Source organism: Saccopteryx bilineata, chromosome 7, assembly GCF_036850765.1.
Source record: "Saccopteryx bilineata isolate mSacBil1 chromosome 7, mSacBil1_pri_phased_curated, whole genome shotgun sequence".
Lineage (NCBI taxonomy): Eukaryota > Metazoa > Chordata > Mammalia > Chiroptera > Emballonuridae > Saccopteryx > Saccopteryx bilineata.
In genome coordinates this window covers 93,653,863-93,725,951 of record NC_089496.1, presented here as the reverse complement: position 1 = coordinate 93,725,951, position 72,089 = coordinate 93,653,863, and positions in this window count along the sequence as shown.

Here is a 72,089-nt window from a genome sequence, read left to right as displayed (position 1 = left end):
TGAGCAAAGTACCTGAATAGCTTTATTTATTCCCCAAAGAAGGTATCTGAATGCCCAAAAAGTACATGGAAAGATGCTCAATGTGACTAATCATTAAGAAAATACAAATGGAAGGCACGAGATATCACATCCCACCTGTTGGAATGACGAGCATCATAAAGAGACAAGAAACGCTGACAAGGATGTGGAGAAAGGGGACCTTTGTGCTCTGTTGGTGGGACTGTAAACTGGTACAACCACTTATGGACAACAGTACGGAGTTTCCTCAAATATTAAAAATAGAACTACCCGTATGTTCCAGTAATTCCACTTCTGGAAATATATCCAAAGAAAATGAGAACATTGTGTTGAAGAGATATCTGTACCCTCATGCTCATAGCAGAATTATTCACAATAACCAAGACATGGGTGGGGTGGAGCTAAGCTTCTATTAACAGACAAATTAGTAGAGAAGTTATGTCTTATCATTATGTATATTTTTCAGCCATAAAAGGAGAAAATCCTGCCATTTCTGGCAACATGAATAAAACTTGAGGGCATTATGCTCAATAAAATAAATCAGACAGAGAAGGACAACTATCATGTGATTTTACTTATATGTAGAATCTAATGAATGAAATAAACTAACAAAATAGAAGCAGAGTCTGGGATTAAGCAAAGAAACCTAAACACAGACAACAGTGTGGGACTGCAGTGGGAAGAGGGGTAGGGTGAAGGAGGGTAGACAGGGAGTGGACAGTGATGGAAGGAGGCTTAATTTGAGGTGATGAGCACACAATGCAATATACAGACGATGTACTATAGAACTGTGCACCTGAAAACTGTCAATTTTTTTTTTCTTTCTTTCTTTTTTTTTTTCTGAAGCTGGAAACGGGGAGAGACAGTCAGACAGACTCCCGCATGCGCCCGACCGGGATCCACCCGGCACGCCCACCACGGGCGATGCTCTGCCCCTCCGGGGCGTCGCTCTGCCGCGACCAAAGCCACTCTAGCGCCTGGGGCAGAGGCCAAGGAGCCATCCCCAGGGCCATCTTTGCTCCAATGGAGCCTTGGCTGCGGGAGGGGAAGAGAGAGATAGAGAGGAAGGGGGGGGGGGTGGAGAAGCAAATGGGCGCTTCTCCTGTGTGCCCTGGCCGGGAATCGAACCCGGGTCCCCCGCACGCCAGGCCGACGCTCTACTGGTGAGCCAACCGGCCAGGGCTTGAAAACTGTCAATTTTATTAACCAATGCTACCCCGATATATTCAATAAAAAATAATTAAAAAAAATAGGAACAGACTCATCAGAGGTGGATTTAACGGCAGGTGCACCTGGTGCACGCCCTGGACCCCAACTTCTGAAGGGCCCCGCAAAACTCCACCTTTACACTTTTTTTCTAATGTAAGTGACCCAATATTTTCTTCTGTGCCCGGGGCCTCAAGTGACCTTAATCCGTCTCTGAGACTCATAGATACTGAGATTAGACTAACATCTGTCAGACAGAAAGGGTGTTGGCGGTTGTGTGAAACAGTAAAGGGATTAAGCAAAGAAAAAAATACCCTAGACACAGACAGCCCTATAGAGGTTACAAATGGGAATGGGGGTTGGGGGGGAGAAGAGGGTAAAAGGGGGGATAAATGGTGATGGAAGGAGACTTGATTTGGTGTGGTGAACACACAATACAGTGTACAAATGATGTATTATAGAATTGGACACCTGAAACCTATATAATTTTATTAATCAATGTCACTACAATAAATTCAATTTAGAAAAACTCATTGTAAAAGAGATTAGATTTGCAGTTACCAGAGGTAGGGGGTGGGTGGAAGAAAATTGGATGAGGGTGTCAAAAGTGTAAGCTTCCAGCTATAGAATACATAAGTACTGGGGGTATAATGTACAACGTGAGAACTATGGTTAACATTGCCATATGGCATATATAAAAAGTGTGAAGAGAGTATAGCCTGAGAATTCTCATCACAAGGAAATATATATATTTTTTCCTTTTTCTTCTTTGTATGATATCTATAAGAAATGATGAATGTTAACTAAATTTATTATAGTAATCATTTTATAATATATATGTCAGATTATTATGCTCTATATTTTAAACTTATACAGTGATGTATGTCAATTATTTCTCCATAAAACTGAAAGAAAAAAATTAGGTGGAGGGATGGAGCAAAAAAAAAGGGGGGGGGAAGAAACTCATAGACACAGACAACAGTGTGGTGATTGCCAGGCGGGGAGAGGTAGAGGAGGGGGTGGGGTCATAAATGGTGATGAATGAAGACTTGGCTTGGCAGGGGTGGGGGTGAACACACAATAATGTGTGCAGAGATGTGTTGTAGAATTGGGCACCTGAAACTTGACAATTATGTTAACCAATGCCACCCCAATAAAATAAAATTTAAATTAAAACTGCTGCACCATACTCAATATACTTTTAGCTTAACATCCCTATTTTTTGGGCACGCAGTAAGTGCTCCTTGAAAAACAAAATTGTTGAATAAACCAATGAACTTTTACTCCTCTCTCTTTCTTGCACTTCCATTTTCCCATTCAATCAATTTCCAAGTGTTTTCAACTATCTTCACATCTTTTGAACTTTCTTTCTGTTTTCCTTGCCTAATCTTCATTGCCTTTATTATAATATCTTCCTACCTGATTTTATGGCCTTTGGTTCATCTAAAATATGCTACTGGTAACTTAATATGATACAACCGCAGCATAATTCTGGCCATGTTTTTCTCTAGGCTCAACATTTTTCTTTGATCATCATTCTACTACCCATTTTCATGCCATGGACCCAATACACATTTCTAGGTTTCTACTTTCATTATTCAAATATTACTCTATATATTTGGAAAGATAGATAAATAGATAGATGAGATGATAGAATGAATTATTCCTTACCTTCCTTTTGACTTTGTTTGCAATTCTCGCTACTTTCTGTTATCTCATCTTCTCTCTACAAATCCAGATAATTTCTACTTTTAAAAGTCCAGTTAAAATGCTTTATGAACATTTTCCTGATCTAGAAAGTCAGAGGCAAATAACTCCCTTCTCCTCCAAAATTCAATGGAATGCTGAAATTATGCCAACATAACACATTATTGCTTATTCTTTTGATAATTATTTTATCTGTTCACTAAAAAAAATATTTATTGAGCACTTGCTATGTGTCAGACAATACTACAGATAAGCCAGTAAGAGAGACATTACAACTGTCAAGAGTTCTATGAAAAATAAGGACATGCAGAAACTAACAAGAAAACTAAAGAAATTACATCTACATTGAGACATGAAGGGTGAATATAAGTACTTCCCCTGATGGACTTGGAATTTTTGAAGGCAAAGACCTTCTATGCTTTGTCTTTTTGTTTCCTATAGCTGCCAGCTGTGCTTTTTACATGATCAATAAGAAGCATTTGTTAATAAAATAAAAACAGACTCATAGGTACAGAGAATAGACTGATGGTTGGCAGAGGGGAGGGGGCTTGGGGACTGGGTTAAAAGTGTGAAGGAATTAAAAGTACAGACTGGTACTTACAAATTAGTCAGTGGGGAAGTAAAGTACAGCATAGAGAATATAGTAAATAATAGTGTGACAACTCTTTATGTTGTCATGTAGGTACTTGAAATACCAAGGGACGCCCTGGCCAGATAGCTCAGTTGGTTGGACATCATCCCAAAGTACAGAGGTTTCTGGTTCAATTCCGGGTCAGGATACATACAGGAAGAGATGTTCCTGTCTCTCTCCTGCTATATCCTTTCCTCTCTCTAAATATCAATAACAAACATTTTTTAAAAATACCGGCCCTGGCCGGTTGGCTCAGTGGTAGAGCGTCGGCCTGGTGTGAGGGGGACCGGGGTTCGATTCCCGGCCAGGGCACATAGGAGAGGCGCCCATTTGCTTCTCCACCCCCCCCCCCCTTCCTCTCTATCTCTCTCTTCCCCTCCTGCAGCCAAGGCTCCTTTGGAACAAAGATGGCCCGGGCACTGGGGATGGCTCCTTGGCCTCTGCCCCAGGCACTAGAGTGGCTCTGGTCATGGCAGAGCGACGCCCCAGAGGGGCAGAGCATCGCCCCCTGGTGGGCAGAGCGTCGCCCCTGGTGGGCGTGCCGGGTGGATCCTGGTCGGGCGCATGCGGGAGTCTGTCTGACTGTCTCTCCCCATTTCCAGCTTCAGAAAAAATACAAAAATAAAATAAAAAAATAAATAATAAATAAAAAAAAATACCAAGGGGACATCTTTGAAAGTATATGCTTGTCTAACCACTATGCTGCAAACCTGAAACTAATCCAAAATAATATGGAATGTAAACCATAAGTAAAGAAGGAAATTCAAATTTAAAAAGACATTTTGTTGAATAGTGGCAACTAAATATTGGCCCAGTATATATCTTATCACTCTAAAGACTATTGTTTTGGATGAGCCCTAGCAGGGGTGGCCCAACATAAGGTTATGCCTGGCAGCCCATGCAACTAAGAGGTTCTGCCTGCTATAGAAACAGCACCTGTTTCTAATTAACATTGGCATATTCTTTGTAGTTGGTGAGGTTAATGGTGACCCACGCTGTGTTCTAGCAAATAATGTCATTTTATTTTATTTTATTTTTTTGTATTTTTCTGAAGCTGGAAACGGGGAGAGACAGTCAGACAGACTCCCGCATGCGCCCGACCGGGATCCACCCGGCATGCCCACCAGGGGCGATGCTCTGCCCACCAGGGGGCAATGTTCTGCCCCTCTGGGGCGTCGCTCTGTTGCGACCAGAGCCACTCTAGTGCCTGGGGCAGAGGCTAAGGAGCCATCCCCAGCGCCCGGGCCATCTTTGCTCCAATGGAGCCTTGGCTGCGGGAGGGGAAGAGAGAGACAGAGAGGAAGGAGGGGGGGGTGGAGAAACAAATGGGCACTTCTCCTATGTGCCCTGGCCGGGAATCGAACCTGGGTCCCCCGCACGCCAGGCCGACGCTCTACCGCTGAGCCAACCGGCCAGGGCGCAAATAATGTCATTTTAGCTGATACAGTTTAGATAAGATAAAATAACGTAGGTGTCACCTTACATAATCAGGCTAAAGGATTTTTTTTTTTCCCTAGAAACCTAGAGAGGCTGGTTTTTCAGTGCCTAAGACACAGACCCAAGCACATTCTTCCCAGCGAAATGAAATGTTATCACAAAGAGGTACATTCCTGCTGTTCTCTAAACACCACGGTCTTGATTTTCACTGATCTCAGAGTGGTATTGTTTTCTTTAATAGAAGGCAGATATACTCAAGGTCTAAAATGCCATTACTTGACATCTATTACTTAGAGATGATTCATTCAAGTTAATTGTCATTCAGAGCAGAAGACTTAGCCATACAAGTGTCTAAATCCAAAAATGAAAACAAAATAGTTTTTTTTCTACCTCAAATGTACACCTGTATCAATCACCAGTGACTGGCTGAAGTCCACTTTGGAGAAGGATTTTAAGTGTGTGCCAGACTCATCAAAAATGAGGGTCATTAATGCTCTCCTAGTTTTCAACTCCTTTACCCTTGTTTTTATTTCACTCTAATCTAGACCGTCTTTTGCTAACTTTTCATTTTTCCAATATGTCATTCTAACATCTCGGCTCTAGCTTCAAATAATTGCATACTCAACAGAGACCTTGAGTCATTCATCACTTTGCCTGTTTTTCTCCTTTCAATTTCCTTTCCACTTCATCTTCCAATTACTCCTGTGCACCCTCTCCCCCAAAACATACATACTGTCAAGAACCTGGCTTCACCTAACTGTAATTCCCTATGCATTGCTTCTCTGGGATGGGAGTAGAATTCTCATGACTTTCACAAAAGCTAAATATGAAGTTTAAATCAATGAACAGAGCGACGCCCCAGATGGGCAGAGCATCGTCCCCTGATGGGCGTGCCGGGTGGATCCCGGTCAGGCGCAAGCGGGAGTCTGTCTGACTGCCTCCCCGTTTCCAGCTTCAGAAAAATATAAAATGAAAAAAAAAAGTACCATTCTGGACATCTCCTGGTTAAGTATTCACATAATATTGATTTCAAATGAGTAGTTTTTATAGTGTTTAGCAGTAGTAGTATAGGTGAGTCAATATGATATGAACTCAATTCAATTCACATCAATATTATAAATGAATCAAGAATATGTTCCTGGAGGTGGTATACTATTATGTGATGTTTCAAAGAGAGAAGGCTAAAGTAGGATTTTCCAAATTAGAAAATTCCCTAGATCACTTGGAGCTATTCCCCTAAACTATTCTGATTTAGGTATAGAGGACAAAGAATTAAGTATTATGCATTTCTAATTAGTTATGCCTTGGATTTGAAGTGTGTTGTGATTTTGTCAGATCTATCCATTTGGGGCTCTTAGAGAGATTTTGGGGGCTGTGAGAGAGATGCTGTGTGTGTATGTGTGTGCATGTATGTGTGTGTGTGTGAGAGAGAGAGAGGTAGAGAGAGAGAGGAAAGGAGGGAGGGAGAGAGAAGAAGAGAGAAGGAGAGGGAGGGGAAGAGGGAGGGGAAGAGGGAGAGGAAGAGGGATAGAAAGGAAGAGAGAGATGCTGACCCAAAAGAAATTTAGTTAATCATATGCTATTTGTTGTGTCATTATTTTAAATTTTCTTTTAATAATAAAGCTTTTTCCAATTTTTCAGTAGTTTTTCTCAAGGCATTGGCTAATCTAGTATAATTCAACTTACTAGAACTTTTACATGATGCTATCCAGATTCCCTGGAACTTAAATGACTCAATCTTTTAATATATCACCATATTAATGTTCTTAAGTTAATCCTCTAATTTTTATCACTTTTTATTTTCTCTATTAATAGAATTTTATATATTTCAACTTAAAGATAAATGAACATCTTAACTGGCTGTTTGGTATCTTAAAATTGTATTTTACGCCTGACCTATGGTGGTGCAGTGGATAAAGCATTGACTTGTAAACACTGAGGTTGCCGGTTCGAAACCCTGGGCTTGCTTGGTCAAGGCACATATGGGAGTTGATGCTTCCTGCTCCCCCCACCTTCTCCTCTTTCTCCTATATCTCTAAAACCAAATAAATAAAATCTAAAAAATAATTATATTTTAAAGAGACACATTCAGAGGCAGAATTATTCTAACCCGAGATACAGGGATTAAAGATTTAGCTTAGTTTTGAAAAGATAAGAAATATACAGAAGGAGAATAATCTCGATGAGGACTCATGATTAGTTAGTTCATATTGTTAAATCTAGATATTAAGTCTTATAGATCGTGAAAATACCTAAAATGATCAAATGGAGTGATATTAAAGAACCCACATGAATTGGCCCAAGACTGTTCAGGCAACTTGAAAATATCTCTTTAGTAAAAACAAAAACATTTGACCAGATTCTGCTACACAAACAGCTCCGTCTGTATCTCCTAATCATATTTTAGTTATACAGTCTCCTCATTTAGGTCAATCAAGTTGAATTGCAAGTTCATTGTCAGACTTTCATAATCCTGAATTTAGGAGATGGAAATACTTAACTAGTTCTTCCTCAGTCTGAATTTCTCCAGATTTCAGGTATTATACTATTAAAAAATAGAGTAGGCGTTTTAAATAATAAATTTTACCTTGTTGCATTAAAGAGTTAGGAAACATGACTGTATATAAATACAAAATGTTTGAAAATTTTCAGTATAAATGTTCAACAGAAATACAAATTAGTATTGTTACCTGCTAAAAGTGGCTTAGATGGTTATCGATAAGTTCTGCTCAAATTTAGTCTACTTCCATCATTTAAAATTAGATGTTGACTTTGGGTAATGGGCACAAAACACAATCAATTTCAAATGCTATAGAGGTGTTTACTTGAAACCTGTGCATCCTTACTGACCAGTGTCACCCCATTATTTTTCATTTCTAAGTAAAAAATATATTAAAAATTTAGCCTTTATATTAATACAATACCTTTTATCTACACATATTAAAAATTTTCATAACCTCCTTTTTTTTTTTTTTTTGTATTTTTCTGAAGCTGGAAACAGGGAGAGACAGTCAGACAGACTCCCGCATGCGCCCGACCGGGATCCACTGGGCAAGCCCACCAGGGGCGACGCTCTGCCCACCAGGGGGCGATGCTCTGCCCCTCCGGGGCGTTGCTCTGCCGCGACCAGAGCCACTCTAGCGCCTGGGGCAGAGGCCAAGGAGTCATCCTCAGCACCTGGGCCATCTTTGCTCCAATGGAGCCTTGGCTGCGGGAGGGGAAGAGAGAGACAGAGAGGAAGCAGGGGAAGGAATGGAGAAGCAAATGGGCGCTTCTCCTGTGTGCCCTGGCCGGGAATCGAACCCGGGTCCCCCGCACGCCAGGCCGACGCTCTACCGCTGAGCCAACCGGCCAGGGCTATAACCTCCATTTTTAAAAATCTCCTAGTGATTTATTTATTTTTTATTCCACAAATGGGGAAACTGGGAAGGTTAATTCACTTTTCACTGTAATAAACGGTGAGTTAGGGACAGAGCCAGAAATAGACCCCAAGGCTTCATTCACCTCTTCCCATCCTGGTTCACATCATGAGAAAGAGCTATCTACTTCTAAATGTATTTAGTGATATAGTTCCTGGAACCGTTAATTAACGTAATCTTTAAATTCCAACTGGTTTCAAAGCTAGATAGATACTTCCCAAGTTCTACAGGTTTTGATAAAAGTTTGAGAACTTCATGTTAATATTGTGAGACAAGAACTTTGTGGTAAAGTTAGGGCAACTTATAGTAATCAAATAAAATCTGTGCATAATTTTCTCCACATATGCTTATTAAGCATGCTCAACACATCTCTACCAGGCAAGACCACATTTTTCTCATTGAGAACAAACATACATAGAAGACACACGGGTAGTAAAATAGATTGAAAACTGTACAACAGTCTAGACTTAGGATTGGGCTTCATCTGTCTTAATGACATATTTAACACATATTTAAGAGATTCTACCCATGAATTTATAGGGATGGTGCAGGGGTCAGGAACCTTTTTGGCTTAGAGAGCCATGAATGCCACATATTTTAAAATGTAATTCCATTAGAGCCATACAGTGACCCGTGTACGTTACACATTATCCAATAAAAATTTGGTATTGTCCTGGAGGACAGCTGTGATTGGCTCCAGCCACCTACAACCATGAACATGAGCGGTAGGAAATTAGTGGATTGTAATACATGAGAATGTTTTATATTTTTAACATTATTATTATTTTTTGTTAAAGATTTGTCTGCGAATCATCAAAAGAGCCACATCTGGCTTGCGAGTTATAGGTTTCTGCCCCCTGAGATGGTGAGTTGACAGATGTCATCAGAGAATACTGGCTGCCACTAATAATAACAATAATAATAATAATACCCTAAACTTTATAAAATGCAAGTACAAGAAAATATTTTTTTTTCAACTCTACCAGGTCTACTGGCTTTGTTCAGATGTCATTCTTTTAAGATAGAGAAATCCATTGGTCATGTGTTTAAGCTACTACCCAGAGTAGAGAGGACCTTTAAATATTATTAAAGATTAAAATTATTGAACTTGCAGAAGAAAATATTCATGATAATACTAATATTTTATATGATAGTATACGGAAAAAGTATTAGACTCACCACATGTAGCACCAAGGGGAGAGAACAAAAAAGAGTGGATAGAAGCTATAATGATGCAAAATATAGCTCAAAATAAGGAAGATATTTGGAGTGATGATGTGTAAAAAAGCAATGGGCTCTAGACTTTTCTGGGGTGAACAAGCCTACAATTCATATTGAGGGGATTCAAGCACCAGATTGTTGACTTAGCTGGAATTTAAAGTCCTTACAAACACAGAGTCCATTATTCTTATTGACAAGATGTGTAGTGAGGCAGTAATTTCTATGGGCAATTCAGGAAAGAGAAATGGAGAAAATACTGCAGAGAAATTGAGATTACTGGAATTTAAATGGAAGTTAGAATTTTCATAGATAAAAGTGAAGTGGTTACCACGGGGAGGGGGTTGTGGTCGAAGAAGGTGGGGAAGGGGAGTATAAGGGGACAAGTTTACTATGATGGAGAATGATTTGATTTTGGGTGAGGGGTACACCACACAATCATCAGTTCAAATGTTATAGAGCTGTTTACCTGAAATTTATTACTCATATTGTTCAATGTCAGTCTGGCAGATTTAATTTTCTAAATTAAAAAAAAAATAGAGAGAGAAGAAAAAAGATACAGGGTGGTCAATATACAGACCAGCAAGAGAGAAATGAGAAAACTAGCTTGTGCCTATAAGAAATTATGAAAAGAACAGCCCTGAAAGAGTTAAATAAACTTATATACTCAGATTGGTAAGAAAGCAATAATACAAATGCCAAGAATATTGTTTTAACTTAGTTTGAAAAATAATATGCTGTGAAGAAAAAAGTATAGATTTTGGAACAAAAAGATTCATGTCCTGGTTAAATATTCTCCATCTCAAGTAGTCAATTTATAGAAACTGAATGGTGGTTACCAACGGTGGAGAGGAGAGAGAATAAAGGAGTTGTTTATGGGTGTAGAGTTTCAGGTTGATAAGATGAAAGAGTTCTGTTTCACAACATTCATTGTGAATATACTTAACATTACTAAACTGTATGTTTACCATGGTTAAGATGCTAAACGTTATGTCGTGTGATCTCAGCACGATAAAAAAAAAGTACCAATCTACTCTCTGAAATCTGTATTTAAGCTCTATGAAAATTGTGTGTTCCTTCTGTCAGAACTGTGCACATATGTTGAGAGAACGAAATTCTATTAGGTGAAGTCAGTACTCTGTAAAGCAGCACATGAATAAAAATACCAAACATTTTTTCATTGGTTTTCATTTTCTCCATCTTCCTAACTTGTCAGGAATCTTTTTAAGAAAAGCAGAGGGCATAGTTACATGAAATTACTTTCATGAGAGTGGTACATTTTCAAGTCAGATTCTAAGACAAAAAAAACATGGTCTATAATCAGACATTTCCTTGGAAATCATTTTAAATTTACATAGAGTAATGAACAGCATCTTTTCTCAGGAAGTTTATATAGATACATTCTTCTCCAACATTTAACATTGTTTTTCCTTTGAATACTGTTCTCAATAGTTGACTTGTGTGTAATGGCTATGCTGCATGGAAAATATAAACTTGACCTTCAAATGCAGAATATCATTTCACTCACACAATGAGAGAACAAGGCTACCAAGATTGAGGTGGCTTTACACCTTCAATCACTTATGTACTCCAAATCAGTGCTTCTCAAATTCTGGAGAGCGTGTTAACTTAGATTGCTGGCTGAACCTCCAGAGTTTCTGATTCAGTGGGTGTAGGGGGGTTCCTAGAATTGCATTTCCATTGTAACACATTCTAGGTGAATTCTGATAAGCTGGTAGCATTTAACATACCAATTCATACACTCACTGGTTGAAAGAGTAGAAAATATCGCCCACACTATTAAAAATCTTTCTTTCTCTCTTCCATAAATGAAATTGTACATATGTGTTAAACAGCTTTATAAAACCCGATTATATCTAATTCCTAAGCATATAAAATTTAAAAAAAACTAGAAGAAAATTCAAAGGAATAAAATATTATTAAAATGAACACATCCTTGTCGGGTGAGATTTCCTGGCCACTTCAGAAGAAACCTTCCAATTCCACATTCTAACCTCAGTCAAAGTCAAAATCAGCCTTTTTTGATTTGAGTCACCATTAAAACATGATACAAGCCCTGGTGGCTCTGGTCACTGCTGATTGGGAAGAGCACTAAAGGTTATGCTGGAACTGAAGGCCTGTGAGAATCTCTGTTTGGATTAAAATTCAGAGGTTGTATAATATGCTGAAGGTCCTTCTTCAGCATTTAAAATCCCTTCTAATATCATAATGCAGATGGATTTAATAGACACTCACTTTAACACCCACACTTTTGAGGCAGATAATATTAAGGTGTTGGCTTGCTACTCCAGCAGTGAGCTGGGGGATAGAAAGAAAGTTGCAGCTCATTTATTTAAGAGATCAAAAATTAAAACCACATGTGACAAGCCTAATTTATCTGAGGCAATGTACATTTTTTTCCCCAAATGCCATATCCATTTTTTCTAACTACTTTATTCAATTTGCTCCTGTAAAATTTAAAGTTCTTGTTTTAAATTGCCTTTAGTAAACATTGCCCCAAATTGTTTACTCAGTTCTGTTTGCTTTGAAACTTTGCTTTTTTTTCCCTCCCAAAGCCTCTTCATTCCTCTATCCATTATGCATATTTTCCCTAAAGAAATCCTTCTTGGGAGGGTTTTATCATGTCTCTCATAATGTGTTCAAGGTTGTGTCAAAAGGGTACTTGCATGGTAGGATTAACTACTCTGTTAGGATTTGCTGAAATCAAAGTAAGTTGTTTCTGGTTATAGTGGTATCATAGTAAATCTGCTCTGAGAGAAAACAGAATAAATTTATTGATCTCAACCTATGCAAATAATGGAAAAGAGGCAGCATCTTACTTTAAACTTATTGTTATATTCCAAAAGAGTAAGGAAATGGTAGACAATTAGTGTCTACATTTACGGAAAGGTAAATTGCCTTGCATTTCATGTTTGTGCATTAAAACTGTAATGAGTGGCAATAAATTAATACTTCAATAGATCTGTGATAGCAAATTAAGGAGGAAGGGGAGAGAGAGTCATTTATTTAGGTTTCAGAAAAGGCTGTGGACCCCACATTTATGTATTCTCAAACTGATATTGAGCACATTCTTGAGGACATCAGTGACTTGAAATAAACATTGTAAGAGGGGACACAAGTTCACTTCAAGCATTACCCCTCGCATTGTTTTATGAATTACAGTATTTGACATAAGTTGCGGTGAGAAGAAGAGCAATATTAGGAAACTTATTGCTATTTTAACACCCCCAAAATATGGACCAATCCTGTCAACATCAAAAACCTACAAGAGAAATTAACTAATAAAATGCATTGTTAATGTTACATACACACACACACAAACACACACAAACACACACATACACCCCCCCCCCCAAGTCCTGATTCTACTGAAAGGAATGAGAGAGAGTACAGAATTTCTCAGGTTTAAACTCAGGCAAGGTGAGGGTATTGTCCACCTGTTACTAACAAAAAATTTATTGAGTTGTCAAGAATTTAATGTTAACAGTTTCTGTATCTACAATTAAATGTGTCTATCAGAGAATTAAAGAAACTCATTTGTGTAAAAGTCTACATAACAGGCGGCCCTTTGAGTAATCATTTCCATACAGTTTCCTTATTGTAATATTAATATACACATTTTCAATATTGGAGAAAAGTTAAAAAAAAAATTTGGTATTTAGGTGCCACTACTTCTATGTGAAATAGCAATTTTAGGGGGAATCTTTTATTTTTAATTTTTATTTTTTAAATTTTTTAAAATGTATTTATTCATTTTAGAAAGGAGAGGGAGAGACAGAGAGAGAGAGAGAGAGAGAGAGAGAGGAGAGACAGAGAGAGAGAAGGGGGAGGAGGAGCTGGAAGCATCAACTCCCATATGTGCCTTGACCAGGCAAGCCCAGGGTTTCGAACCGGCGACCTCAGCATTTCCAGGTCGACGCTTTATCCACTGCGCCACCACAGGTCAGGTTTAGGGGGAATCTTTTAAAAAATCACTGAATTAGCCCTGGCCGGCTGGCTCAGTGGTAGTGTTGGCCTGGCATGTGGAAGTTCTGGGATCGATTACCGGCCAGGGCACACAGGAGGAGTGCCCATCTGCTTCTCTACTCTCTCCCTTCTCCTTCCTCTCTATCTCTCTCCTCTCCTGCAGCCCAGGCTCCACTGGAGCAAAGTTGGCCCTGGGCACTGAGGATGGCTTTATGGCCTCCACCTCAGGACCCACATGGGCAGAACATCGCCCCCTGGTGGGCTTTCCAGGTAGATCCCTGAGGGGCACATGCTGGAGTCTGTCTCTCTTCCTCCCCGCCTTATGTGGAAGTCACAAATTTACATGCCTTACTCTTTTTAACATTCATCTGCGCAACAGGGTATTCTAAGCACCCATAGTAATGTTCATTCTGTCCATAGGTAAAAAAAAATATTGCAAGTGAAGACGCCAATGAAGAAGAAATAAGGAAATATCTTAAATAACAGTTGTATTTTTTTATCAGATATTATTTTTTTATTCATATTTTAAAACTTTTTCTTATAACACAATCTAGTTTTGTGTACCTTTTTTATTGTTCTTATTTAAATATTAAATGCATGAAATAATAAACTACCTTTTGGTATATCATTTTTTTATATTTAAAATGGTCATTAGGGCAGAGAACTGGTTGTTAAAGTATTTGAATCCCACCACTGGTGGTAACTCATGGAGCTAAACGAGCAGGTCCTCCCTGCCATCCTTAAGGGTGACACCCGCACTGGGTAGGCCTGTAGGGCAGAGCATTTGATCAAGGAGGATTATTCTTGAGCCTTAAGAACTAAAAGAAATATATCCTAAGAACACCATAGCACTGTTTCAAAAGGAGAAATGCACCCCCATGTTTATGGCAGCATTGTTCACAATAGCGAAGATCTGGAAACAGCCCAAGTGTCCGTCAGTGGGCGAGTGAATTAAAAAGCTTTGGTACCCCTTCTAATATCATATACTATGAGATACTACTCAGCTATAAGAAATGATGACATCGGATCATTTACAACAACATGGATGGACCTTGATAACATTATACTGAGTGAAGTAAGAAAATCAGAAAAAACTAAGAACTATATGATTCCATACATAGATGGGACATAAAAATGAGACTCAGAGACATGGTCAAGAATGTGAGGGTAATGGGGGGGGGAGAGGGAGGGATGGGGGAGGGGAGGGGCACAAAGAAAACCAGATAGAAGGTGACAGAAGACAATTTGACATTGGGTGAGGGTTATGCAACATAATCAAATGTCAAAGTAATCTGGAGATGTTTTCTCTGAACGTATGTACCCTGATTTATCAATGTCACCCCATTAAAAAAAAAAAGAACTAACAATTTGCATTGCTAAATTTTGGACCTCGGATCTGTCTTCCCTTCTATCTTATTTCTCCTTGTTGGAGTGGGAATGTCTACCTTATGCCTGATCTGTCTCACCTTAAATTTCTAATAGGTCAGGGGTATACAACATAATCAACAGTTCCAATGCTATAGAAATGTTCACCTGAAACCTGTGTATTCTTATTGATCAATGTCACCCTGTTAAATTTAATTTTCTGCATAAAATTAAAAAAATAATTTTCCAGTGTTTGAGCCATCCCATCTAGCCTCTGGCGTTTTGTTATGGCAGCCTGAGCAGACTAAGGCAGGTAGTCTCCACTATAGTGTGTGAGCTCCAATGGTGTGCTATGCACTTTTTGCTTGATTGTGTAAGTATTTATCTGTAGTTTATTGATGCTATTCTATCATTAGAAATCAGAGACATATTTCTTTTTTTTGTGTGTGTGTGTGTGTGTGTGTGTATTTTTCTGAAGCTGGAAACGGGGAGATACGGTCAGACAGACTCCGCATGCGCCCGACCGGGATCTACCCGGCACGCCCACCAGGGGCGACGCTCTGCCCACCAGGGGGCGATGCTCTGCCCCTCCGGGGCGTCGCTCTGCCGGGACCAGAGCCACTCTAGCGCCTGGGGCAGAGGCCAAGGAGCCATCCCCAGCGCCCGGGCCATCTTTGCTCCAATGGAGCCTTGGCTGCGGGAGGGGAAGAGAGAGACAGAGAGGAAGGGGGGGGTGGAGAAGCAAATGGGCGCTTCTCCTATGTGCCCTGGCCGGGAATCAAACCCGGGTCCCCCGCACGCCAGGCCGACGCTCTACCGCTGAGCCAACCGGCCAGGGCAGAGACATATTTCTTGATAATAATATATTATTAACTTAAAATATCATGTTTCAAGTGTGTTCACCCAGTTAAGATTTCTGAAAAATATATATTTATATATTTATAAAAATATAAATCTGGCATGCTTTTCAACAAAATATTGAGTAGTTGTGTTATAGTGAGTACTTTTTATTTTTAGTTGCTCATCACATTTTCTATGTTTTCTTACATTGATCATGTAACATTGTGTCATTATAAGTAAATAGAGAATAAGCTGGGGAAAAGATAAAAGTGTTATTAAAAACAATGCTGCTGTATCAGTTCACATTTGTAGTATTTTTTTACTTGGTTTAAGACTAACAAAAATCAAATTAAGAATTTTGCTTTTATTACTAATTCATATTCACCCAGTGACCTAATTTATCATTAACAGTTAATAATTGTATCTAAAGTCAGCAAATGTGGCAGCACACACTGGATATTAGAAAGTATTAGAATCAGCCTGAAACCTTTATTTTACAATCGCAAAAATGTGTGTTTATATTATATATGATATTAAATGATCCTTCTCAAACCAGTTTATTGCAGCAATGTTGTAGTATTTTTATTTTCTTTTTTTTTTTTTAATTTTTTTTCTTTTGTATTTTTCTGAAGCTGGAAACGGGGAGAGACAGTCAGACAGACTCCCGCATGAGCCCGACCGGGATCCACCCTGCACGCCCACTAGGGGCAACGCTCTGCCCCTCTGGGGCGTCGCTCTGCCACTACCAGAGCCACTCTAGCGCCTGGGGCAGAGGCCAAGGAGCCATCCCCATCGTCCGGGCCATCTTTGCTCCGATGGAGCCTTGGCTGCGGGAGGGGAAGAGAGAGACAGAGAGGAAGTGGGGGGCTGGAGAAGCAAATGGGCGCTTCTCCTATGTGCCCTGGCCGGGAATCGAACCCGGGTCCCCCGCACTCCAGGCCCACGCTCTACCTCTGAGCCAACCAGCCAGGGCCTATTTTCTTCTTAAACATTAGAATTCCATGTTCTAGATAAATTGTCAACAGTTTTCTCTATCCTATAGGTTTATTTCTTCCCATTTTGTCCTCTCTTCATTCCTCCCTTTTTTCTTTCTTCCTTTCTATCTTCCAATAGTTTTCTCGAGTCTATGCCGAATACTGCAATGTGCATATGGAGATCCATAGTTGAATAAACTCTAATATCTCAAGTGGTCTCCCTGGGATGACAGACAAGTCTATGAGCTATTACAACGTGTTGTGATGGTGGATGAGACAGAAGCATGCACAGGGGCCTGAGGAAGAGGTAGGGGAGATACTGAGCATCTCCACAAAATACAGAGAGCAAAGACTCACTGCTTCCAAATGACTTTCAAAAGAAAAAGATAGAAAAAATACAGTCAGGTAGTTCATCTCCATTCTCTTTCTTACAGATTCATGTTTAAATTATGATTTTTTTTCATTTTAAGTCCTCTTTCAATAGGCAGAGACAAAGAAGAGCTGTTTTATTTCAAGCAATAGTTTCTACAGTATTCATAATTTACGTTTCAAAGCTTTTTCTGTTTACTTTTAAAAGTATAAAAGAACCATTATAGAAACTAAAAGAAACAACTCACTCACGATTAGGACAATAGTGACAGAATCACTTTTTTTTTTTTTTTTTTTTTTTTACAGTCTAGATTACCTACCTGGAATTTGAGAAAAATGGGTGGCTTTTAGTTGATAAGAAATTCATAAACATCAAAATGACTTTAGTATTAGCATTTGGATCAAGCTCCATTTAAAGAGACATAAAAATAAAGTTTTTCACAGTAGTTTTAAAAGACTTATGATGAAGCTGATTGATCTCCTCTATTAGACAGAAAAAAACTAAAATTCTCCAAGGAAATACTTAACATGAATAATAAATAATAAAAAAGCAGGGAATATTAATATACCGTGTCTGTGGGTCCCATGTATTTTATTTCTTTCATAGTTCACATAATGATTATTGAAAACACAGTGCCTTCACACATTTTTGAAGTAAAACTCCCCTCTGACTTTATTGGACGAAGTGTGCAAGATGACAAATGAATTTAGCCTTTAAATGAACTCAACTCATCAGCAGCAAGGGTGCTTTACAGCTAGCAACGGGCAGAAGTTGAGAGTTTGGGGAGGTTGGAGCAAGTTTGCATATTTTACCGGAAGCTTATGTGAACTATTTGATTCAGCGTTATAGGGTTGACTGTCTCACAGGGACAGAAATTAGCACATTCAGCAACATTGTACTAATATAGAAGCGAACATTTGTTGGGCAGATGAATTTTTGGTGTCAAACATAAAAATAGGGTTTTTTTTTTCCCCCCTGGAACCTACTGTAGAGACCCATGAGGAACCGTAAATCTGAAATATTGTGAATTTTGAAAAGTGAACGTCAAAGATTAATTACTTCTAAGAGAACAGCCCAGAGCTTTTGCATGATTCACACTGACAGAGAGGAAATTATCCCCTGTAATTTGAAAGAGGGGTGAAAAAAAAAGATATTTCTTTGTAGTCAGAAGAAAAATCTTGAATAATAAAGTTATTTCACTTGATATACAAATTTTGCGAGATAAATATCTCTTGAAAGAATAAATGTTGCTTTAGCTATAGATACATATAGATAGATACATAGATGTGCCTTTCTATTCCCACATATACTCATTAAATTAAGATATGGAAAACTCAATCTCTTAAGGCTTTATTTATAAAATGTGTTCGTTCCATAGCTTCTCTTTAATTCTATCATCCACACTGCCAACTATCTCAAAATGTAAACCAAATGAAGTGCCTCTTGAAAAAATTCCTGGAACAATAGAACAATTGCATTCATCTCAGCATCTCAGAGTCCCCTATATCCCAGGCACTATGAGTTAGCACAAACCGGGAAGGGAATAGGCTATTGAGCTCAATTCCCGTCAAGAAAATTTAATCTCATAGTAACTCCATCCATGATATGGATTATGCCCCAGGCGTGAGGGAAAGTCTGCCAGAATGCCATCAAGCTCCATTTTTTTTGGTTCATCCATAAATGTTTATTAGACATTGTGATCTGGGCTTTAAGGGATTTCTCAGGGTCCCGGAAACAAATCTGTATGTCACTAAGGAAACATGGCACCATGCGAGCCACTAGAGAAAAGCAATAGATTCCTGCAACCCACAGTATAGTGCTGACCAAGCATTTCATTCAGAAAATGTACTGCATTTTGAAAGTTCACTTAACCCAAAGTGGGAGAGGGAATTGAGGTGGAGAGAGAAATTGGTCTTGGCTTTGGTACTGTTCAGCAATGATTTTCGAGGGTTTGGGTGGGGAGACACAGGGACAAAAAATTAAGGTAGAGAAAAAGGAAACTGGTGGAGTGCATAAAAGCTTTGTCTTTGGAGGAAAGTATCCTGGGCTTTATTGCCTGCTTCTATTCATTGAGTTTGGACATATCCCATAATCTTCTTTTTCTTTCTTTCTTTCTTTCTTTCTTTCTTTCTTTCTTTCTTTCTTTCTTTCTTTCTTTCTTTCTTTCTTTCTTTCTTTCTTTCTTCTTCTTTTTTTTGAGAGAGAGACAAGGAGAGAAAGACAGGAACATTGAGCTGCTCCTGTATGTGCCCTGACCAAGGAATCCCACTGGCAACCTCCGCTCCAGGACAATGTTCCAACCAACCAATCTATCTGGCCACGGCTTAGTTTTTTATTTACTGATTGATTCTTAGAGAGACAGACAGAGGAAGGGAGAGAGGGGGAAGGGGGATGGGAAGAATTTATTTATTGTCCCACTCAGTCCTGCGCTCATTGGTTGCTTCCTCTGTATGTCCTGATTGGGGATTGAACCTGCAACCTTGTCCTTTTGGGAGGATGCTCTTAACCACTGAGCTAACTGGTGGGCCATCCCCAAACCCTTTTAGGTTCCAGGATTTTGTTTTCAATCTATAGACTTGGCATATTTATAGTATCTTTTTATATGATTATTGTGAGATTTAAAATGAAATAACAATAATAAGAAGAAAATTACACTACTGAACTTAACAATTATATAATACATTTAACATGGTCATCATAGTCCCTGGTAAATATTGTGATCTTTAACATTGTTATTATACTTTATTTATTGATTTTAGAGAGAGGTGAAAGAAAGGTGGGGGAAGAGTGGGAAGCATCAACTCATAGTAGTTGCTTCTCATATGTGCCTTGACTGGGCAAGACCTGGGTTTCTAACCAGCAACCTCAGTATTCCAGGTCAACACTTCATGTATGCACTGTGCCACCACAGGTTACATGAACATCTTTATTTCTATTAGGGTGCTACTCTGATTTTTATAACAGTTTTGCTTTTATATTTGCAATACTGGTTATATGAGTCTCCCTCATTGTCCAGAGCTTGGTTTCTCATCTCAGAAATGGCAGAGATTGGGCAATTAGTCTCTGGGCCTCTCTGAACTCTAACAATCTATGACCTGGTCTACTTTCACAGATGGCGCTTCTGAGAGTTACCAACTAGATACACATAGTTACATGAAATTCCAAATTGGGAGACTTTATGTGGGGAACAGAAATGGAAAAAAAATTCTGGCCCTGGCCGGTTGGCTCAGTGGTAGAGCGTCGGCCTGGCGTGCAGGAGTCCCAGGTCCGATTCCCAGCCAGGGCACACAGGAGAAGCACCCATTTGCTTCTCCTCCCCTCCCCCTCTCCTTCCTCTCTGTCTCTCTCTTCCCCTCCCGCAGCCGAGGCTCCATTGGAGCAAAGATAGCCCGGGCGCTGGGGATGGCTCCTTGGCCTCTGCCCCAGGTGCTAGAGTGGCTCTGGTCACAACAGAGCGACACCCTGGAGGGGCAGAGCATCAACCCCCTGGTGGGCATGCCGGGTGGATCCCGGTCGGGCACATGCGGAAGTCTGTCTGACTGCATCCCCATTTCCAACTTCAGAAAAAAGAAAAAAAAAATAAATGGAAAAAAATTCCAACAAAATAATTACAGAGAGAACATAATGATAGAGAGGGCCCATAATATTGTCTGCCTATTTCCAAAGTCTGTTTTTATACTTATGCATTCCCCATGAGACTGCCCAAAATGTAATTTAGAGAGACACTGAATCAGAATCAGAGAGTTGAGTGTTTTATGAATTTTTGTCCCTAAGTGACATATGCTTTTCTGAAAAAAGTCAAAAACTAAATTTGTTCAGTGCATGGAGTGGAGTATTACTGATGTAATTGGGTACGGCTGGCAAAATATGTTCAGTTTTAGTTGATGGCACTGAATAAATCTCCTGTCAGGAATAAATTGAGTATTCATGGAAGTGTCAATGTACCTATGAACACAGGCCAGCACGGAAATCTGAGAGCTTGATAATATTTTCTCATATTGATTGAAAAGCGTTATGAAAATTGACTCAAATGTAGAGGAAAATGCAACTGGTGAAACCCAGCAGTTTATAAGACAGCACCTTCCCTCTAGAGGTGAGCAAGGAGCCCACTGGAACTGTGTGCACGCCTGAGCTGATGTGTGAGCTAAGACATACGACACAGAAGTTTACCACTGAGCCTGATGTCCACTGGTTCTTCTATTAAACCTAGTTTAACTAGAATGAAAGATGCTGCTGCTCAGGAGATGGGAGGAGCTCTTTTAAATGTTTTTTAAATTTAATTCAGTGAGAGGAGGGGAGGCAGAGACATACTCCCAGATATGCCTGACCGGGATCCACCCAGCAAGCCCATTAGGGGATGATGCTTTGCCTATCTGGGGCATTGCTCCATTATATAGCAACCAAGCTCTTCTTAGCGCCTGAGGCAAAGGCCATGGAGCCATCCTAAGCACCTGGAGCCAACTCAGTCCAATCAAGCCATGGCTGTGGGAGGGGGTGGGGGGAGAGAGAAAGAGGAGAAAGGAGAGAGAAGGGAGAGAGAGAGAGCAGCAAGAAAAGGAGGGGTGGAGAAGCAGATGGGCACTTCTCCTGTGTGCTCTGACTGGGAATTGAATCTGGGACATCCAAATGCTGGGCTGATGCTCTACTACTGAGCCTACCTGCCTGGGCTGGGAGGAGCTTTTAAATCTGTATATCTATTGGCAGCAAGTAACAACCTTAACTGACTAACTGCTTCAAGTAGTTGACATTCCACTCAAAACAAAGAGCACAAGTTTTTTTTTATCTTATAAAAAGGAATACAGCTCATAAGAACTAAATACAGTATAAAATGTTAAGGAGATACCTGGCCTTTCTTCCCCAAACTGACAAAAATCTCAATGAATTTGATTTTTACTTCTCCTTTTCTGGTTTTAGAGTCACAATCTATCTCTTTTTATATTGTGTTTTAAAAAGTCAGAGTAGCTATAGTTACTTTTTATATTCTTGTCATTTAAATAACTTTCATACTATATTTGTTTAGCACACCATTAAAGTTTTCTTAATTTGACTATATGTTTACCTTTAATAGTATTTTGCATTTTTTTTTTCATGTTGCTAAATAGCATCCTTTCATTTCAGCCTGAACCCCTTTCAACATTTCTTGGAATGGAAGGTAAAGTCGTGATTTTCCTAATCTTTTGTTATTCTGGAAGTCTTTATTTCCCTTTCATTTCCGAATGACAACTTTGCTAGATATGATATTCTTGGTTAGCATATTTTTTTATTTTAGTACTTTAAGTATATTATCTCATACTCTCTTGGCCTGTAAAGTTTCTACTGAGAAATCTGCTAATAGTTTAATGGGGGTTTTTATTGTAGGAAACTATTTTATTTTCTCTCTTTATTTTAATTTTGTCTTGATTTTTTTTAGAGTCCTATTATAATGCCCTGGAGAAGATAACTTTGAGTTGAAACAATAGCGTGATATATTAACTTCTTAAACTTCGATGGTCAAGTCTCTTTCTTAGGTTTGGGAAGTTCTCAGTGATTATTTATTTTTAAGTAAGTTTTCTATCATTTTTTCCCTCTCTTCTTCTTCTGGAACTCTTATAGTTCAGATTGTATTTTGTTTCTGGTTTTGTTTTGTTTTTTAATTATTATCCCATACACCAGAAAGTCTTTATTAACTTTCTCTTTGTTGTCCTCTGATTGTGTTATTTAAGGTTCCTATCTTCTATGCCATTTTTTTTCTATTTTATCTATTCTCTTGTTGATGTTTTCTATTGCATTTTTCGTTCCATTTATTAACTACTTCAGGTCCAAACATTCTGTTGATTTTATGATTTCTTTCTCTTTGTTAAACTTCTCATTTTGATCATATATTGTTTTCCTGATTTCCTTGAATTGGCTTTCTGTTTTCTTGAATTTTCCTATAACAGTTATTTTGAACTCTATTGGAAAAATGTAAATCTCCATGTCTTTGGGTTTGGTTCCTAGGAGATCATTGTGTTCTGTTGGATATATCATATTTCCTTGACTTTTCACATTTCTTGGAGTTATGTGTTCCTTTTTTTGAAACAGCACTCATGTCCTCCAATCTTTACTAACTGACTTTATGTTAGAAATACCTTTTGTAGGTCCTGCTATAAATTCTGAGGCTCCTTCAGATCTTGTATGAATACAATTTCTCCAGGCTTCTTCCTTCATTTAGTGGCAGAATTCTTAAAAATTGAATGTCTTTTTTTGATCTTATATCACACCAGGTGGCTGACATCACTCTATTTAAATATCTCTCATTAGTCCTATGTAGTTTCCATAGTAGAGGCCTTGCACATTTTTTGGTTTAATTTATGACAAAGTATTTTATATTTTTATTTTATTGCAATTAATGGTTTTAAACATTAGTTGAAAACAAAGGTCTGTTGTTAATAATTAAACATACAATTAATTTTTATATCTCTTTGCATACTGCAACTCTGCTAAATTCCTTTTTGGGTTTTCATAGGTTTTTAGATTTCCTATGATTTTCTATGTCCACAATCATACTACCTGTCAGTACAGGCAGTTTTACAAATTCTTATTTTCCAGTGACTGTGCCATTTACTGCTATTTTTTACTTTATTGATATGGCTAGGTCCTCCAATAAAGTGTTTAAAAAGGGATTAAATTGGGCATTTTTTTCTTTTTCTAAGGCTGAAATAGGTGTTCAATATTTCACTTGTAAGGATATTTTCACACAGATATGCTTTATTACCTTGAGCATGTTTCTTTACCATTTTCTGATTTATTAGTTTTCATTATAAGTGGGTATTGAATTTTGTCAGATTCTTTTCCTGCATCTATTGAGATAATCATGATTTTTTTCTTTTTCTTATTGTATTAATATGATTAAATTTCTAAGGTTGAATCACACTTTCATGTCCTGAAAAAACCTCATAGAAAATAATTCTATGTGTTGAACCAGATTATGTTTGCTAATATTTTGTAATCATTTTTATGTCTATACACCTGATTTTATTTTCTTGTAATGCCTTCCCAGTTTTGGTATTCAGGTTATCCTTGACTCAAAAAATTACCTATTTTTTGGAACTTTGTTGAGGTTTGATATTGGTGCCTCCCTTAATAATTTTTGCAAGAATGCCCCACTGACACTATCTAATCCTAAAGTTTTCTTAGAAATTTTATTAATATTATTTTAAATTCAATATTTTTATAAATACAGGGATATTTAAATTTTCTATTACTTGTTAGTTTTATTATTTGTGTTTTTAAGAACATATCTACTTCATTTGTTATTTTTATTGATATAACAGAGTATATATTAAACTTCTATAGTTTTAATATCTGTTGGCTATGAAAAATCACCTCTTCCATTTTGATATTTTATATTTGGGTTTTCTTTGAGAATTCTGAATGTCAATTTTATTTATTAATATTTTCAAAAAATATTAACACAGCAGGTTTTATCAACTCTGACTCTATTTTATTGATTTATGACTGTCTACATTATTCCTTGTATTCTACTTATGCTGGGATTAATTATTTTTATGCTTTCTGTAGAGAAAATAGAGATTATTAATTTTAAAACTTTTCCACTTTTCTAAAAATTATCTTTAAAAATGTAAAGTTTTCTTTAGAACTATATTATATTATTATCAGTTTTAAGTATTTTCTAATTTTTGTTTTTTTCTTTATTCATAAGTCTGTTGGCTAATTTTGTACACTTTTAGTCAGAGAACATATCTTTTAATATTTCAACTTCTTTTGAACTTAGAGAGATTTATTTTATGTCTTATATAAACTATCTCAGTGAATGTTTTATGTATACTTACATAAATTATGTATTCTACAATTAGAAGCATATATTTTGTAAATGTCAAGTTGGTTGATAATGTTTGTCCAGATCTTCTCTATTTACTACTATATTCTATTAACAAGAGATAAAAACTAAAATTTCATTATTATTTGTAATTTTTCCCCCTTTAGTTTCTGTCAGTTTTTTCTTCAACTACTTTGAAACTCTGTTATTAGAAGCTAATACAGTGAGGTTCCTATATGATCTTGGTTTCTCATTGCTATTATCACTATGAAATGATATTTCTTATGATTGGTAATATTTTTGTTTAGAAATTTACATTGTCTAATATTGAGGTAGCCATGCCAACTTTGTACACTTCCTGCTAGTAAGTATACAGATTTTTTTATGATTACAACCTTTCTACATCTTTCTATCTAAAGTGTATCTCATAAAACTACGTTTTTGTCTTGCTTATTTATTTTTTCCAGTTCAATAATCTCCACCTCTAAATTATAATTTTTCTTCCACTAACATTTAATATAATTATTGACATAGTCGTGTTATGCCTACATCACATTTTCATCTTTTTCTTTTTCTGGCACAATATGTCAATTTTTTGTTACTCATTTTCTTATTCTGCAGGTTCAATAAGAAGTTTTAAAATGTTTCATTTTATTTTTTCTATTTTATTTTTATCTTTTTTTTTGGTGTTTCTTTTGGGCTAATTTTATGCATTTTTACATTAAGGTCTAATTAGTCTTAATATTATTCTACTTTAAACTTCACATTTAACAATTCCTAATTATGATAAGAAATACAATTCTATTTCACAAATATAATAGAAGACATTATTAAGAAATTTAAAAAGCAATTTACACTAGAAAAGAAAATCTAGCCTGACCAGGCAGTGGCGCAGTGGATAGAGCGTCAGACTGGGATGCGGAGGACCTAGGTTTGAGACCCCAAGATCACCAGCTTGAGCACGGGTTCATCTGATTTGAGCAAAGCTCACCAGCTTAGACCCAAGGTCGCTGGCTCAAGCAAGGGGTTACTCGGTCTGCTGAAGGTCCACAGTCAAGGCACATATGAGAAAGCAATCAACGAACAACTAAGGTGTTGCAACAAAAAACTAATGATTGATGCTTCTCATCTCTCTCCATTCCTGTCTGTCCCTATCTATCCCTCTCTCTGACTCTCTGTCTCTGAAAAAAGAAAGAAAGAAAGAAAAAAAGTTCTGCCTCTCACTCCCTTCCTCTCTCTAAAATCAATAAAACAAACATTAAAAAAAATAAATAAAAGAAAATCTAAAACATATAGCAGACAATGGAGTTAAATCTAAACTATACAAAGAAATCTTAGACTCAACAGTAGGACAACAACCCCATGAAAATATGTGCAAAAAATATGAACAGATACTTTACTAAAGAAGATAATTGAATGGCAAATAAGCACATGAAAAGACATTCAATATAAGTAATCATTAGAGAAGTACAAATTGAAATTGGGAGACATAACTACAAGTCAATTATACGGGCTAAAATTAAAAAGAATGATAATACAAGTGTTGGTGAGAATGTACAGCAGCATAAACTTGCATACACGGCTGGTAGAAATTTAAAGTGGCATAGCATTCTGTAACCTAGCATAACATTCTGTAACCTAGCTCTTAAGGAGCCTCAAGTATCCCTTATTCAATCCCCTACACCTCCCACTCCCAATTAAAAAGTCACTTGCGTTAATTTTAGTACAAGGGGACAAACTGTAGTCCAGTTTCATTCTTTTGCATGTGGCTTTCCAGTTTTCCTAGCACCATTTATTGAAGAGGCTTTCTTTTCTCCATTGTATGTTCTTGGCCCCTTTATCAAAAATTATTTGACTATATATATGTGGTTTTATTTCTGGACTTTCTATTCTGTTCCATTGGTCTGAGTGTCTATTTTTCTGCCAATACCATGCTGTTTTGATTGTCGTGGCCCTATAATAGAGTTTGAAGTCAGGTATTGTAATGCCCCCAGCTTCATTCTTTTTCTTTAGGATTGCTTTGGCTATTCGGGGTTTTTTATAGTTCCATATAAATCTGATGATTTTTTGCTCTATTTCTTTAAAAAATGTCATTGGAATTTTGATGGGAATTGCATTAAATTTGTATATTGCTTTGGGTAATATAGCCATATTGATTATATTTATTCTTCCTAACCAAGAACAAGGAACATTCTTCCATCTCATTATATCTTTCTCGATTTCTCTTAACAATGGTTTATAGTTTTCATTATATAAGTCCTTTACATTCTTTGTTATGTTTATTCCTAAGTATTTTATTTTTTTGTTGCAATTGTGAAGGGGATTATTCTTTTGAGTTCCTTCTCAGTTGTTTCATTGTTGGCATATAGAAAGGCTATTGACTTCTGTATGTTAATTTTGTATCCTGCGACCTTACTGTATTGGCTTATTGTTTCTAGTAGTCTTTTTGTGGATTCTTTGGGGTTTTCAATGTATAGGACCATATCATCTGCAAAAAGTGATACCTTTACTTCTTCTTTTCCGATATGGATGCCTTTTATTTCTTTGTCTTGTCTGATTGCTCTGGCTAGAACCTCTAGTACCACATTAAATAACAATGGAGAGAGTGGACACCCCTGTCTTGTTCCTGATTTAAGGGGGAAAGCCTTCAGTTTAGTGCCATTTAATATGATGTTAGCTGATGGTTTATCATATATGGCCTTTATCATGTTGAGATATTTTCCTTCTATACCCATTTTGTTGAGAGTCTTAAACATAAAATTGTGTTGTATTTTATCGAAAGCCTTTTCTGCGTCTATTGATAAGATCATGTGGTTTTTGTTCTTTGTTTTGTTGATATGGTGTATTAACTCAAAATGGATCAAAGATCTAAACATAAGACCTGAAACAATAAAGTACATAGAAGAAGACATAGGTACTAAACTCATGGACCTGGGTTTTTTTATTTATTTATTTATTTATTCATTTTAGAGAGGAGACAGAGAGGGACAGAGAGGGACAGAGAGAGAGGAGCTGGAAGCATCAACTCCCATATGTGCCTTGACCAGGCAAGCCCAGGGTTTCAAACCAGCCACCTCAGCATTTCCAGGTCGATGCTTTATCCACTGTGCTACCACAGGTCAGGCCTGGACCTGGGTTTTAAAGAGCATTTTATGAATTTGACTCCAATGGCAAGAGAAGTGAAGGCAAAAATTAATGAATGGGACTACATCAGACTAAGAAGTTTTTGCTCATCAAAAGAAACTGATAACAAAATAAACAGAAAGCCAACTAAATGGGAAATGATATTTTCAAACAACAGCTCAGATAAGGGCCTAATATCCAAAATATACAAAGAACTCATAAAACTCAACAACAAACAAACAAACAATCCAATAAAAAAATGGGAAGAGGACATGAACAGACACTTCTCCCAGGAGGAAGTACAAATGGCCAACAGATATATGAAAAGATGCTCATCTTCTTTAGTTATTAGAGAAATGCAAATCAAAACTGCAATGAGATACCACCTCACACCTGTTAGATTAGCTATTATTAACAAGACAGGTAATAGCAAATGTTGGAGAGGCTGTGGAGAAAAAGGAACCCTCATACACTGTTGGTGGGAATGTAAAGTAGTACAACCATTATGGAAGAAAGTATGGTGGTTCCTCAAAAAACTGAAAATAGAACTACCTTATGACCCAGCAATCCCTCTACTGGGTATATACCCCCAAAACTCAGAAACATTGACTCGTAAAGACACATGCAGCCCCATGTTCATTGCAGCATTGTTCACAGTGGCCAGGACATGGAAACAACCAAAAAGCCCGTCAATAGACGACTGGATAAAGAAGATGTGGCACATATACACTATGGAATACTACTCAGCCATAAGAAATGATGACATCGGATCATTTACAGCAAAATGGTGGGATCTTGATAACATTATACGAAGTGAAGTAAGTAAATGAGAAAAAACCAGGAACTGCATTATTCCATACGTAGGTGGGACATAAAAGTGAAACTAAGAGACATTGATAAGAGTGTGGTGGTTACGGGAGGAGGGGGGAAGGGAGAGGGAAAGGGGGAGGGGGAGGGGCACAAAGAAAACTAGATAGAAGGTGACAGAGGACAATCTGACTTTGGGTGATGGGTATGCAACATAATTGAAAGACAAGATAACCTGGACTTGTTGATCTTTGAATATATGCATCCTAATTTATTGATGTTGCCCCATTAAAAAAATAAAATTATAATTAAAAAAAAATAAAAAATAAAAAGTCACTTGCTGAAAATTATTTTTCTTCCAATTTATTTCAGTGTTTCCAATTATAGAATTTTATCCCTTGGCACAAAAGCTCCATTCTCTTCTGATCTCTTAAAATTTTCCCATTTGGACCAGAACCTGAATGATTACTGATTGACTATTTTGTCTTCCTTTTTAGGATTAGGAGGAGCTCTGTCTTTAAAATATGTCTTCTCTTCGTCCCCTTGAAGAAAAGGAAACTGAATGTCCTTAATGTGGAAGAGGAAATACCTGTCTCTTCCACAGCCTTAGGATGATTTCCCCCCCCCCAAACAGAGAACAAATACAACAACAACAAAAATAAAGTGCTGTTACATCAACATCAGTTGAATGTTTATATTGTTCTATAGAAATATTTACATTTAAATAAATATGACTTTCTTTAAACACAATTTAATAAGAAGGTTTAAAGCATCATTTTTTAGAGAACTATTTCACCTTGGACTTAAACTATCTGTCATGCTTTAACACAGTCTTACCAAGAATAAACAAAAATGCGTGAAATGCTTTATATATTTCTTTCAAATGTAAGAGTCCTAATTTAGATTTCCACTGTAGTCATGTACTGTACAATGACACTTTTGCCAGTGATGGATTGCATATATAACTTTAGTTTCATAAGATTATGATGAAGCTGAACATTTTCTGTCTTCCAGTGACATCATAACTGTCATAATGTCATAATACAACACATTACTCTGATGCTTTGGTGATACTGTATAAACAAACCCACTGCACTTCCAGTTGTATAAAATTATAACACATAGAATCATAGTAGTAGTAGCAGCAGACTATACAATTTAGTTTCAGTTTACACTGTGATGTTTGGACAATGACACAATTGCCTGATGACGCATCTCTCAGGATCCCCATCATTCAGCAGCCCATAACTATATTAAACTATTTAAAGATTTTTCAAGAGAAAACAGTTTCTTGATGCTTCAGTATCTAGGAAGACTTCGCTGAAGATAACAATATGCAATCTAAATGGAAACTTTCTATAACTCATCCTGCAACAGAATCTAATCTCAATGCAAGAGTACCTCAGTAACCTATGGCAACCTGAGTAGGGTCCAATTTGGGGGAAGAAAGGACAATTGTGTATTCTCAGTGTTGAACATGGCCATGAATAAATGTACCACTATGGGAAGCCTTTGTTGTTCTGATTTGAGAAAGAAAGAAAGAAGGGAGAAAGGACGGGAAGGTGAAAGGGAAGAAGGAAGGAAAGGAGGAAGGAAGGGAGAGAAACTGGGAGGGAGGAGAGAGAAAGAGAGAAAGAAACAAAGAGGAAGGAAGGAAAGAAGGGAAAGAGAGGGAAGGAAGGAAGGAAGGAAGGAAGGAAGGAAGGAAGGAAGGAAGGAAGGAAGGAAGGAAGGGAGGGAGGGAGGGAGGGAAGGAGGGAGGGAGGGAGGGAGGGAGGGAAGAAGGAAGGAAGGAAGGAAGGAAGGAAGGAAGGAAGGAAGGAAGGAAGGAAGGGAGGGAGGGAGGGAAGGAGGGAGGGAAGGAGGGAGGGGGGGAGGGAGGGAAGAAGGAAGGAAGGAAGGAAGGAAGGAAGGAAGGAAGGAAGGAAGGAAGGGAGGGAGGGAGGGAGGAAGGGAGGAAGGGAGGAAGAAAAGATAAAGTACCTTCCTGAACCAACTGAAGCATTTGACAATTATTTTTCATAGTAAATATTTCAAAGAATATATATTATTAAATTAATTTGTATATATTAAAAATTAAATATATAATTTTTAGATCAGCTGTTGCCTAGGTCTGTCTTAACCTGGGCTCTCCTGAAGTGAAGCCTAAGCAAAGATGTGCATGCCAATATTTTCTTTCCCTCCTTGGTGGTGGTAGAGGGAGAACTGATGTCATGAAACAGGAGCAAGGGACAGAAGAGGTTACATTGGGAAGATGAAAAATCATGGAGGATAGTCATAAATGAAGTTCCTGCATTGTATCTCTTTGAGATAAAAAATTTTATATACGAATTTTCCCTTATAGACAATGTAGGAATTTTGATATTTTGAGTATCTCATAGAGAAACTTGAGCTTTATTTTCTCAGAGGACAACACAATTGTGACCTTTGTCCAATCTAAATTACAACACATTTTCTCTCTTCTAAAAGTTTTGACAAGTTTAAGAGTAAATTTATGTTAGTTTAGAAATTTTTCAACTGACAAAAGTTTCCCAATACATTATCTGTATTAAAAATATTTCAGAGTAAGCATCCTCCATATTATTCCATTCGATGCTCTCTGAATGCATTTGTTGTTGTCAGGAAATTTGAGCTTCAGTTTTTATGAAACACAATAAATTATACATATGACATATTTCATATTCTTACAGCCAGAAAGTAAACTTGTCACCATCTAATTGGAAATAGGTCCCTGATTTATATAGTACTTCACCAAGTAGCCTCCATGAAGTGACTGGCCCTCTCTTAAAAATCCATGCATCTCAGCAATGATTTTTCATCTGTTTTTGCATCCTTTTACATGACATTATTGTTTTTGTGTTTGATTTAATTCAGCAAACTTACGTCAAATGTATTCTGTGCATCAGGAACTATGGCCTGTGCTGGGGATAAGAGATTAACAAAACACAGTACCTGTCCACACAGAGCTCACAATCTAATGAAAGAATAAAAATGTGCTAATTCCTATCATAGAAGCAAAGTTATAACAGAGATAAATAATAAATTCTAGGAAATCTACATAAAGTTAACATTAAGTTGGCCCAAAGACGAGAAAGAATGGAATATTTCATAGAAGAAGAAAAATAGTAGATAACATTAATTGGCATGAAAATTATATTAGAGTTGGCCAGATAGACATGAGACATACAGAAGAGGAGATTCAGATTTTTTTTTTTTTTTGCATTTTTCTGAAGCTGGAAACGGGGAGAGACAGTCAGACAGACTCCTGCATGCGCCCGACCGGGATCCACCCGGCACGCCCACCAGGGGCAACGCTCTGCCCACCAGGGGGCGATGCTCTGCCCCTCCGGGGCGTCGATCTGCTGCGACCAGAGCCACTCTAGCGCCTGGGGCAGAGGCCAAGGAGCCATCCTCAGCGCCCGGGCCATCTTTGCTCCAATGGAGCCTTGGCTGCGGGAGGGGAAGAGAGAGACAGAGAGGAAGGAGGGGGTGGGGGTGGAGAAGCAAATGGGCGCTTCTCCTATGTGCCCTGGCCGGGAATCGAACCTGGGTCCCCCGCACACCAGGCCGATGCTCTACCGCTGAGCCAACCGGCCAGGGCCGAGATTCAGATATTTTTGAGATAAAATAGGATAGCTGTTAGTACACTGGGAAGTCAGATGAACTTCTGTGTTTGGGGTATGGCAAGTGTTTCCACTAAGAATAAATGTGACAAAATGAATGAGGGTGAAGAAGAACGAATAAACCCAATTATGAGAGGTACTGAATTTCATCCCCAAAAATTTGGAATTTTTTTATGAGACGCCAGAAAATGTTACAAATAACACTTTACCTCCTAAGTGTGCTCCTAATATTAGGTGCTTTTCTCATATAACCTATAAAAGCCTTTTCTACTATAGTCCTCAGACTCCCCCAAAAATCAAAAATAAATTACAAAATCTTTGGATTTTACTCTTGATTAAGAGAGAGAAACATCACTGGGGCAGAAATAGACTTTGAAGTACTAAACTTCCCCATTGATTAATACTATCTTTGGCATTAGAGAAACTACTAATTAATTGACCCTGCCCAGTAGAGTAAAATAATTTTCTTAGAGCAGCAAACACTGCTATCATTTTATACACTTATTTAAAAAAAATAAATGGAAGTAAAAATATTCCAGCAATTGTAAGTTTGTGCCCTGAACCATACTCTAGACTAGTGGTAGTTAACCTGGTTCCTACCGCCCACTAGTGGGCGTTCCAGTTTTCATGGTGGGTGGTAGCGGAGCAACCAAAGTATAAATAAAAAGATAGATTTAACTATAGTAAGTTGTTTTATAAAGATTTATTCTGCCAAACTTAGCAAAAATCCGACATAAAGTACTTGGTAAGTAATTATTATTATATACTTTAACTTGCTGTAACTCTGCTTTACAAAATTTATAAAGTAAAGTTACTTCCCTACTTCATAAATCACCATTACTGTGGAACCAGTGGGTGGTTAGAAAATGTTACTACTAACAGAGATACAAAAGTGGGCAGTAGGTATAAAAAGGTTGACTACCCCTGCACTAGATCTTGAAAGAAGAGAGGTTGTAAGCAAATTTCCCTAGAAGGGGTAGGAAAGAGGAAAAATAAGGACCGAATTAGCAAGCAAAGACATGAGCTCTGCCAAGTGATTCGGTCTGCTGTTGAATGCTGTATCTCCATTAAATGCACGTGGATGACAAATGGCAAACCTCCATTTTCTGTCAGTTTAATCCAGAGAACCCACAATTTCTGATGTACAGCTCCAATTTTCCTACTCGGAGAAAACCTGCCTTTCTTTATGAAGCTCTTTAGAACGCTCCCTTGGGGCTCTGTTGCCTATGATGATGAAATGACAGACAAGAAAAGGAAACATCAAATGGAACCAGAATGATGACAACACACATAAAGGGAGTTTCTGAAGGCTGTTGCTGAGTACTTCATGTGCTATTGTGCATATGTGATGAGATCCCGGTGCACCTAGTCCCAGAGATCCATATGCATTACTAATCAAAATGACATCTGAATCACAGTGCTGCAATGACCCAAGTGATATCAAGTGGTTTATATTGTAGTTTCAACATTGTCAGCCACATATGCTCTAATAAAATGCTTCAAAGGTGGATTGGTGATGTGAATAATTGTCAAATGATGCTGGGAGGGTGTTCTAATTCTTTAAACTAATGTTTTCTGTGCAGGAACTGCCCAAGGACAACCCGGATGGCCTAGCCCTTCGCATCTATCTATTCTGCATATATAATTACCCATCGTGGGTGGATTTGGGGATACTTTTCTCAACTTGGAGTAGCTAATTTCTTATAAGACAGTGAGCACTGAAGATTCAGTCTTTTTCCTCTCTTCTTCCCTGGGACATTAAAGGATAGTATTTGATTCAGAATCTGCTCTACAGAACTAACATAATTCCTCATGAGAGTTATTATTCAGAAATGGGTGAGGCTCCACAGGCAAGAGAAGTGAAAGCAAAAATTAATGAATGGGACTACATCAGACTAAGAAGTTTTTGCTCATCAAAAGAAACTGATAACAAGATAAACAGACAGCCAACTAATTGGGAAATGATATTTTTAAACACCTGCTCAGATAAGGGCCTAATATCCAAAATATACAAAGAACTCATAAAACTCAACAAACAAACAAACAATCCAATAAAAAAATGGGAAGAGGATATGAACAGACACTTCTCCCAGGAAGAAATACAAATGGCCAACAGATAAATGAAAAGATGCTCATCTTCTTTAGTTATTAGAGAAATGCAAATCAAAACTGCAATGAGATAACACCTCACACCTGTTAGAGTAGCTATTTTTAACAAGACAGGTAATAGCAAATGTTGGAGAGGTTGTGTAGAAAAAGGAACCCTCATCCACTGTTGGTGGGAATGTAAAGTAGTACAACCATTATGGAAGAAAGTATGGTGGTTCCTCAAAAAACTGAAAATAGAACTACCTTATGACCCAGCAATCCCTCTACTGGGTATATACCCCCAAAACTCAGAAACATTGACTCGTAAAGACACATGCAGCCCCATGTTCATTGCAGCATTGTTCACAGTGGCCAGGACATGGAAACAACCAAAAAGCCCATCAATAGATGACTGGATAAAGAAGATGTGGCACATATACACTATGGAATACTACTCAGCCATAAGAAATGATGACATCGGATCATTTATAGCAAAATGGTGGGATCTTGACAACATTATACGGAGTGAAATAAGTAAATCAGAAAAAACCAGGAACTGCATTATTCCATACGTAGATGGGACATAAAAGTGAGACCAAGAGACATTGATAAGAGTGTGGTGGTTACGGGGGGGGGGGGAGAGGGAGAGGTAAGGGGGAGGGGGAGGGGCACAAAGAGAACTAGATAGAGGGTGACAGAGGACAATCTGACTTTGGGTGATGGGTATGCAACATAATTGAACAACAAGATAACCTGGACATGTTATCTTTGAATATATGTATCTTGATTTACTGATGTCACCCCATTAAAAATAAATAAAAAAAAAAAAAGAAAAAGAAATGGGTGAGGCTAATGACCTTAGTTAGGTGGGGAGAAAGCTTCAGAAAGCTGGTTTGTCTCTCAGTTCTAATCCATATTTCCCAACCATCATTATGTGGCATAAAGATGACATTGCAACTTCTATTTTCCAGACTCCTCTTTCTATATAATCCAAACTAATGCAGAATCCAGAGGTTACTCACAGAAGACATAGAATTCTAATAAATATCATTATAGTGCAGAAGCAGTTCTCTTTATGACTTTCCCGATACTGCGTGTGTAGGTGCAAGCGCACAGTGTTGCAAAACTAAAGAAAAAGTTGGTAAGTCCATAAAAACCGTGTAAATATAATAAAGGAGAAAGGATAATAAATTGGATATTATATTAATTACCGGGGGAAACTGAATTACTGAATTAAATGCTATTCTCTAGTTTCTTCCTCTCTAGTATTTATTGAGTCTAATCTCTTTATTCAGCATTTTGCAATGCCAAAATATCAGTTCTCTTGATTATTATTTAAATGATTCACTTTTGCTTTCCTGGGTCACTAATAACGGTGACACCTTTGAGATTACATATATCTTGATACTTAGCAATTGGAAAGAACAAAGTGATTATTTGTATTACCAGTGAATTGAAACTGTATTGAATGTATTTACTTATTTGACAAAAGCAGCAAAGCATGGAAATTCTGTTATCAACATTTGAATGGTGGCAAGCTGATAGAGTAGTATGGGAAATACAGAATAATTTTGGGACTATGAAAAATTAGATTATTATTATTATTTTGTATTTTTCTAAAGCTGGAAATGGGGAGAGACAGTCAGACAGACTCCCGCATGCGCCCGACCGGGATCCAACCAGCACGCCCACCAGAAGGCAATGCTCTGCCTACCAGGGGGCAATGCTCTGCCCCTCCGGGGCATCGCTGTGCCGCAACCAGAGCCACTCTAGCGCCTGGGGCAGAGGCCAAGGAGTCATCCCCAGCGCCCGGGCCATCTTTGCTCCAATGGAGCCTTGGCTGCGGGAGGGGAAGAGAGAGACAGAGAGGAAGGAGAGGGGGAGGGGTGGAGAGGCAGATGGGTGCCTCTCCTGTGTGCCCTGGCTGGGAATCGAACCCGGGACCTCTGCATGCCAGGCCAACGCTCTACCACTGAGCCAACCGGCCAGGGCCAAATTAGATTATTAATGAGCAAAAATCAATCTTCCCTCCAACTATCAAAGAATGAGTGTGCTTCTTCATTTCAATATGTAGCCACTTGGCCATATGACTGATTTGGGGGCAATGGAATGTAGACTAAAATGATAGTTTATGATTTTTACCTGGCACCTGAAGTGACATCACATGTTTTTTCTATCTCTCTCTTCTGCCTTTGCCTTTTGACTATAAGAAGAACATGCCTTGAATATTTTCCCATTCAAACATGATGAAGACATGTGCATGAGACCGGGACCCAACCCAGAACCGGAAGCCAAGCCAAGCTGAGCCTAGTTTACATCAGTTGAAACTCAGCTGATTCACAGTTACTATATTAAAAAATTAATGCCTATCATTTTGTCACTAATGTGTAGTTGTTGTTTTACATGCAGCATTAAATGCGAATGACCAATGCTCATGAGGATGTGGAGAAAAGAGGACCATTACACACTGTTGGTGGGAATTTAAGTTGGTATAGCTGTCATGGAAAACAGTATGGAGGTTCCTCCAAATATTAAAAATAGAATTACCTTATGCTCCCGCAATCTCTCCACTTGATATCTAGGCAAAGGAAATTAAGTCATGTCTCTGCCCCCATGTTCACTGCAGCATTATTCATATTGGCCAAGTGGTTAACTCTTTCACAGACAGGCACAAAATTCTGGCAGACCGGCACCAGTCCGTGGACTGGGAGTTAAAAAGCACTGGGCTAGCCTATTGCTTCTAGTCTACAATCCTGTACAGTATGTTACAGTATAAAACAACATGAGATTAAATCAAGCGCAGGAGAAAAAAAATGCAAGCAAGAGAGGAGATAAACAGGCAATGTATGCAAATGTGCAGGCATAACAGCATACTGCTTTACAGAACACATTTTTTTATAAGTAGAGTACGCTCTAAAATAATAATAAAAGTATAGAAAATATATAAACCAATGACAGTTACACATTACCACTATCTACTGTGTACTGCACATAATTGTATGTACTATACTTTTATGCGGCTGGCAACCCAGTTGGTTTGTTTCAGAAACATGTGAGTAATGCCTTGTGCTATGACATTATGATGGTTACACTGTCACTAAGTGATAGGAATTTTTCACCTCAATTATAATCTGATGGGACCACAGTTGTATATGTGTTCTGTCGTTGACCAAAACATGGTTATGTGACACATGTCTGTACATAGCCACAGATCAGATCAGAATGGGTAGAATGTGGAATGTTCACATTCCATGACTACAAAAGAAAGCAGTGTTGAGCATGAATGGAATTATAACAAGTGGAGTAGAAGGATAAGCTGAAACCCAAGCATAATTTCCAAGATCTTGGTTTGGGGAACTCCTTCTCATGTTAATTATGTCATAAGGAGATACATAACAAGTAAATGAAATAAACTAAAATTGGAGAGAAAGAACACAATATAGAACTCGCTACTCAAAAACACTGTCTTCAAACCAGCAACACAGGCACCATTTGGAAGTTAGAAATTCAGAATCTTGGTACCTAAGATATCATCATAAGATTCACATGCATTAAAGTTTGAGAAGCCCTGATTAGTTATTTCTTCTTGAGTGAGCTAGGTGAGGTCATGGTACAACGGGATGAGATTACAGTGACTGAGCCCTGTATTATAAGTCTAAGTAATTTTATTGAGCTTGTGAACTCAGGAGATTTGAGGGACTAAAGACCTATAATATCCAATGACTAGATGAAGTCAGTGTAACTGTTTGTGAATAAACTTTTTCTAAATTTTGAATCAAGGGAGGAAAGTCTAGGACAAGAATATACTTATGATTATTCCCCTTCTGCCTTGATCTATTATTCTGCATTACATTCCAATTTAAGAGGGATGGGTCCCCTCCAAAGGAATTAGGGTAGATAGAAAGAATGGTCTAGTGCAGGGGTCCCCAAACTTTTTACACAGGGGGCCAGTTCACTGTCCCTCAGACCGTTGGAGGGCCGGACTATAAAAAAAAACTATGAACAAATCCCTATGCACACTGCACATATCTTATTTTAAAGTAAAAAAACAAAACGGGAACAAATACAATATTTAAAATAAAAAACAAGTAAATTTAAATCAAGAAACTGACCAGTATTTCAATGGGAACTATGGGCCTGCTTTTGGCTAATGAGATGGTCAATGTGCTCCTTTCATTGACTACCAATGAAAGAGGTGCCCGTTCCGGAAGTGCAGCGGGGCCGGATAAATGGCCTCAGGGGGCCGCATGTGGCCCGTGGGCCGTAGGTTGGGGACCCCTGGTCTAGTGTATAGTGTATAGGTCTAGTGTATTTACAAATCTATCAACTATGCCGAATTATTCCTGATATCAGGACCAACTTTCTGGAAATTGTGTACAGCTGGGAGGTAATATAAGCACTATTTCATTGATGTTATAATGTCCTCAGAACCATAATAAACCAAGATGAGAGGGGTTTCTCTTTAGTCCAAGAAGATATATATTTGACCAAAGCTTATAAAATATAAGATCCATGATAGCAGAGAATTATTATTATTTTGTTTGTTTACTGATGTAGTTCCAGAACCTAGAACAAAGCCTGGCACAGTCTAAGAGCTTAATAATAGTTGAATTTGCTGAATGATTTAAAGTATTTCCAAAAGTCACTGAAACCATTAGACCAAACCTTACCACCCCCAGAATGATGAAAGATCTTATTGCATCTGTATACTAGTACATAGACAATCAGCTATTGAGAACTTGTGGTCAAATAGTCAGGCCTCCCTTGATCTTTGTCATAAATTCTTGAAATACTGTGACATTCAAAATTTGTCTAAAACTTAAGGATTCAAGCTTCAGTCAGTATCTTGACCATAGGATATTATTTAATGTCCTCTTCCAAGAAGCTAATCAATGAATAAGACAAATATCAAACTCTGACAGATCTTTTACATCAACTAAGAGAACAACAAAATCTCAAATAAAAGATACTGAAGATTATCACATTAACACTCCAGGGAGGAAAAAGCAATCAGTGCTGGTTTTACTCTAGGACAGGGATCGGGAACCTATGGCTTGCAAACCAGATGTGGCTTTTTTGATGGCTGCATATGGCTTGCAGACAAATCTTTAATAAAAAAAAATAATGTTAAAAATATAAAACATTCTCATGTATCACAATGCATTCATTTCCTACCATTCATGTTTATAGTTGTGGGTGGCTGGAGCCAATCACAGCTGTCCTCTGGGACAACACCAAATTTTTATTGGATAATGCATAACATACACAAGTTGTTGTATGGTTCTAACAGAATTACATTTTAAAATATGTGGTGTTCATGGCTCTCTCAGTCAAAAAGGTTCCCGACCCCTGCTCTAGGACATCTTAAGTACTCAAGTGGAGGTGTTCAGAATATGCTTCATAATGGGACTGAAGCCGCTCTTAACAGGAAAGCACTAACTTGCACCTGGTACAGTCGTATATTATCTGCTTAATAATTACTTAGAATAAAGAAAGCCAGATTGGAGGCAAGGTATATACTGTATTTTCTCTAGGACAGGTATAAAGGAGGTATACCAGGTGCAAAAACACTGAGACAAAAAGCCATCGCTGGTGATTATCCGAACAAGTATACTGTGAGATACTTTTAGAAGTGTGGTCCACAGATCAGCAGCAGCAACATTACTTGTTATAAATGTAAGTTTCTGAAAACTTGTTAGAAATGTTAATTATTGGGCCCCAACTGGAACTGCTAAATCAGAAATCCTGCCAGTAGATCTCAGGAATCTAGTTTAACAAAGCCTCCAGATGATTCTGATGCCTAATAAGTGTGAGAACCACTGGTATAACATACAAAAGTTTGGGAGATAAGGTCAAATGGAAAGATCGAGGCCAGATTGTTCAGGACTTGTGGACAGCCCAAGGAAACTGGACTTCAGCGTATGTGATTATACTGGACAATGATTACGATGTAATTATATGACACAGGGCAGATTATTATACAGTGTAGACTTATATGAGTCTCCTAATCAATCTTTTCATATTGAATGTTTCTATACTTTGGTATTCTTTCTCTAATAAACTGTTCCTTTGTGCATTAACTTTAGTATGTTTCTGCAAGACTGCAGCTTTGCCATAAATCTTAGCTCTCTTTATTTAAAGCTGATAAAATTCTGAGATACTAGTGATAATAATATTCATCTTGGTGAGTTCATATTTTGGAGAAGTCACCTCTTATTTCTGTCCTTGAAATAACAACAAAGCATTTTCATTTACACATAATGTCACTTGTCCACATTTCTCTGTGAGCTGCATTCCTTTGCAGTTGGATGGACTCATCCTGTCTTTTTCCCCAGAAATGGACTTCCTTAATGGGTTTCTAAAAAGACATTGTCAAGGAAATATCCACTTGAACTTTGTTAGCTTTTTATTGGGATTTGTATTTTACAATCCAATTCACATTTTTGTATATACTAGTCAATAATAATCCTCAATATTTAAAGATAGAAGTTCTTCCCAACTTGATCTATATATATCATCAAAATATCCATAAAATTTGTAGTTATATCCCCTCTTTCTCTTAGTCTTATCAATATGACAGGAGGCTTATCATTGATATTATTCTTTCCAAAGAATTGCTTTTAGTTTTTTATTTTCCTTGTTTTACATTTTATTGGTTTTATAATTACCTTTATTATTTTCTATCTTCTATTTGCCTTGGATTTAATTTTTTTTCTTCTTTTTCTTATTTCTTCTATATTTGTTTCTGTTCCTGTTTTTCTCTCCTACTCTGGAATTCTAACTATACATAACAAGCTCTTTGATACTGTTTGCCAGCTCTTAGATTCTCTCTCTCTTTCATTCCAGATCTTCTACCTATCTTGATAGAACTGTCATTTGACTCTTTTAGTTTTCATTTCTTTGATGATATTGCCCACATATTCAAGCATGTTGTCCACTTTTTCCACTAGGTCTTTAAAAATTAATCATGGCAATATTAAAGTGTCTGTCTGATGGTTGCAAGCACTCATCTCTAGATTGGGGTCTTTCTGCAATTGCATTCTCTCTTAACAATAGATTTCTTTTCTTGTTTTATCTCGTGTCTTTTATTTTTATTCAATGCCAGACATTATAACATTTTGTGAAGTATATTAGAGATTCAGTTATGTAGCATTTGTGTATGGAAATTAGTTTTTTCTCTTTTCAATCAAGTATGGAAGATTGAGTCTATCTCATCAGTAGGTGTCATTGTTCTGTATAATTTCAGAGCATGATAAATATGCAGTTCTTTTAATTGTGCCTGGTGTTTATAAATAAGGCTCTGATTTTTGAAGACTTTTTATTTTTGGCTCACTCTTGCCTTTTCACTAACACTATACATCTCTGCTCCAGATGGTGTGTTTTTTATAGGCTCTTAGTCTTCGATGAGTAGCTCACTCCTTGAACTTTCTATTCAATGCTTGCTTTTCAGGCTGACTGTGGAAGATGAGCAGTTTTTATCCTGGCCCAGCCTCAGTATTAGGTATACACTGTGTTCCTGGTTCTTGGAACTGGTATTCTCACAGCATTCTTGTGCCCTATTCCATAGCAGAATGCTAACCTCTGCCTTGTACCAGTGGTGAGTCTGTACAGAAGAGTTTGTTACTCTCTCCTGTAGTGGTATCAGACCTCAAATGATATTAGTGTGTGAGACCCTGAGCTCCATACATTTTCCTGTTATTTTACTAAAGAAGTAAGAATTACTAATGGCAATGGGCACCATGTCATATTACACTTTTTATTTTTTTAATTTAGATAACTCTTCATTTAGCTCTTTCTATTTTTAAGTCCTTTGGAAAGTACATTGAGTAAAACTTTAGAAATACATAGATCCAAATGATTCAGACCTAAGAGTCATTTCTCTTTCTATATAATGGTTAATGGTAAACATCTTCTTTTCTAGTTTCTCCTGTTTCCACTTTTCTAATTCCTCTGAAACAACTGTTCTCAAGTCTTGAGAGTATTCTTAAATTTTAGGTGGTGGACTGCTTTGTTTAATTGAACCCCACTCTGCCTGAGAGTGATTAATCTATCAGAAAAGTCACGGTGACAGGCAACTCCCTGGAGCATGTCTGAGGTTTTTCAAATCACACATGGGAATGGTTTGTTCTTTGTGTGGCCAATGAAGTCAGGCAGAACAATGTATGTGGATAATTTAGAAAATATATATGAGAAAAAAGTATCCATATACAACTATAATTCAAGGTCTTTCTGTCAAGAGTGCTGGTCTAATCAATCATTGCTTCTCAATTCATATAGTCTATTTATCTCTTGGGTTGAAGTGTTGAAGGCCAAGATTGACAATGGCAATGTGGAGTGAAGCTTTTGCAAAAGATGATGACTAGATATCTTTCGAAAATCTTCTGTTATCCAAAGTAACAAAAGATTTTAAATAGACGGGTGTAAAAGTAGAAATATTTTGGCTACTTAACTCTCTAATTAGGGTGTAAATGTTAATATTACATAAATTATCCAGACAGATAATGTCTAGAATTATTTTCTAATTAGTTCAATGGTTCATTAGTTTCTATCTAATCTGTTATTTTTTTCTGACACCATTGCATTGACTATAACAAATCCAATTGACTTTGCCTAGCCATTTTCATAATTATTTCACTGCAATTTGCTCCATTTTGTTTGGAACACAAATTTAGCTGACGTTAAATGGTGAGATGGTAAGAAATAATGGCCATGTTAGCACACCTATGTTACCACAATTGCAGCTAGTATGATTTTTTTTTAAATGGTGATAGGAAGGTTAAACTGATCAACATGATTCCCTTTTAGATAATACAAAGAGAAATAGAATTAAACCAAAATATCTCTTTCTTGCCCAGTATGTGACTCTGTAGAGCTAGCTATAATATATAAAAATAATAAGAAATAATTTTGTTATAAAGAGTATTTTTAAAAATTTTCTATTGTACTATTATCTATGGGATAAAGGTTCATCTAATTAACATGCACAGCATCAAAAAAGCCCATCCAAATCTTACTCTGACCTGTGTTTCTATCCTCAACTAATGCTTTTGCCTGAGAATGCTGAATTTCTGATTCATCCCAAACATCTGGTGCCCTTACAGAACTCTGTGCCCAGGTGTGTGCCACTTTCTCTGCCCCTTTCTTTCTCTAGATAATCCATCCTGCTCCTGCCCACAAGTCAGCCCTAATACCCAGTTCAAATGTTACTTTGCATACCTGAATTTATTTTTCCATAATAGTAAATGCATTCCTCTATTACTGAATATATCCTACTATATATTTCTATGATATTTATATTTAATAGAAATGTTGTTCTATATTTCTCCCCTACTATGTTGACTATTAGAGGAATAAATTATATTATTTTTATACTCTCAGTGTCCTAAGATATTACTTCTCATCCAATATATATTCATTGAATTACAAATGATTAATGTACATATTTGAGATGGATTGACTGAACTAATAAATAGAAAAATGAATTTGGGTTATTAGTACTCAGTTGATTCTAAGGGGAATTATGACAGGATCATCACAGTTACATTCCTACTTTAAGAAGAAAGGCTTAAAATATATTGTCTTTTGGCAATGACTTTATGTTTATCTCTATAAAATTTTTTTAAACATTAAGAAAACAGGAAAGATAGATACCAAAGATTGTCTCCCTTTATCTCCCTTATCTCAATGCAGAGAGTGCTTCTTATCATAGCATGCATTGAGTGCAAAGGAATTTACTATATGTTTTGCAGCACTTAATTTCACAACCACCTATGATCAGAATTCCATTAATCTGACAAAGATTCAATACTTAACAAGTGTCAGAGCCCAGGTGGCCACGCCTATCATTCTTAAACCAAGCTATCTCCACTGAGAGCCTCATCAGAGTCCCAGAGTTGCCAGGATTCAGAGATGCTGGTTCGTGCTAATAAGACAAAAATAAATCCATACATAAAACCAGAATGACAGCTAGCTAATTTTCCATGAAACGTAAAATTCTGAATTAATTAATAGTACTTGCAGTCTGACCAGGCATATTTCACTGCTATGTAATTACTTAGAAGTCAAAGTGTCAGAAGTATGCTTGGTGTTCAGAATCTGATAAAATAAAAATAGAAGTGTAGCCTATATATAATTAATAATATTGGGTTTGGATGGGCTTGCCAGGCAGACCAGATATTAACGCTGGTCTGATAGGGCATCTACTCCTGTTAGCCATTGTGAATATGCATTGCAAATGTTTGTCGCTTACTTCTTTTATATTTAGTTCTTTATTGATGATCTGTTCTTCATATGAGTGACATATTCTTTCTCTTGGTGTGTTCATATCTTCAGTCAGGTTACCCTTACAGTTTGCTGGCTAGATGCCTCCTTATGACGGTCAATTTTGACCATCTCTATTGTAAACAATGACAGTAAAAGAGAGCTGATCTCTATTTTAGTTATAAACCAGAAACTGTACCAAATACTATTTAAATTTCATTTCTGCAACATACCTTAAAATAGGTAATTTTTGTTTATATTTTCTTCACAAGTTCAGAAAAGTATCTTAAAGAATTTAAATACCCTCATCAAGCATACAGGGTTACATTGAGATGTCAGGAAAAGAAGAACAAGCTTTGTGTGTTCTCAGAGCCTGGGTACTTAACATTTAGATGCTCCCGAGTTCATTTCATTACCCAGTTCTTAGAGGGAAAGTTTATTTTCATTTCTATGGTCTTAAGGACATGCCATCACAGCCACCATGTGCTTTCTACAGAGCCTGTTATTACAAACGAGGAGAGAGTCCCGATGAACTGCTCAAAGTCACACAGCAAGAAGTGGCCTAACAAACTCTGGAATCCAAGCTTCCTAGCTTCAGTATCTTTGATCTTTTCTCTCCGTGATGCTGGTGAAAAGTTTGCCTGCCAACTCCCATTAACTGGGAAAAAAGAAATGTTTCTAGTTCTCAGCATGAGAGGGGTTTCCTTCCTATGGCTGAGTTGAATGAGGTTTCGCTATCTCAGACATTTAGAAGCAGAAAATAAGTATTGACCCTGTGTGACCTGGTTTTGTCATGTACCTTAGATACTGACATTTAAAAGCTTAAAATCCTTCAGGAGAAAGTGATGAGTTGGTGCTTTCATGCAGTAAACAGAGCAGACTGGGAAAAATTTATTTGAAAAAGGCTATAATATATAATATAACACTGTTTTATAGAAATATAACCAAAATTGAAATAGAATGAAAAAAAAATTTATGCCTTCTCACAAGATTCTGCATTTCTCCTTAAGGTAACAGATTTCTTTTAGGCTTTTCCGTGAATGACATCAACATAAATTAGACTGTTTCTTGTGTTCTATATTATCAACAAGTAATATTCTCAAATATTCAAGGTTCACAGATGACCTCGTTGGTCAAAAATTAATGCAAAGAAACATGTCTGCTTGCCATCATTTTTCACTGAGCTTTCAAATGATAAAATGATTGGGAAAATAATTTTGCTTCCTTGAGCCCAAGAGTGGTGCGGGTTGGGGAAAAGGAACATCACTTAGAGATTTAAGTGTTAATATTCATTCTAGTAATAACAACAGAATGTATAATGAACAAAAACTAACATCACCATACCACACATCTAACATTGGTGAGTTAGTAACTTCCAATTATCTATCAGGGAAATTTACCTTCCCTCTTCAGAGTAGTTTCATAGGCAACTATTACAACTTCCATTTGTAAAGTGAGGAAACGTTATACCGAGTCATAAACTCAATATTATGCAGTTAGTGTTATCATGCATGGCTCCACTATGCAAACAGACATCGAGATAATTTAATACAAAGAATGAATCACATAAGTGACAAAAAAGGACAGAAAGAGTACAGTGAGTCAGTCCAGAGATTAGCAGTATCAGGAAGCCATTGTCACCCCTAGGCTGAAGGGACAAATGAAGGAAGCGATGTTATACCCAAGTTACTGGCTGGAAAACAGAACTACAGAACGTCTGTCAGAATCTGAAACTACTGCTCAACATGTTGCCCAAGGCAGAGAGAACGCAGAGGGTTTATTTACTTCTGTTCTGAAGACATAGAGACCTAATAAAATATTGGCTGACAGATACTTGTGATTAGTGTTGAGCGCCGTGCTCCTTCCAGGACACCATGCTAATTCTTTGTATTGCCAAAACGCCATCTCATTGTAGGGGTAGGGTTAATGCTCCAGGTCCTTTACCTCCTTTTTTCAAAAACTTTTGTGAAGCTAATTAGAGATTAAAGTGACCTATAACTCAGGGTTTTTCTCTGCATCAATCTATCTTGATGGCATTAAGAGGATGAATGTTTTCTATGTTAATTGAAACCATTTTCTTTCCATTGCATCAGTTTCTTGCTTGAACAAAACCTCTGAATATGGTCAGTCAATTTGTACAAAGTTAAAAAAAAAAGGATAGTGTCAATTACATTTAAAGGTTGAAGGATTTAAGATGGATTGTTAATCTTAAAAAGACTGCTATATCGCCTGACCAGGTAGTGGTGCAGTGGTTAGGGTGTTGGACTGGGATGCAGAAGACCTAGGTTTGAAATCCTGAGGTCACTGGCTTGAGTGTGGGCTCACCAGCTTGAGTGAGGGGTTGCTGGCTTGAGCGTGGGATCATAGACATGACCCCATGGTTGCCGGCTTGAGCCTAGGTCACTGGCTTGAGCAAAGGATCACTTGCTCTGCTGTATCCCCCCAGTCAAAGCACATATGAGAAAGCAAATGAATGAAAAACAAAGGAGAATAAGGAGCTGCAAGGAAGAATTGATGTTCCTCATTTCTCTCCCTTCTTGTCTGTCTGTCCCTATCTGTCCCTCTCTCTATCTCGGTCTCTCTGTCTCTGTCACACACACACACACACACACACACACACACACACACACACACACACACAAAGACTGCTTTATCAATTTAGTCAGAAAAAGACCTGCACCATTGGGATTATATTCACCAGGGACTGAGCATTAAGAAGAGGAAGGTGATATCCTAGCTCATGAAACTGCTAAAGACCATGAAAACTTTGGGAACTAGACAAGCAATTACTAAAAATAATTGCATTCTAGAACAAGCAGGATTTGGATGATCTGCTAAAAAATATTTTCAAGAATTCTACTGGACTATAGCTACACAGAATCTTGGGAGTTTCAACTATGGATGGGTTAGAATCCAGGGAGGAGGGACAAAGCGCAGATGGCTTTCTGCCAGCACTACTCAAGCAAAGTCCTTGAACACTAAATCAGCTTGAATACCAAGGAACAGAGAGATTCAGAGCACAATGACCCAGTCTGATCCCAATCTTTATTCTGAGCCTAGCTTCCTTCATTCTGAGGAGATGGCCAAGAACAGTTTCTTGACACAAGGCTTATTTTAAAATAAGCATGATAAGTAGAGGTATACAAACTAGATGATAGAAAATTGATAGGCCCTGGCTGGTTGGCTCAGCAGTAGAAAATCGGCCTGGTGTGCGGGGGACCCGGGTTCGATTCCCGGCCAGGGCACATAGGAGAAGTGCCCATTTGCTTCTCCACCCCCACCCCCCTCCTTCCTCTCTGTCTCTCTCTTCCCCTCCCGCAGCCAAGGCTCCATTGGAGCAAAGATGGCCCGGGCGCTGGGGATGGCTCCTTGGCCTCTACCCCAGGTGCTAGAGTGGCTCTGGTCGCAACAGAGCGATGCCCCGGAGGGGCAGAGCATCGCCCCCTGATGGGCAGAGCGTTGCCCCTGGTGAGCGTGCCGGGTGGATCCCGGTGGGGTGCATGCGGGAGTCTGTCTGACTGTCTCTCCCCGTTTCCAGCTTCAGAAAAATACAAAAAAAAAAGAAAAAAGAAAAAAGAAAAAAAAAAGAAAATTGATATTTAAGGTAGAGGAGCTAGCAGCCGCTTATCTGTCATTTAAATATAAATCTACAGATCCCTTCCTATTGCAAGCATACCAGGAAAACCCAACTGTCCCCACAAGAAAACCAGACTGAGCTCTGAGTATTTTTCTCCTTTTGGTGGTATTAGGGCAGAATGTGGGGGATACGGAATATGCACTACTCAAGAGAGAAAGAGAGAGAAAAAATCATAAAGTGTAATCATCTTGATAAATTATCAATGCATAACTACATAAAGAAGACAAATCATTGACGAGATTTGAGAATATTAGAAAAAGATCAGAATGAACAATGACTGGGATCCATTTTAAAATCGAACAGTAATACACATCTGTCATTGATAAATATCTCATGAAGAGTTATGGAAGTCACCTTGATAACTCACTTCCAGTAAATTTTTGCCATGATAGCATAATGCCTCATGACATGACTCTTCTTCCTTGTTGGATATGCAGTTAGGAAGATCAGACCTAAGAAGTTTGGGTATTTAGACTATGCAAGAGATAGAGAAGTGGAAAGTGGCTATTGGTTCTAGCATCTTTGCGTGGATATAACCAGGGATTTTGTTTTTTACTATAGTGTTTAGTTTTCTTTATAGTGCCTAAAATAGACCCTATACATTTTCTATCAGCACTAAAAATAAAATTATAGCAAAAGATAGCCAGCCCTGTCAATGTACACTTTACAGGCCTTTTTCTCTTCATAACTCTCCAAGTTATATTTGCTTTCACATGCATACACTATAGACATTCTATTAGGAAATGTTAGAGCAAAGATGAAGGAACTGTTTAGAAAGAGGATTAACTTGTTATATCTGGTCAGCGAGGAAACAAACGTTTTGCCACACAATTAAGTAACCAGATTAAGGAGTCTTTAATTTAATGCTGGCGACCATGAGTGAATTCAAACCCTAAATAGGACTCGCGGTCCCAAATGAACTCAAGGGTTTGCTTTTAAAGGCAAAAAGAAGCGAGGGGAGGGGGTGAGCACATAGTCAAAGCAGGTTTACAGAAGCGAAACGGGCTTTCGGTTAGGGCTTTTGGTTATCATTGGGACAATCTAGGGCAATGGTCTCCAACCCCCATGCCATGGACCAGTACCAGTCCGTGGGCCATTTGGTACTGGTCTGCAGAGAAAGAATAAATAACTTACATTATTTCCATTTTATTTATATTTAAGTCTGAATGATGCTTTATTTTTTAAATTATTTTTATTTATTCATTCTAGAGAAGAGAGACAGAGGGAGAGAGAGAGAGAGAGAGAAAGAAAGAGATAGAGAGAGAAGAGAGAGAGAAGGGGGGAGGAGCTGGAAGCATCAACTCCCATATGTGCCTTGACCAGGCAAGCCCAGGGTTTTGAACTGGCAAACTCAGCATTCCAGGTCAATGCATGATTCACTGCATCACCACAGGTCAGGCCGATGTTTATTTTTAAAAAATGACCAGATTTGGCCCTGGCCGGTTGGGTCAGTGGTAGAGTATTGGCCTGGAATGCAGGAGTCCTGGGTTTGATTCCCGGCCAGGGCACACAGGAGAAGCGCCCATCTGCCTCTCTATCCCTTCCCCTCTCCTTCCTCTCTGTCTCTCTCTTCCCCTCCCGCAGCCAAGGCTCCATTGGAGCAAAGTTGGCCCGGGCATTGAGGATGGCTCTGTGGCCCCTGCCTGCTGGGTGGATCCCAGTCAGGTGCATGCGGGAGTCTGTCTGACTGCCTCCCCGTTTCCAACTTCAGAAAAATACAAAAAAAAAAAAAAATGACCAGATTCCCTCTGTTACATCCGTCAAAGACTCACTCTTGACACTTGTCTCAGTCACGTGATACATTTATCTGTTCCACTCTAAAGGCTGGTCTGTGAAAATATTTTCTGACATTAAACCGGTCCGTGGCCCAAAAAAGGTTGGGGACCACTGACCTAGGGAGAGAGTGCTCAGCGAAGCATTTTACAAAAAGCAAAAGAATGTGCTCAGTTATTCTAGCCTTTACAGAGGTTGTGAAGGCAGCATCCTGAGGGCTTCCCAGAATCTAGACATTAGTGAACATTTATGGCCTTTACAGAACTCTTTTCATTTACTCATCTGCAAATCTTGCAAAAGTCGTTCTATGATCAGGGATATGGTGTCTCTACATTTCAATCTAAGGTATAAAAAGAGCTACAGACTAATTTGGGGGGGGGGGGAGATTTTGTTAGTGCCATGTTAAAACAATTTAATTTCACTCACCATTTTTGTTTGTAGGTAGTTGTTAGAAAGGTTGCTTAAATAGGAGTGTACAGACTTTTGAAATACATGATCTTTTCAGTCTTAGATTTAAAATATATATTCATTAAACTATTCTGTTTCCAGAATGTTAGAACCCTAAAAGACCTTAGGAATCTAGTCCAATTACATTATTTTCTGATAAGTAGAAGAAAGATTTCTTTCTCAAACTTATTCAGCAATTAGAGATCAAGAAGACTTCCACATATCAATGAGTTTTGAAATACTGCCCTGGCATAAATTTAATCAAGAATAATGCCTGCAATCTTCAGAGGTACTGATATGAGAAGAGAAAGTAGCAACCTGCTAGAATAAGAGAAACACTGTACAGATTCTGAGTCAGGTGTTAGTGGTGACTCAGGTGGGTAACACACGAAGAGGATAATCCATCACTTAGAATGCACAAGGACAACCAAGCCCTGCTTGCCATCATCCTCTATCTCGTGTCTTGGATGCTGCCTATTTGGCTTAATCTCTTCAGCTATTACCCTAAACATCTCTAATGTTTCTGACCTCTGACTCTTTCCAGAGGCAAATTTATATAAGACATATAAGACTGAGCCCATATCCCTTCAGTACATAGTTAGGCCAAGGTCAAAGAATTAAAACAAAATTATTCAACTCACCCCTAGGATTAACAAGAAGTTAAAGTCTGCTAGCCAGTTATCTTCCCAGGCTCTTACTAAAACTTCCCCAATTTCCATATGGCCTATGCATATACTGCAGTATACTTAGCTCCTTTGTGAAATTTGACTTGAGAAAAGCATTTCTGTTTGGTGACAATAGAACTGGCATTTACTGTAAAAACCCTGAATGTCCAGAATAATCCCAATACTTGTCCCTTCTAATCCTAATTAGGCATCCAATCAGATGAACTGCGTAACTCTCATTCATTATCCAGTTCTTTGAGCCTCAGAAATCTCAGATCACTGCTGGCCAACAAATAAAGCTTCTTTGTTTCCCTTCTAAGAACAGTCAACTATTATGTTTATACTTCAATTTGAAATGATACTTCAGCCATCCATCAGTTGAAAGCCAAATGTGAAGCTCACCCAAAAGTAAAACAGGCAGTTAGCTAGACAATTGCTTCATTCGCAAAAGTTCTACATTAAATTCAAATGTTATTCGAGGTTCACTGCCATTCAGATTAAATTGACATTTAGCAAGAAAATACACATTGCTTCTTAACCTTTAGAAATAACATAGGATGTAGACTTTCCAATCTTGTTTATTTCTCTGGTATTTGTGTTTCTTATCACTTTATTCAGTACCTAAACAATTACTTCTTAACCTTTGGTAGAAAGTGATGAGCTAGTCTAAGAACAGCAACTAGTAGAGACAATTCAGTATTGCAATAGAGCTTCTGAGAGCATTTTAGTTCATTTTCTCTATTATTGTATTTACCTTGATTTAAAAAAAAATCAATTAAAATGAGGAAAAACCCAAGATTTTAGTTTTTGTTGTTTATTTTGGAGGGTGAGTTTTAACACTCTCCTAGATTAAACAGAAATATCTTGTCTTAGTAAATAAAAAATGAAACAAAAGCTTTTACTCTGCCTGTTATCAAATTAGTCTCCCCAGTCTTTAAATTAGCACCAACTTCTTCAACTAGAAATGTTAAAATTGGTCAGACTATTTTCTAGGCAAAAAAGTAAGACCATAAAATAAATAGTGGAGAACATTGGCCAAGCATTTCTTCCAAAAGGAGCATGGTATATATGGAGGGTCAGAAGTCAGACCTCATGGGAAGTTTCTTCAGAGATTATTCATGCAAAAGAATGGGAACACAGCAATTTGATGGCCAAAAAAATTTAAAGGAGAAAGGAGTGTTTACTCTAAGAGTTGGTGATAGGGTCATTCTGCAACTATAGAGCTGAGAAAGACATATTAAATGACCAAAAGTCATTTTAGTCATTACATACAATTTAAAAGCATAAAGCCATATGATTTAAGGCATAATTTAAAAGTGGTAGAGTAGATTGATCTGAAAGTCCTCCAGGGGGTATAAATCCATGCATCTATAAACCAATTTCTCTGACCACATGTGTGAACAGAAGGTGGCCATATTGACACAGTACAAGAGAATGGAGAAGACAGGAGATTTGACTTATGATCCTTATTCTGTCATTGACTATTAGCCCTTGAGCAAATGATTTATTTAAAAAGTGGCTGCACGCCTGACCTGTGGTGGCGCAGTAGATAAAGCATCGACCTGGAAATGCTGAGGTCGCCGGTTTGAAACCCTGGGCTTGCCTGGTCAAGGCACATATGGGAGTTGATGCTTCCAGCTCCTCCCCCCTCCTCTCTTTCTCCCTCTCTATCTCTCTCTCTCCCTCTCTCTCTCCTCTCTAAAAATGAATAAATAAAATAAAATTAAAAAAAAAATTAAAAAAAAAAAAAAAGTGGCTGCACACAGTGTTCAGTGCTCAATTGGTTTCTATTACTATTTTCCAGTAAAAGGATTCAGGGCTAATTCCAGGGTTGGGGTAGGGGATACATAAGATGAATTCAATTGCTCTTACAGTGTTGAAAAGTAAAGAAGGTCTCAAAACACAAAATGATGGGGTTAAGGCAAAGGGACATGGGAGCCAACTGAGAGAGCTCCCAATTGCTAGAGTTAGAACAATCTGAGCAACAAAACAGAAAATATAGTAATATATTATAAACCACCCACTGTGTCCCTGCTGATATAAACAAATAATTGAATAAATTTAAAAATGGGAGGACAAATCACACAGAAGGATTTCAAATAATTTATATAGATATTCTCTCTGCAAGAAGCACAACTTCTCATTTTTTCAGTGTGGACTATGTTTAGTAATTGTCTTCTAACTAGTACAGTATGAAAGGAGGGAATCATGGGAAGTAACATCACAGTGAAGAAACTTAACAAACACCTTCGCCAGATGGTCATCAGAAATGAGTCATGCTGATAGCATGTAGTTTTAATATAATGAGATGAGAAGAGCACTTAACCTCAAGGCTTTCTTTCCCCTGGTAATGATAACTCTAGTCTTCCCATGAAAAAACTATCAGTCAAAATCCCAAACAAGGGGCATTCTACAGAATACTTGACCATTGCTCTCAAAACTCTCAGGATCATCAAAACTATGGAAGTTCTGGCCCTGGCCTGTTGGCTCAGCGGTAGAGCGTTGGCCTGGCGTGTGGGGGACCCAGGTTCGGTTCCCGGCCGGGGCACATAGGAGAGGCGCCCATTTGCTTCTCCACCCCTCCCCCTCTCCTTCCTCTCTGTCTCTCTCTTCCCCTCCTGCAGCCAAGGCTCCATTGGAGCAAAGATGGCCCAGGCGCTGGGGATGGCTCCTTGGCCTCTGCCCCAGGCGCTAGAGTGGCTCTGGTCGCGGCAGAGCGACGCCCCAGAGGGGCAGAGAATCGCCCCCTGGTGGGCGTGCCAGGTGGATCCCAGTCGGGCGCATGCGGGAGTCTGTCTGACTGTCTCTCCCCGTTTCCAGCTTCAGAAAAATACAAAAAAAAAAACAAAACACCAAAAAACAAAACTATGGAAGTTCTAAGAAGCTATCACAGCCCAGAGAAGCCTGTAGAGACAAATACAACGTTCTAAAAGGTATTATGGAAGAGACAATGGATAGTAGTGGAAAACTAATGAGATTTGAATAAAGTATAGAGTTTAGTTAGTCATCAATACTGGTTTTCTGGTTTTAACAAATGTGCCATTGTGATGTCATGATGCTAAGGGAGGCAAGCACTTACTGGGTGCTCAGAAAATCTTTATCCTATCCTGGCAACTCTTCCGTATTTTATTCTAAAATAATAATAAAAAAGCATTTACATATTTTAAAATTGGCTATATTGGATGTCTATTAATAAATATGGAACAAACATTGGGAGGTTTTAAATAATGCAAAATCACAGTTTGAAAACTGTACTTTTGTTTACTCTAGCAATATTATAACATCTCCTCCTGCTTCAAGAACCTTTCATGCTATCATTTTAATGTTGATGAACCTCAGTGTGTCAGTACTTAATACAAAACTTTTCTTTTATAGATGCTTCCTTAATAGACACTGTAGCTAATATACTGATGCTCTGTATAATTGTTTTCATAGGAGAGAAAATGCGGGACCAACATGTATGTCCACCTTAATGGCTTTTGCTATGTATCGATACATTTATTTTCCCTAAACAATTTGTGTTAATTTTTAAGAACATCCATACAGAAAATGTGTAGAAAGTTCACATTTATTTGCAGTGTTGGGTGTTATCTTGTAAAAGAAATATTAATAAATATAAAACTTATAAAGGCTTGAGTATTGACTGCTTTTATGCCTCTGGCAAATACCTTTGGCCTCTCAGTTCTTTCAAGTATAGTATAAAGATACTGCCTGACCTGTGGTGGCGCAGTGGATAAAACGTCGACCTGGAAATGCTGAGGTCACCGGTTCAAAACCCTGGGCTTGCCTGGTCAAGGCACATATGGGAGTTGATGCTTCCAGCTCCTCCCCCCCCCCTTCTCTCTCTCTGTCTCTCCCTCTCCTCTCTAAAAAAAAAAAATGAATAAATAAAATTAAAAAAAAAAAAAAAGATACTTTTTTGTTTTTGGTTTTTTTTTTTCTTTTTCTGAAGCTGGAAACAGGGAGAGACAGTCAGAGAGACTCCCGCATGCGCCTGACCGGGATCCACCCGGCACACCCACCAGGGGTGATGCTCTGCCCACCAGGGGGCGATGCTCTGCCCCTCTGGGGCATCGCTCTGCCGCGACCAGAGCCACTCTAGCGCCTGGGGCAGAGGCCAAGGAGCCATCCCCAGCGCCCGGGCCATCTTTGCTCCAATGGAGCCTTGGCTGCGGGAGGGGAAGAGAGAGACAGAGAGGAAGGAGGGGGTGGGGGTAGAGAAGCAAATGGACGCTTCTCCTATGTGCCCTGGCCAGGAATCGAACCCGGGTCTCCTGCACGCTAAGCTGATGCTCTACCGCTGAGCCAACCGGCCAGGGCTAAAGATAGTTTTAATAACTGTTTAACAGGGATGTTGTGAGAATTAAATGATAGTATGGACAAGTACTTAGAATGGATTCTAGTACATAATCAATAATGTCTATTGTGACTATAAGATATTAGTTAATATAAATGTGAAATCTGTGTTATTTTTTTAGTTTTATTCTCACCTTTACACCCATATGTAACCACTACTGTAACTTTGGCAGCACTTTGTAGGTCATGTTTTAATATCTACATTATATTCATAAACACGATACAGTATAGCAATCAAAACATATTCTAACTGTGCATTTACTATCTGTATTTTCCCTTATAAAATTTTATTATAACTATGAACCATCAATTTATTTTTATCTTGATGTTCTCCTATTCAATTTGAACATGTCTTTGTAGGATGCGCATATGAACTATTTTCTGTGTTTAGTGGAAATATTATTCTTAAATTCTCATTGTCCTTGTTTTTCTTTAGTTTGACAAGGTTAAGTAAGGAAGTTTTGTTATGTTGTATGTTAGATTTGTCAATCTTTTTTTAAAAAATTTAATTAATTGTGTTTACATAGATTCTAGGGTCACCCTGAATGCATCCCCCCTGTATTCCCCTCAACATCTCCCTTGATGTTGGCCCTAGAGGGGGTCCCCCCCTCCCCCCTTCCCTTCAGGTTTATCCCTTCCTCTCATCCCCTTTCCTTCTGTCCTCTTTTCCTCTGGTCCCTTTGATGCCTCCTCTGTCTCAATTCCATTCCTCAGTTCTCATTATTCCTTGGATTCCTCAAATGAGTGAGGTCATATGATATTTTTCTTTTTCTGCCTGGCTTATTTCATTCAACATAATAGTTTCCAGGTCCCTCCATATTATTGCAAAAGGTAGTATTTCCTTCTTTTTCATAGCCCCACAGTATTCCATTGTATATATGTACCAAAGTTTTTTAATCCACTCGTCCACTGATGGACACTTGGGCTGTTTCCAGATCTTTGTTATTGTGAACAATGCTGCCATAAACATGGGGGTGCATTTCTTTTTTTCCAGTCGGTGATAAGGTGTCCTTGGGATATATTTCTGTAAGTGGGATGGCTGGGTCAAAATGCAGTTTCATTTTTAATTTTTTGAGGAATCTCCATACTGTTTTCCACAGTGGCTGCACCAGTCTGCATTTCCACCAGCAGTGTAGGAGGGTTCCCCTTTCTCCACATCCTCGCCAGCACCTATCGTGTGTTGTTTTGTCAATGAGCACCATTCTGAGTGGTGTGAGGTGGTATCTCATTGTGGTTTTAATTTGCATTTCTCTAATGATTAGTGATATTGAACATTTTTTCATTTGTCTATTGGCCATCTGTATGTCCTCTTTGGAGAAGTGTCTATTCATTTCTTGTGCCCATTTTTTGATTGGATTGTTTGTCTTCCTGGTGTTGAGTTTTACAAGGAGGTTAAAGACTTGTACTCAGAAAATTATAAAACATTGATAAAAGAAATCAAGGAAAACACAAACAAGTGGAAGCATATACCATGGTCATGGTTAGGAAGAATAAACATCATTAAAATGTCTATATTACCGAAAGCAATTTATAAATTCAATGCAATACCAATTAAAATATCAATGACACACTTAAAAGATATAGAACACATATTCCAAAAATTTATATGGAACCAAAAAAGAACACAAATAGTCTCAGCAATCTTGAAAAAGAAGAATAAAGTGGGAGGTATCACACTTCCTGATATCAAGTTATACTACAAGGGCATTGTACTCAAAACAGCTTGGTACTGGCATAAGAACAGGCATATAGATCAATGGAACAGAACAGAGAACCCAGAAATTAACCCACATCTTTATGGACAACTGATATTTGACAAAGGAGGTAAGAGCATACAGTGGAGTAAAGATAGTCTCTTTAACAAATGGTGTTGGGAAAACTGGACAGCTACCTGCAAAAAAATGAAACTAGACCATCAACTTATATCATGCACAGAAATAAACTCAAAATGGATAAAGGACTTAGGTGTAAATTGTGAAACCATAAGTATCCGAGAAGAAAACTTAGGCAGTAAGCTCACCGACATCTATCGCAGCTATATCTTTGCTGAATTATCTCCACAGGCAAATGAAATAAAAGACAGGATAATCAAATGGGACTATATCAAACTAAAAAGCTTTTGCACAGCTAAAGACAATATGAACAGAATAAAAAGACAAACCTCACAATGGGAGAACATATTCGACAATACATCTGATAAGGGATTAATAACCAAAATTTATAAGGCTTTGTCAATCTTTATCTTTGGGGTTTCCCTTTTGTTTCAAATTGATATATATACCATGCTATATCTTATTAGATTTTTTAAAATTAACTTTTTAATCTTTCTGGGTATTATACAGGTTTTAAAAAAATATAAAGAGTCAAATATTGTAATTTATTTACCATATTTCTATCTTGTTATTAATGTTATTAGTTTTTATTTAAATGGACTACTCAAATTTCAGTGACTCTACCTAATTTCTCAGAAACTAGGTTGCGTTTTTATTCACATATTACAACTTTAAGAAATGGAAACCATCGGCCCTGGCCGGTTGGCTCAGTGGTAGAGCGTCGGCCTGGTGTGCAGAAGTCCCGGGTTTGATTCCCGGCCAGGGCACACAGGAGAAGCGCCCATCTGCTTCTCCACCCCTCCCCCTCTCCTTCCTCTCTGTCTCTCTCTTCCGCTCCCGCAGCCGAGGCTCCATTGGAGCAAAGATGGCCCGGGTGCTGGGGATGTCTCCTTGGCCTCTGCCCCAGGCGCTAGAGTGGCTCTGGTTGCAACAGAGCGACCCCCTGGAGGGGCAGTGCATCACCCCTGGTGGGAGTGCCGGGTGGATCCCGGTCGGGCACATGCAGGAGTCTATCTGACTGTCTCTCCCCGTTTCCAGCTTCAGAAAAAAAAAAAAAAAAGAAAGAAGAAAAGGAAACCATCATGATGGTTATAATTCTGGAGTAAAGGTGATTTGCATATGTGCTTTATGATTTGTTTATGCTTATAGATCTTAAGGATGAAGACTGCATTTGTAATACTTAGCTAATTTTTTTCTTATAGGAAAGAAACTCATGATCTTAGAGAATGTTTTGCAAGTACAAATATGTAAGAATGCATGATCCTCATTGATAGTCTAATTGTTTATTCATCAAAAGTTGCTTTAGGAAGATAAATACTGGATAAGTAATTTCCAGAATTCTCCTAACCTTTGAAATAGTAATAGAAACAAAAAAGCTATCCTAATATAGTTTTATCTCTTGGAATCCAATCACAACTCTCATAGATAGATTTAGTTAGTAGCTATATGTAGGATTTTAGATAGAATTCAATTAAGAAACTATTTAAATATAAAATTAATAATCCACACTCATTTTCTCTTTCTAGTCTCTAAATGAAGAAAGACATCAAAACCTAGAAATTAGAGAATAACTTTTAAAAAATATTATACCATCTACAAATTCCCAAGCATCTCCTTACTTTAAATTAGGTACTGCTTTCAAAACTTCATTTATCTATATTGAGTCTAAGGAAAACTTTCCACAAAAAGGACCCTATACAATGTATTTGACACAGTCTTCAGAGAGAAATGATTCAGCAAATGTTAGAAAAATAAAAGCTTTTAGGTTGATGATTTAACAGGCATTAGAATCCAATCTTATTTTCTTTATATTCTAATCAAATCATGCCTACTGCTCATACCAGAAATAGCTTAATTACCAGGTCTAACCTCTGGCTTTAATCCCTTAAAAAAAGGAGGAATAAGAATAAGGTTTGGGTTACTTACGGATTCCATTTCACCTCTAACTCTCTGGTTCTGAGCCATGCTTAGCTCTCTCTAACAAGGTATCTGTATAATAGATCATTGTGATCTACCCCATTTCTGCCATATGCCAGAGAATCTACTTTACGATGGATTGGTTTTTGAATGGTTAAAGCAAACTTTGTATTATAGGCAATGAAGTAGCACAGAAAAGTAATAGATACAGTTGTTAACTTCCATTTGCTGGGGAAAATGCCACCTGCTATGGTCATATGAATGAATGAAATATGTCCTGTCATTAAAGAAAGTAGAGTCCAGAAGAAGAGATAGAGGAGTGAAGAAATAGGTCAGAGTGTAGTTTGTGGTTTAATATACAGATGTTACAAACTGACAGGAGAACATATGAAATCATAACAACTCTACATGGGAAATGCAAGATTTCATTAGGAACAGATTACTGACATTAAAAGAGAAGTGGCACTTTCACTGAGAAAGAAAAAGACAACTGAGCTTGTAAAAAGTCTAGAAAAAAACAACCAGGAGTCTTAAACATTCACCAAGTTTGTGGGTCTATCAATCATAATTCAGTATGATTGATAAAGTTGGGGTGTCAGCTTGGGAATAGGTTATGAAGAGCTGTGCATATATGTAAAGATTAGGAGTATGGTAGTGAGATATGAAAGGTTTCAGTCTGGAAAGAAGACATTTTAAAAATGATTTTAGATGTCAAATATAATGTGCACAGTAAATTAGAGAAGAAAAAAAATGTCAGGGTAGTAAGTGAAAATTGTTTCAGTCATCCAGACTAGAAAAGATGGGTGACCTGAACCCTGGGAGTGAGAAAAGAGAGAACTATATTAAAAATATATATATATTCAGGCCCTGGCCAGTTGGCTCAGTGGTAGAGCGTCGGCCTGGCGTGCAGAAGTCCCGGGTTCGATTCCCGACCAGGGCACACAGGAGAAGCGCCCATCTGCTTCTCCAGTCCTCCCCCTCTCCTTCCTCTCTGTCTCTCTCTTCCCCTCCCGCAGCCAAGGCTCCATTGGAGCAAAGATGGCCCGGGCGCTGGGGATGGCTCCTTGGCCTCTGCCCCAGGCGCTAGAGTGGCTCTGGTCGCGACAGTGCAACGCTCGGGATGGGCAGAGTGTCGCCCCCTGGTGGGCGTGCCGGGTGGATTCCAGTCGGGCTCATGCAGGAGTCTGTCTGACTGTCTCTCCCCGTTTCCAGCTTCAGAGAAATACAAATATATATATATATATATATATATATATATATATATATATATATTCAGAGAATTAATCAGCTGGGCTTACACCAGCTGGGCTTACACTCTGATTTATGGTGGGACTGGGGGAAAGAGAGATCTATTTGGGAATAGGAATAATAACACAGAGAAACCACAGGAGAAAGGGATGAAAGACAGTTCAGTTGCAGAAACAATTTATTTGAGATTCTCTAGGAATATCTACAGAAAAACATATATTTCAAGCAGTTAGAGATTTGAACGTGGAAATCTAGAGAGAGTCACTGAATTTAGTGTTACTGGTTTAAAGGGCTCCAGTGAAGGAAATGGACTTCCCAAGGGACAGTAGGAAGACAAAAAACATTATCAGCATAACCTAGATCAGAAAGCACAGGTCTGAGTACCAGGTTCTGCTATTAACTAGCTCTGTGGACTTGGCCTTATATTGTTCATAGACAAACCAACAACAGTCACCTTCCTGAACAACTCAGTTACTTAAAACATTCAACTAAATGCATATATGCTTTGCAAATCCTTAGGGCAGTTTCTATACTTTTGATTATAATATATTTCCAGTAGCACCAATATATTAAGATGTTTACTATAGCATTTCAATAAAAAATTAAAAATGGCCCAAATAACTATAGCTAGGGGTCACTTATATATATTAAAAAAGTACATTAATTTACATGCAATTATTATTATGTAGCCAAGAACTTGTGTTGCTATAGAGATTGTAAAACCATAGTAATTATTTATACTGTTTTGAGTGGAAAAAAAGGTACAAAATTGTATATGTAACATATTCATTACTATTGAAAATGTATACAGAGAAAAAAAAAACTAGAAGAAGGATTTCTGTAACTTTAGCAATTTCTTTTGGGAGATGATGCTGTACGTGATGCCTTTCCACTTCAGTGCTATTAAAACTATTCTGTGTGTGCGAAGGGGTGTGAAATTTAAATATTTCTTTCAAGAATTAATTCACTTGTGAAGCAAATTAAACAAGTTTACTTTTAACATAAAAAATCTTAACCCACAAAGAAATTTAAAATTATCACAGTGGCCCTGTAGTCCCATATATATTAATTACAGATAGATAACACTGGGGAACATTTTTTTTTTCCATTTTCTGTTGCATGAGGTTTTAGAACTGTTTCTATATATTTCTGCATCACTGATTCCAAATCTGTGATTCATTTTTTGGTGCATGCTCTAGTTTTTATGCAATTTTAATTTCTTTTTGTTACAGTTAATGGCATGCATTGGTTTTTAAATTGGAGTTAAAGGGCAACGACTCTTGGATTGAACATAACTACAGGCAATTAATGTTTTACAAACATCATGTTTACATAATTGTAGTTGTTTTTAAATGTAAAAAATTATTATCTGATAAAAACAACCTCTTATTTTGTTTTAAGATTTAATCATGGCTTGTTTGAGTAGGCATAAATGTAAGAATAGTCCCGACACCTTCTGTTATATATGTGGCTGTTACACACTTTAACATCAAAGGCGCAATATTTTATCATTTGTGACACGTGCATATATTGCCTATTTTCAAGTTCCCCTTGGCGATCAAGACAAAAATGGGCTCCTCATGTTGTGTGTCATAATTGTGAGGAAATGCTTAATGACTGGACAAAAGGAAAATGCAAAGGAATGTCTTTTGGTATTCCCATCATTTGGTGTGAACCTAAGGACCACAGCAGTGATTGTTATTTCTGTCTGATCCATACAAGGGGCATTGGCAAGAAAAAACGGCATATGATCGCATATCCTAATATTCCTTCAGCAATACGACCTAGCCCACACTCTGAGACACTCCTGGTTCCAGTTTTCAATGGTTTTATTTATTCTAAGAACAAAGAAACTGAACATGGTGATCAAGTGTACTTTGATAAGATGCATTAGGAAATGGTTGTAGAATCTGAAGGGTCTTCTTCTGATGCCAAGCAGTCATTAACCCCTCAGCAGTTTAGCCAACCCGAATTGAATGACTTAGTAAGAGATTTGGGCCTATCAAAGAAAGCAGCTGAGTTATTAGCCTCCAGGCTTCAAGAAAAGAATACTTCACCGGTCAGCTAAAGTATCTCATTTCAGGAAGCATGAACAAATTTTTGTGGACTTTTTTTCTGAAGACAAATATTTTGTTTACTGTCATAATATCAGTAGTCTTCTCACCCAGCTAGATGTTACCACTTACAGTTATCAGGGGTGATGGGACAGAAATATGATGGCAGACTACTGCTGGAGCATCAAATGAGATTGTCCTCAACAAGTACACAACGCAAGAGCTACAAATGCAAATTTTTGCCTGAATAGAATTTAAATAAGTTTTGCGCAAATTTTATGATTAAAATGTGTTTTAATATGTTCTATTTTGAAATTGTAGACAAATTCTGATGCAATCATATCTTTTAGTGTATTAGTGTATTTACTGCATTATATAAATTATTATATTTTCACAAAGATGATGCCCAAGAAGACATTCTACTTCACTATGTTAAACTAAATGTTGAAAATCTTGCAATAAGATGAAAACATAAAATCTTGAATTTCAAAATAACTGTAACTAACAGAGAAAACTAATGTCAGATTTGAGATCAGAACACTTGAATTAGGTAAGTACAAGTGTTTTTGTGGATGCAACAAAAATTTTGTTCCCCAGTGAAAAGCAGCAAGAAAGGACATTCCCTGAATCACAGATTTCTATGGCAGAGCTGAGCTATGACCCCCAAAATCTGTACTTTTCTTACAGAACCAAAGCATTTTTGGCTAGAAACTCCCAGTTGAGGATGCTTGTGCTGCATCTGGTTGCTGGGGGAACAGGACACATGAAACTGCAGAATATGCCACCAGATGTAAATCGTGACTTGATTTCCACTTAAAAGTTGTGGATGTGTGGCCCTGGCCGGTTGGCTCAGCGGTAGAGCATCGGCCTGGTGTGCGGGGGACCCAGGTTCGATTCCCGACCAGGGCACATAGGAGAAGCGCCCATTTGCTTCTCCACCACCCCCCCTCCTTCCTCTCTGTCTCTCTCTTCCCCTCCCGCAGCCAAGGTTCCATTGGAGTAAAGATGGCTCAGGCACTGGGGATGGCTCCTTGGCCTCTGCCCCAGGCGCTAGAGTGGCTCTGGTTGCGGCAGAGCGACGCCCCGGAGGGGCAGAGCATCGCCCCCTGGTGGGCAGAGCGTCGCCCCTGGTGGGCGTGCCGGGTGGATCCCGGTCGGGCGCATGCGGGAGTCTCTCTGACTGTCTCTCCCTGTTTCCAGCTTCAGAAAAATACAAAAAAAAAAAAAAAAAAGTTGTGGATGTGGGCAGCAGATGGACAGAAAGATACATAGCCTTCTTCAGTCTTCCTGGTTCTGAGGGCTCATTCGAATGAGGAGCTCACTAAAGGGTTTTAAGGAAGAACATGATATTTTGTTTTTATTTTATTTTTTAAAATTTTTTTTAAAGATTTTTTTTAAATTTTTAAAATTCATTTTAGAGAGGAGAGAGAAAGGGAGAGAGAGAGACAGAGAGGGAGAGTGAGACAGAGAGAGAAGGTGGGGAGGAGCTGGAAGCATCAACTCCCATATGTGCCTTGACCAGGCAAGCCCAGGGTTTCGAACCGGCGACCTCAGCATTTCCAGGTCGACACTTTATCTACTGCGGCACCACAGGTCAGGCGATATTTTGTTTTTAGAAGGCCTGGTTTTGTTATTTAATTTTCTGTATAGACTTGGACAAATTATTGAAACTGATTCTGGTGCAGTTTTATCATTTCAACTTTCCAATGGTAATAATCATAATTACCTTTCTGACTTCAAAGACCAGATCATTAAAGACCTGAACACTACTGAGTGTCATGATTGTGATGTTGGTTGCCATGATGAAGAAGAGGAGGGGGAGAAGAAAAACAACAATAAAGATGATGGGGATGGGGAAGATGAGGATAATCAGAATGACAACAATGATGGTGACAATGAGGAGGATGAAGAGTCTTCTCTCTTGAATATTTCAAGAGTTCTCAGAGGTAACACTGTTTCATGCACGTCAATGGCTCTCCTGTCCCACTTGACTGTAAACTTGGAGTACCTGGACCTTTCTTCTTAGAGACTCATTCTGTGCTTCCTGACAAATGAATGGACTGTAGTAACTCACAACTGCTTATATGTATTAGAGCAGATAAGAAAGCAATCTGCTTCCTGCGAGAGGCCATTTCACTTTTCCTGCAGGGGACAGATGGGAAAACACTGCATTTCATTTAGCTGGCTGCTGTGGACTTTCTTTTTTTTTTTATTATTGGGGGGAAAATGGTTTTCTCTTACATTTCTTTGATAGATTTACTCTGGTGTTCCTTTTAAGGCTTTTAAACTTGGTTTCTGTTCCAATAGAAATGTCCTCCAGACATGTTAAGGAGGAAGTCTGATAAGATCTAGGAATAGCTATCATTTTATATTTTGACAAAAATGGATAAATTTTCAGTAAATGTGTTGGGATGTGGTCAGGGGATTTGTTTTAAAGAACATATCTTTTTTTTATTATTTTGACATTTAATTATGTGGCCTACCCATCACCCAAAGTCAAATTGTCTTCCATCACCTTCTATCTGATTTTCTTTGTGCCTCTCCTGTCCCCCCTCTCCTCCCCCCGCCCTGTAACCACCACACTCTTGTCTATGTCTCTTAGTCTTATTTTTATGTCCCACTTATGTGTGGAATCATGCAGTTCTTAGTTTTTTCTGATTTACTTATTTCACTCCATATAATGTTATCAAGTCCTTAATGTGCTCCACATTTCTTAAAAATGAAGAGAAAAAGGAATGTCAGGTCATTTATTCTAATTTTTGACATGAACATGACTTCTGAGTAATGTTAAAAGTAAATATTATAAAATACCACTTAATAAAAAACAATGAATGTAATTTAAAAAAAAAAGAAAGAACATATCTAAGGTACTCTTGACAACAGATGTGATATAGGTTACCAGGTCGTTAGTGCCAGGAGTGTGCTTGTAGAACTTAATTTACATGAGTGGAGAAGGTCTATCCTCACATGCATGGATCTATTAGGAAAGAAAACCCATAAATTTGCATCTACAATTATTGTGTAATTTTTTAGTATGACCATAGCTTCAGAGACATTGGCATTCAATAAAATAAAATTTACTGGAAGAATTACAATTGTAGTCCTATCGCTGTTATAACATGGACCTGTGAAAAACAAACGTATTTGGGTTGCAGAATGTGTGCATTAGTACTAGTGAGGGATGTGGGTTTGCTTCAGTATAACAATTCCATGCCTGAGTGCTATACTTTAGAGAAGTACATTTATTATAGTAACCCTTGGTTTAGATGACTTAAGTCACACCATGAAACAGAAAATTGAACAATAAACGTGAGTCACAACTCTTATACTTTAAACATTTATAAATGACAACTGTAGAGTAGAGAAATTTCAATAAGATTTGGTTCTGAAACAAATAGCATTGTTCTCTAACACCTCTTCAACATATAGTGGAACAGCAGTTCCCTGTTTAGAGGTACAATATCTGAGGTGTTGACTCAAGCCTGTTTTGATAACTTCTACAATTTATAGTTAGAAGGTCAATTCTCAGTCCCTGTGATCCAGAATAATGCCAAAATTTGGTCCAGTATTACAAAACTCAATGTGTTTTTTGTCTCTTATTTTAGTCATTCATTCAGTCAAACAAGAGATCTTGTTATGTGTAAATTAGCCTTCTAGGGGAGTTGAATATTTATGATCTTACCGATAGCCTAATTTACAAACCTTATTATTGTATTATATTTAAATATTATAGTTCAAATAATAAATGTTTATTGTAAAAAAATATCTAGTACTATGTTATAAAATTAAAATAACAGCCCTTGCCTTGTCTGTATTCCCATAAGTCATCTTTATTAAAATGTTCTAATAATTGTCCTTATCTAATGATATCATATGATACATAACATTTTTCATCTTGCTTTTCTTCTCTTAATAGTAAGTAATTAGTTTCTTTACATATCAGTAAATTTAGACAGAATTCTCTTGCTATTTTTGGTGTTTTTTTTCCCTATGAGAATAACGATACATATTTTCCAGCTTCCTTATGGATAGATTTCTTTTTCTTTTTTGTATTTTAATGACTGTAAAATGAGTTCCCTACATTTATCCCCTAGTTCAGGACAGCATTACTTCAAGAACAGATTGTTACAAATGTGTAAGGACTGCAATTTTTTCTACTGATCTAATGACCTCTGACCTCTCATCTTCCATCCTACCTGCACATGACTATCAAGAAGATCATATTAGAGTGCCAGGCTAATCAGTGACTTTCCATTTGTCACTAAGTGAAGTGCACACTCTTAATATACACAATTCAGTGCCTTCTGAACTCACATAATGAAAAAAAAACCCAAAAAATAATTTAACTAAAAATTGGGAAGAGAAACTATTTAGTTTTTTTTATTCCAGAGAAGACATACAAATGGAAAACAGGCACATGAAAAGGAGCTCAACATCATTTATCATCAATAAAATGCAAATAAAGCTATAATAAAGGCCCTAGCTGGTTGGCTCAGTGGTAGAATGTCAGCCCAGCATGTGAATGTCCCAGGTTCGATTCCCAGTCAGGGCACACAGGAGAAGTGTTCATCTGCTTCTCCACCCTTCCCTCTCTCCTCCCTCTCTATTTCTCTTTTCCTCTCCCACAGCCAAGGCTCCATTGGAGCAAGGTTGGCCCAGGTGCTGAGGATGGCTCCATGGCCTCCGCCTCAGACACTAGAATGGCTCTGGCTGCAAAGGAGCAACACCCCAGGTAGGCAGAGCATTGCCCCCTAGTGAGCATGCTGGGAGGATCCGGTTGGGCGCATGTGGGAGTCTGTCTCTCTGCCTCCCTGCTTCACACTTAAGAAAAAAAAATTAAAAAAAAACTATAATGGAGCCCTGACCAGGTTGCTTAGTAAATAGACCATCATCCCAGCATGACAAGGTTGCAAGTTCGATCACCGGTCAGGGCAGATATGAGAAGCAACCAATATGTGCACAACTAAATGGAACAACTAAGTGGAAAAACAAGTTAATACCTCTCTCTGTCCATCTGATGTCTCTCTTTATCTCAAATCATTGGGTAAAAAACTATAATGAGATAACACCTTACAGCTATTAGAAAATTATTGTCAAAAAATACAAGAGATCACAAATATTGATGAGAATGTTGGAAAAACAGGAACCCTGCGACTGTTGGAGGGAATATAATTTGATACAGCCACTGTGAATTGTATGAAGGTCTCTCAAAATTTAAAATAAAACCACCATATGATCTAGCAATTTTACTTCTGGGTATATGTTTGAAAAATCAAAAACACTAACTCAAAGATATTGGCACTCTCATTTTAATTGCATCATTATTTACTATAGCCAACACATGAAAACTACCTAAATGCCCACTGATGGATGAATGGATAAAGAAAATGTGGTATAGACACACAAAGAAATGTCTAGCCATTAAAAAAAGGAGAAAATCCTGCCATTTGTAACAATATGGATGAACTTTTTGAGGGTAGTGTGCCATGCAAAATAAGTCAAACAGAGAAATACAAATAATTTAGACTCTCTCTAAATGATAAAAAAAAGTACTTATAGATCCAGAGAACAAATTGGTCATTGCCAGGGATGGATGGTGGAGGTTGGGCAAAATGGGTGAAGGTAGTCAAAAGTTATACACTTCCAGCCTGGCCTGTGGTGGCGCAGTGGATAAAGCATCAACCTGGAATGCTGAGGCCACTAGTTTAAAAGCCTGGGTGAGTTGACGCTTCCTGCATCCCTTTCTCTAAAACAAAACACTAATAAATAAAATATTTTTATAAAATGTTAAAAAAAGTTATGCACTTTCAGTTATAAGTCCTAAAAAAAAAATTTGGTGCCATCTGAAATATAACAATTTAATATCGTATCACTTCCCCTTGTCCTCAAATCCTTCTTTTTATCTTTAATACTCTCTTCAGTATCTAAAATATTTACTGTCTTTTAAACTACAGTTCTCATCCTTTTGAGTCTTTTTTCTTCTACCTCACATCTGTACCAATAGGCCCACAATGTCTTTATCTTTTTGGGCTATCTAGCAAACTGGGTGGTGCCACAGTCTCTTTCTGCTACAAGGAAATACACAGTTTAACAGAGGAGGACAGTCCTATCACACTTGACTATAAAACAACACACAGAATGTGACACGTGTCACTCATATCTCCCACTCACTTTGTTGTGCCCCACCCATGTGCTTGTGCATGTACTAAAAATTATGATGATAATACTTACATTTTATTGAAGACTTATTCCGTGTCCTAGACATCATACCCAATACTCTAAACAAACATCTCATTTAATCCTCACAACGAGTCTACAAAATTAATGCTATCCCTACTCTCATTCTACAGATAAGAAAATGGCCTGAGAAGGTTCAGCTACTCACCAAAGGCCACACAACTACTACTTAGTAAAACCAGGATTTCAGTTCAGGTTGTAAGAGTTCCTGAACTTTATTATATTTCTTTCCATAATATTTGTAAATTGAATCAATAAAACAGTCTTTGGAGGAACTAAATTATTGGTCTAAGACCTGCGGTTTATGACACAAAGATGTACGGAAGCTCCATTAAAGTCAAGCCATGGGAAAATAATATCTTTGAAAGGTTGATTATTAACTAATAATGACATGTCATTGTGTAATTGCTAATTAAAAGAAATACATTCTTAAGAGATCAGGTAAATTGCTCAGTAATTTGATTAAAATGCATTTTCTTCTAGTTCTCAAAGGTCTGGACATGTCATTTTATCCCTGCTGTTGCATTCATTCTCAATCTAAAGGAGGATTGCTTTTCATTGAAGGATATTGACCACAAATGGGTAATTTATCTTTGTTTCAAGTAAATTTTGTTTCATGTCCTTCTGGAAAAATTAATCATTAGGCCAAATTCTGCCTGTATTTACTCTTTCTAAGGGAACCTTATATTTGTCAAAATGAATGACCACTTTTCATGAAAGATTTTCTTCATATAAATTCTAGTAGCTTCCTCATTTATCTCTGCTAGCAGACTCACCATCTGTATTAGCTGTCTATGGCTGCTATAACAAATTACCTCGAATGAAGTGCTTAAAACAACATAAATTTATTCTATGAATGTCTTTTGTTTATTTGTTTGTTGAGGTTAAAAGTCCAACATGGGACTGACTGGGCTCAAAGCAAGCTTTCAGCAGGGCTGCATCTTTCCTGGGGGACTCCATTGAGGAAAATCTGTTTCCCTGCCTTTTTCGGTGTCTATGGCCATGCACATCCTTTGGCTCATGACTCTCTGGCTCTATCTTAAAATCCAGCAACAAGGTTCAATTCTTCTTACATTGTATTTCTCTGATCTGCTCTTCTGCCCACCTGGATAATTTGAGATAGTGTTTCCATTTCAAGCTCCTTAACATCTGCAATGTTGCTTTTGCCTTGTATGGTAACACATTCACAGTTTAGAAGAGAAGAACATAGATATTTGGGGGGCCATTATTCCACCTACAACAGTATTGATTATTTCCATTCATTATCCAAACCCTTATGAGAGTAGACTGCACAAAATGCATATAAGAACATTCATGTTCATGCAAAAAAAAAAAAAACTTCAATGCATGACATACAAGGTACTTCAAAATTTGGCTTTTGTCTGCTTGGGTTATTTTCATATTCCATTATCCTTACTAAAACCACCTCTCTTTTTTTTTTTTTGAGTGAGAGGGAGAGAGAGAGAGAAAGAGAGAAGGAGAGAGAGATAGGAAGGGAGAGATGAGAAGCATCAACTCTTAGTTGTGGCACTTTTAGTTGTTCATTGATTGCTTCTCACACGTGCCCTCTGGATGAAGAACGGTGAACAAAATTTCTTTTTGTAATTTTTTTTTATTTCATGTTAGGAACATATAAATGTCATTTGAAATGAAAAAAAAATTGCAGTCATTATCCACATCTTATTTTTTGCTTGATTTTGAAGGTGTGTGTGTGTGTACACACACACACAAGTATCCAATTGTAGAAAATTTTATACATAGGATTAAATGATTTTGTTTGTTTTTATATTGTAGGATAACTCTTTATCCATGTTATCATGTCTACCACCCTCTTTGGCAAAACAGAGGCACTGCCTACCGTGATGAGGTTGGTACGTGAAGTGCTTTTACTACTGATGATAGTAAATACAACTGTCAGTATGCCCATATATGGCATCTATAAGGTGATACATATGAAACATATCCTATCACTTTGTTTTATTCTCATGAAGCATCTGAGGCTTGTGCTTTTATTATTTTCAATTTACAGATATTGAAACTAAGGCTTGGCCCTGGCCGGTTGGCTCAGTGGTAGAGCGTCGGCCTGGTGTGCAGGAGTCCCGGGTTCGATTCCCAGCCAGGGCACACAGGAGAAGCGCCCATCTGCTTCTCCACCCCCTCTCCTTCCTCTCTGTCTTTCTCTTCCCCTCCCGCAGCCAAGGCTCCATTGGAGCAGGGTTGGCCTGGGCACTGAGGATGGCTCCATGGCCTCTGCCTCAGGTGCTAGAATGGCTCTGGTTGCAACAGAGCAATGCCCCAGATGGGCAGAGCATCGTCCCTTGGTGGGCATGCCGGGTGGATCCCGGTTGGGCGCATGCGGGAGTATATCTGACTGCCTCCCCATTTCCAACTTCAGAAAAATACAAAAAAAAATAAAAATAAAAAAGAAAGAAAGAAAGTAAGGAAAGTAAGGCTTAAACATAGTCAGTGAATTTCCCAAAGTCACCCTGAGAGTGAAATCACTATGCTTCAAACCACAGCAAAAGTGACTGGTCTACCAAACAGGAACCCTAGGCAACCAGCCTCTCCATTCTGCTCTGTTCAGAGATGTTATTCCTTCTATTCACATCCCTGGGACATCTCACCAACAGTCTATTTTCATTGTTGTCAGATTGATGCAAGCTGCAAAGAGACTGTTTCTATCTCAAGATTTTGTATTTACTTCTAGTTTCCTAGAACTAAAGTTTAGACAGCGTGATGTGGTTAAGGCTATTCTAGACTTGAGAAAACATTCCTTATCCACCCCCTAGTCCTCACCTCTGACTTTCACCCATTTCTAACAAGCAGATGTCATTCTTCTAACAACAGCTACTGCAGTATGATTGAACTTGAAGTTCAACTTCTCCTCTTCAATTTGGAGCTTGTTGAAAAACTCCTTTGCTGAAGCACTTAAAGTTTGCCATCTATCCAAGTCCTGCTCTGTGCTACATTTTCAAGATCACCTTTGAATGAGTCTCTTAATGTAGGGAATAAACATAGCTTTTTAGGGCCCCCAAGAAACTTTTCATTCCTT